Genomic DNA, 71,278 nt, shown 5'->3' with positions numbered 1-71,278 from the left:
CCTGTAGTCAGCCGCTGGTCAGTTTCAGCAGCGGCTGAATCTGGACGCCAGTTCCGACTTACATACAGATTCAACTTAAGAACAAACCTACAGTCCCTATCTTGTACGTAACCCGGGGACTGCCTGTACTGTGACCCCCTTCTGACAAAAAAAATCATTACATGACTCCAAGGAGGAGGATGGAAGCCTGAGCGAGCCCTGCCTCTTTGGCTAGGGGTCAAATCCTGAGCCTCATCATCCTAGGCAGGAGGATCAAATTCAAGGGCTTTATCCCTGGGAAGGGGGACTGAAACCTGAAATCGAAATCTGAGCTCCAGCTATGCCCACTGACAGCAGGGGTCAAAGTGGGCAGCTGTCCCAGGGCTCAGCAGCAGCCAGAGTCCGGGGTCCTTATATCGCCACCTAGTGCACCGTCCAGTATGCTCCAGGTGGCTGTGAGAGCAAGGCCTAGGGAGGGCCACTCCAGGCAGCACCGCCCCTTCTATCAAAGACCTTGCCCATCCTAGGTCACCCCACCTTGGCCAGGGACAGCAGAGGCTGTCAGTGCCGTTGGCTCCAGCTTGTGGGGCTCAGGCTTTGACTTCAACCCCAGGTCACAGCCTGTTGAATGCCAGCCCTTGCAACGAATGTTCCCTATAAGTGTGTGCTTGGGTGTCCATCCAGAAGAGATTCAAATGCTGTCCAGTTGATTAGCAGAGAGTCCACAGAGCCAACAGCCAGCAACATGTGTATCTACTGGTGGTGCACATCTGCACATGCCTTGAGGCACATAGAATTTATTCTGCACATCGATGGAAAAAATTAGAGGTAGCATTGTTTGCAACCCACTTTGGGGTTCCAATCTACACGTTGAGAACCATTGGTCTAGTCTGACTTCGTGTTTAATGCAGGCCTTCGATCTCCCCCAAAATAATGATCATACGGTATATGTCAGTTTGTTTTTTATTATTTTAAATTTTAATAGTTTTTAACCTTGTTTAAATGTCTGCCTGCGGATTTCTTGTGCTTGTGTGTTTCTCACTATTGAAAGAGATATAATTTAGGAAATGTACATTTCTTAACTGTCTGTAAAGTTGAGAGGGGTGTGGTTACTTCTAATAACATTATCTAAGTGTGATATTGAGTTTGTTTTCCTGGTCTCAATTTATTAGTATGCCTAATGTTCTATCTCTGAGTTCTGTTGCTTGAGAGTTGTCACTTGGTCTTATTATGTTTGATAAATATGCCTGCTTTCTTCCTTTAGCTGGCTTCAATTATAGAAATTGACTGACCCACTTTATTCACTGTATCTCTTCTGCAATGCAAGTTGCCTCCATACACAGCGTATCTACTTTTATTTTGTAATAATAATCCACCCTTCTGTTTGCTAAAAAATAATTTAGTCCTTTAAGCCATATTATTAATTTATAAGCAGAATGTGTACCATTCAATGACTTTTTTGATGCACATGCATAACTTCTATTATATAAATAATAATTACGCGTGCCCAGGTTGCCAAAACAAGGAGGAGTTCTGTGACACCGTAGAGACTAAGGGTATGTCTACACTTGCAGCCCAATTCGAAATAGGGCTGCAAATGTAGGCATTCGAAATTGAAAATCAAGCCCAGGATCTAAATATCCTGCGCTTGATTTGCATGTTCCCGGCAGGGCGTCATTTTTTTTTTGAAATTGACAAGCCCGGAATAACTGCCTGCGTCTACACGCGGCAGTGAAACAGGCATTCGAAATAAAGCCCTAGTTCTAAATACCTGTTATTCCTCCTGCAATGAGGTTTAACAGGTATTTCGAACTAGGGCTTTATTTCGAACACCCATTTCACTGCTGTGTGTAGTTATTCCGGGCTTGTCAATTTCAAAAAATGGCGCCCGGCCGGGAACATGCAAATCAAGCATGGGATATTTAGATCCCGGGCTTGATTTGCAATTTCGAATGCCTACATTTGCAGTCCTATTTCAAATTAGGCTGCAAGTGTAGACATACCCTAACATTTATTAGGGCATAAGTGTTCGTGGGTAAAACCCGCTTCATCAGATAAATTGGAGTGGAATTTACAAGAGGCAGGGGCATATATATAAGTACAACAAAAGAAGAAAGTTGCTTGTCAAGTGTGGGACCAGTGTTAATGAGGCTAATCAAGTCAGAGCAGATGTGTTTCATTCACAGCAGTTGATGAGGAGATGTGACTATCAGGAGAGGGGAAATTGCCTTTGTAGTGGGTTAACCAGTTTAAATCTTTATTCAGTCCTAATTTGATTGTGCTGAATTTGCAGATGAATTGCAGTTCGGCTGTTTCCCTTTGTAATTGGTTTTTGAAGGCTGTTTTTGTAGGATGGCTATTTTTAAATCCGTTACTGAGTGTCCAGGGAGGTTAAAGTGTTTTCCTACGGGTTTATGTGTGTTACCTTTTTTGATATCTGGTTTGTTTCCATTTATCCTTTGGCACCAAGACTGTCCGATTTGGCCGGATCCAGTTTGCCAGAGTTGGCTCCTGGCAGGCCCCCACTGCTATATTTACTTGTAGGTACAGGCGATTGCAGCTTCCATTGGTCCTAGATCGCTGTTCCCAGCCAATGGGAGCTGCAGGAAGTGGTGTCCTGGTCCACACCATTTCCTGCTGCTCCTATTGGTCAGGAAAGGTGATCCACAGCCAACGGGAACTGCAATCACAGGTAATTGTAGCCATGCAGGTAAATATAGTGGTGATGATCCATCAGAAGCTAACCCTAACAAACTTTTTTTATTGCCCACCTTTGTTACAGACTGTATTGAAGTCACCCCTTACTTTCTCTTTGTTAAGCTAAAAAAAATGTTCATCTTTTGAATTTGTCACTTAAAGGCATGAATTTGTCACTTAAAGATTTTCTAAGCCTTTAATCATTCTTGTGGCTCTTCTCTGAATCCTTTCCAATTTATCAACAATATTCTCAAATTGTTGGTACTAGAACCCAACATAGTATTCCGGCAGCAGGCACACCAGTGTCAAAGGCAAAGGTAAAATAACCTCTCTCTCCCTACTTAATATTCCCTGTTTGTGTATCTTAGGATCAATTAGCACTTTTGGCCACACCATCACATGGGGAGTTCATGTTCAGCTATTATCCACCATGATGGCCAAGTCTTTTTCAGAATCACTGCTTCCCAGAATAGAATCCCCCATCTTGTAAGCATGGTCATCATTCTTTGTTCCTGGATGTATACATTTACATTTAGTGGTACAGTCTGAACCTCTCTAGTCTGGCACTCTCTGGTGTAGCAACATCGGTGGTCCGGCATGATTTTAGTTAGCCGGATGACTACTTCTCATGGGGGTGGCTAAGTTTCCCATGGTCTTATAAAGTTTGTTTACAACCACAAGTCCTGACTCTCAGAATTCTGTACTGTGATTTAGCTCTAATTTACCCTAATGCCTTTTAGGAGCCTAGTAATCAATAGGAGTGCTGGTAATGCTGCTAGACAATACTGACTTCCCATGGTCCAGCAAATTCTCTGGTTCTGCACTAATCAGGTCCCCACAGTGCCAAACTAGAGGTTCAACCTTTATTAAAATGTATACTGTCTGTTTGCATCCAGATCTCTGAGAATCAACCATCTGTCCTTTTTGTTATTTTCACTTCCATTTTGTGGGTCATCTACAAACTTTATCAATGATGATTTTATGGTTTCTTCCAAGTCATTGATAAAAATCTTAACTAGCATAGGACCATGAACTCATCCAAGTGGGATCCCAATGGAAACACACTTGCTGTGCAAAAACTTCCTATATACAATTACTTTGATATCAAGTAGCTGTTTTTAAATCTATTTATTATGTCATAAGTTTATACTGTTCTGGTTTTGTAGTCAAAATGTGCAGTACCAAGTCAAATGCACTGAGGGAGTGTAAATATATTAAGTCAACACTGTTAGCTTTATCACCAAACTTGTAATCTCATCCAAAAATATATTAAGTTAAGTCTGAGAAGATCTATCTTCCATTCCATTACCCTGATATAATTCCCTGATTTAATTCTTTATTAATTGAGCCCCATATCACCTTCTCCGTTATCTTGCCCAGGATCAATGTCAGCCTGAAAGAACAGTAATTACCCAGGTCATTCTGATTACCTGGTTTAAATTGGCACAACACCAGTAGTGTGCTCTGTAAACTGAGCTCTTGGGCAGCCGCCCACTAGAGATTCAAATGCTGTCCAGCTGATTAGCAGAGTTCCCACAGCTGGCAGCATATGTTTCTACTGTTGATGCACATCTGCACATGCCTTGTTGCATACAGCAAAATTTATTCCAAACATATATGGGAAAAGTTAGAGGGCCCATTCAAAATTAGCATTCTTCTAGTCTTCTGGAACTTCCCCAGTGCTCCAAGACTTACTGAAAATCAACATCAATAGACTATTAATATAATAGAAGTTATAGGAGTCACGCTAGGTACTTAGGCATAAGCCCATAGTATAGACGCAGCCTACTTAGACAGAAGCTTGGCTACGTCTACACTGGCAGCTTCTTGTGCAAGAACTGTTTTGAGGAAGAGTTCTTGCGCAAAAAGTCTTCCACAAGAGCACATCTACACTGGCATGTGCTTTTGCACAAGAGATTTGCTTTTGCACAAGAGCATCCATGGCAGTGTGGACACTATCTTGTACAAGAAAGCTCTGATGGCCATTTTAACCATAAGGGCTTCTTGCGCAAGAAATTCATGTTGCCTGCCTACACTGCCCTCTTGTGGAAGAGCTTATTCCTTGTGGGGAGAGGAATAACTCTTCCAGAAGAAGCCCCGTTTTACAACGTTATACTGTAAATTTACTTGCATAAGAATGTGCGTGCATTGTAGACAGCAGGCAAGTTTTTGTGCAAGAATGACTGTTCTTGCGCAAGAAGCTGCCAGCATAGACATAGCCAAGGAGTTTTTCCACTGGTACAGGAACACTACCTTGCCAGAGTAGTGTTAACAGAGTCATTCTGCAGAGATATAGCTGTGTCTACATTGAGAGTGAGGTTGGCAGAGCTTTCTCAGCTGGGTATATTTTTTCATACTAAAGTCAGTTGTTCTGCCATCACTTTGAGAAGAGTACTACTGATCAGATGTTTGATTGTGGAGTAAAGACCCATTTTCAGAAAGATCCTCATGTGTGTTTATGATATGCAAAAGGACAGAGTTTGATAACTTATATAGTCCTTAGTATTTTAAATGTGTCTCTATATATGTATGTATAGTAAATAAACAAAAACAAAGGACAGTCGTCTTATAAATATTTTGTAAACAAATTTCCTTCCCCCCCCCATGCCTTGGGATTGTTAAAACTTAATTTTTAAATAATACAAGGAACATGTCCCATCTTATGCCTTTATTTACTCTTCTCTTGTTTCAATTTGGCCTTTGAAAAATCAGTGAAGAAACTGATCGGCCTAACAGTGAGGACAATGAAAATGGCATATAAGGAAACCAGATCATAGCCTCCTGTTTATAGTGTACTCTGAGTGCAAACAAGACCTTGATTGTTACCATATCCCTCCTTGTTCTCCTTGGAACAAATGCACAGGGAGAGTCTGTGGAGGAATTATAGGGGCATGAGTTCATGCTGATGTACTTTGTTGTTCCCCTGGCCTAACTAAGCTTAGATCACTAAAGGTGTCACTTCTGGCTAACGTTGAACTATTGAAGTTCATTCCTTACCTGCTTGAATATTGGACAGTCTGGTAGAACTGTTAGGCTCAAGTTTCATTTTCTACCTCAGCTGGTGTAGGTGGGAAAAGAAAAATCACTTTTGGCAATAGGGAAGAAGGTATAATCATTGTGAACAACTGAATTAATGTTCTACCACTTAGTCATCAAACCAGAAAAGAACAGAAAACTTGCTTGAGTTTATCATGCCACTGAACTCAAAATGACCATTTCTGGAAAACTAATTCCACACATTATATTGATATAACATATTATGTCAATATGATTTTAGTTACCACTTTATGCACCTGTGTCTATGAATAGTTATTTTAGGGTTGTTTTTATGAAATAAAGATTTAGTTCAAAGCTAGGCATGAGTCTCATGATAAGAGCAGCAAGGTAAGAGTCAGGACTGTTAGTGGCTTTTCCTAGCTCTGACACTGATGAGTTTTGTGACCTTATCCGAGTCACTTAACCTTTCCTCCTCATTTTCTCCCATCTGTAAAATAGCTTTCAGATCTTCCTCACAGAGAGGAAGGGGAGACTTCTATAACTCCCCTCATCCTGGAAGTGTGCTGTAATTAGATTACATATCCTCATCCCTGGAGTACTTTCGGTCAAAGGGGAAAATACTTTTAAGGCATTTGGGGATTCTTTGGTGAAAGGTGCTCTGCCCCATGCAGCACACTCTCAGCAGCTCTGAGGGCTGGGGACCATGAGGTTTGGTCTGGATGGCACTGAGGGCTAGCTGTCCCAATCCCGCCCATTCTGACTGAGGGCCCCGCCCTTCCACCTGAGGCCCTGCCCCTTTCACAAGCATGGAGCCATCCTGACCCCCACCTTTCCCAGGGTCCTGGCAAAGCTGTCGACCTCCCTGGGTCTATGTTGCTTCATCTTCATAGCTATTGTTATCCCATGGAAGATACATTAAAGCGAGGTGTGCCTGCCATGCCACGATTATACCTTAATGTGCAGAACAGATATATACCCACAGACACTCGTCCACTAGCAGTTCTCCTGAGACTGCCAACACACTTCACATAGATCTCGCACCAATCAGAGGGTAAACAACCTTTGGCCACTCTCAACCTGGCTGGGTGTAACATTTGCACGTCACGTTGTCAAAGCACCAATTGCTAATTAGCTCCCTTGAACACCAGTTTGCCAGAGGTAAAAGGCCCCATCTCCCATTGCAAAACCCCTTGGGCATCCAGTCCCTCATTATCATTAAATCAGTCACAGCACACACTCAAAATGTTTATCTCTCTTTCGCTCACTACAGAGGTAATAATTCGAATCAGAGTTGAATCCACTTAACATATATAATGTGAAGGACTGGGAAAATATTTTAACCAAAGAAAAGAATTTATTTACCAAGGCCAATTACTCACAAGTCTGGAACATTAAAAGGGGCAGTAAATTACACGTTCCCGAATCCCCTTTTTCTGTGAGTTTCCTCTCTGGTCCATCCGAGCTGGGCTGGGACTAGAAGGCTACGTCTACACTGCACCTCTCTTGTGCAAAAGCCTATGCAAATGAAGCGTGGATTAGCATATTACCGTGCCTCATTTGCATAATTAATTAGGGGCCGTTTTTGTGCGAGGCTTTTGCACAAAAAGGAGCTGTGTAGACGGCTCCTTTTTGCGCAAAAAACCCCCCATTTTTCGCAGTGTAGATGTAGCCAAAGAGTGCCTGTCTCTCTCTTGGCTCTGCATCTTCCATGTTCCCTCTTCATTCCCGTGCCGTGCTGGAGCCATCATCCAGACATCATGAGAAGGGCCCATTCTACTCAGATGTGAGTGATAGGGTTCCAGCTCCACATGCCATTTAGTTCTGGGTAGGAGTGATAGCTTTGGGGAGCAGCACAAGACTTTTTGGTTGCTCTACTACTGGTAGGACTTCACCCAGCACTGGAACTCATCCCTGTTCTACCCCTACTCCATGGCACTGTTCAGATAAATATATGACTTGTGGGAATTCTGCAGCTGTGCTTGTACAGCTTCTTTCCCCCATACGTGGAGAAAATCCTGGATTTCTTTCCTGGAACAGGCAGACGCATAAGGTTGAGCTGTGAGGTTAGCTTAAGCTTTACATGGAGTAACACCTGTGGGCTTGCAAAGACGGGCTAGCAGGAACAGAGGCATTTCCAAAACATGCCAGGGATTTACAAGCACATCCCAGTCATCTGTGGGCAGAATCGAACCTGGCATCCCTGGATCTTTGCTTAGGAGGCACTACTTAGTGAAGGCTGTAGAGCAGACTCGTTGTTCTCTTTGTTAGTGGTTTCAGTGCTATTAGATGGGACAGTCCACCACACCCAGCAGGCATGTGGGTTACATACTGAGGAAGCACATATCAAACTTCAGAGACTTCCAGGTTGAAATCCCAGATGAACCCCTGCTTGTACCCCGGCTTGTACCGCCGGCAGAGCCCAGTCATCTGTGGGAGAATCAAACCTAGGAGCACATGAGCTAAAATCCAGCTGGCTGTTAGCTAAGGCTGTAGAACAGACTTAATAGTCTCTCTGTAAGTGGTCTCAGTGCCATTAGATGGGACACTGCACAACATCCAGAAGGTACATGGGTTACATGTGTATATAGCTTCTGGTTGCTGTGACCCCCTAGGTAGAGGAACTGAAAAATTAGATGGAGGTGGTTACTGTGATGGGGACAGTAACATTGTGGGATTGCTTCGGGAGAACTGTTTGTTTCAGTACAGCTCATATGGTATGTCTAGATTACATGCCTCTGCGACAGAGGCATGTAAATTAGACTACCCAACATAATCAATGAAGCGGGGATTTAAATATCCCCCGCTTCATTAAAATAAAAATGGCCACCACTGCTTGCCGCGACTGCAGCGGCCATTTTTATTTTAATGAAGCAGGGGATATTTATGTAACCATTCTGCCAGGCCGAGTAAATAGCAGCAAGGGCCAGGTTCAAGGGCCGGGTTCAGTATCTAGGGGTCTCCTCCCAACAAGGTAATACAACACCGGCTCGAGCTGCCGCTTTTTTTCCAGCTCGGCTCCTTTCAAGTAGGAATAAGGGATCTTCCGGAAAAGGGCTTATTTTCCGCAAGATCCTGTCTAGACTGGCGCTTTTCTCCAGCAAAACCCCGAGCCGGAAAAAAGCGGCAGCCATGTTCATGCAAATGCTGTGGGGGATATTTAAATCCCCCGCGGAATTTGCAATTCCGAAGTGTCTCATTAGCATCCCTTTTACAGAAAAGGGTGCCAGTGTAGACACAGCCTTAGAGCAGTGGTCTCCAACCTTTTTAAGCACAAGATCACTTTTTGAATTTAAGTGCAATCCAAGATCTACCTCAACCTAATTACCCTTGCCCCTGCCTCCTTCATGCCCCTTCTCCAAGGCCCCACATCTGCTCACTCCATCCTCCCTCCCTCCCCATCCTCCCTCACTTTCACCAGGCAGGGGAAAAAGTTGGGGTGCAGGCTCTAGTCTTGGATTAAGGGATTTAGAGTGTGAGAGGGGCTCTGAGCTGAGCTTGGGGCAGGCAGTTGGAGAGCTGGAGGGGGTTCTAGGTGCAGGCTCTGGGAGTGTTTTTGGATGCAGGGGGACTGGGGCAGGGACTTAGGGTGCAAGAGGGGGTTCATGAATGGGGTAGGGTTTCAGGATGTGGGCTCCAACTGGGCACTGCTTAGCACAGGTGGCTCCTGGGTGGTGGTGCAGTGGGGCTAAGACTCACCTTTGCCCTGGCCCTGCACCACTCCCAAAAGCAGCTATAAAGTCCATCCCAAGTCCTGTTGTGCCCCCTCTGGGCCTTGGAGCTTCCTCCCCCACCTCCGGGAACAGAGAGGAGGGTGCTGATGTCAAGGTGCCCTTTCTCCCACCCTGTATCCTATCTCCACAGAGCATTGGCCTTAGATGGGCCAATTGTTGGAAAAGCCTCTTTCAGAAGAAAAGCAGGAAAAGATACGCAAAAAGTTCTTTTTCCGATAGAACTTTGTAATCTAGACATAGCCACAGCTAAAGTAATGTTGAGCATGGGGCTTATTTTTTTTGGTTTGTGGGGTAGTTAAACTGACAATCACCTGTGTAGACACTTATTTTGGTTTAAGGGCTTATTGCAGTTTAAACAAATTCCTTACAGATTTAAGCAAAATCAAAAAAAGCCTGGTTCAAACTGAAGTAAGAGCATCAGTAATATTGCCTTTTATTCTGATTTAAGTCAGTTTATTAAAAAAACGTATCTTAATTTAAACTGGCACAACTTTCTCACATAGAAAAGCATTTGGTTTTATTCCAGTTTAAACATCTTTTATTTTGGGTTTAAGTCACCAAATTAAATTAATAGCAAGCAAGTTTAAAACAAACAAAAGGAAGCATTTCTTCATACAACTTACAGTCAACCTGGGGAACTCCTTGCCAGAGGATGTCATAAAGACCATGACTTTAACAGAATTTAACAAAAAGCTAGATAAATTCATGGAGGTTAAATCCATTAAAAGCTATTAACACAGTGGGCAGCAATGGTGTCCCTAGCCTCTGTTTGTCAGAAGCTCAGAATGGGCCCAAGGGGATGGAGCACTTGATGGTTACCTGTTCTGTTCATTCCCTCTTGGGCACCTGTATTGTCCGCTGTTGGAAGACAGACTACTGGACTAGATGGACCTTCGATCTAGATCAGGCATGTCCAAAGTCCGGCCCGCGGGCCAATTGCGGCCCGTGTTCCGGTTTAATATGGCCCCACAGGTAATTTGGCAATATCTATCTTTTATGGCCCCCAACGAATCCATATGTATTGAGATGAATACATTGTAAAATCTCAGTTAATGTCAGTTGGTCTAAATCAGTTATAAATATATTTGGACACAACATGTATACTTGGTGTTATGTTCCTGTTCATATTTTTTGAACTTAAAAGTTGACAGACAACCTTTATTACCAATAATATGTAATGTACTTTACAATGTTCCTGACATATATTTCAGCTTCTTGTATTTTTTTTTCATCTGGCCTTCAGATATGAAAGGCAGAGTGATTTAACACCTGTTTAGACTTGTCATCCATGTGATGAAATGAAAAGTATGCCGTTTGCAATAAACTTTGCATAAAATAGTTAATTTGCATTTAATTTTAATGGTTCAAAGAATGTCAGGCAAAATGGTCGGCCCTCACGCATGTTCACTTCATCAAATCTGGCCCTCTTTGAAAAAAGTTTGGATACCCCTGATCTAGATGGACCCAGATCCAGTATGGCCATTTTTATGTTCTTATGTTCCCAGGAACTGTGAGAAATCCCCACTCCAGACGCCCATAGCTATGCTGACTTAACCTCTGGTATTAGCACAATTAGACCGAAGGATAAATGTTTCCATCAACCTAGCGTTGATGCTAAAAGAGGGGGTGTTCCTACAACAATGAGGAATCTCCTTTCATCCTTGTAGGTTGCTTCTACACTTTGGGGCTATGCTGGACTAGCTGTGGTGCCATAGCTATGCCACTACATTGCCACGGTGTACAAAGTCATAACATAAGCCTGGCTAGTTTCTATAAAAGGGACTGTTAAAAGAACGCTGCTTTGAAGAATAGATTTAAATTAAACCAGTGCAACATCCGCATTTAAACAAGGCCTAAGGTGTGCTTTGACATTTTTGTGGTTAGGTAACCTGTAACCCTGTTGTTATAGAAGCTCAAGCCTGGATTACACTATAAGGCTGTGTCTAGACTGGCAAGTTTTTCCGCAAAATCATCTGCTTTTGCGGAAAAACTTACCAGCTGTCTATACTGGCCGCTTGAATTTCCGGAAAAGCAGTGACGAGCTCATGTAAAATCATCAGTGCTTTTCCGGAAATAATATGCTACTCCCGTTCGGGCAAAAGTCATTTTTCGAAAGATTTTTGCGCAAAAGGGCCAGTGTAGACAGCATAGTACTGTTTTCCGCAAAAAAGCCCCAATCGCGAAAATGGCGATCAGGGCTTTTTTGCGGAAAACCGCGTCTAGATTGGCCACGGACGCTTTTCCGCAAACAGTGCTTTTGCGGAAAAGCATCCTGCCAATCTAGATGTGCTTTTCCGAAAATGCTTTTAACAGAAAAGTTTTCTGCTAAAAGCATTTTCGGAAAATCATGCCAGTGTAGACGTAGCCTAAAGGTTTCTGGTTTAACTGTCCTTTGGTCAACATGCATCCACCTTCAGTTTTGATAAAACCCTCTACTTCGGCCCGTAAATGTACACTCCAACCAGCATAAGTTCTCTACCAGTTCTCTTTCAATGCCTGTGTGGTCACTCTATGGCAGTGGTCACCAACCAGTTGATCGGGATCTACTGGTAGATCTTGGAGCCTCTAACAGTTGATCTGACTGGATTGGCCAAGAGGCTATTGAGTGCTGATACCTCAGCTGCCCCTCCCCCCGCTGCGGCACACCTCCTGCCCTCTGCCTTGGAGCTGCCTTTGACAATGGGCCAAATGTCGGAAAAAAAGCCTCTTTTGGAACATTCCTTCTTCCTTGTAGAATGAGGTTTATAGGGATGCCGAAAAAACGCATCTGCTTTTCCAAATATTTTTTTTGGAAAAGCAGACACGTTCCTTGGATATGGCAGAGCTTTTCCGGGATACCTCTGGTATCCCAGAAAAACTCTGCAGTCTAGATGTACCCTGTAAGTGATTAGACATATGAAATCTCTGCTTTTTTCCTTTTGATTTTAACTAAGTACAGTGGGTATTAGAGAAAGGAAACATATGCATAGGCATAATGGTTAATTACTTTTGAGATATGCAAACTATTTGGGTCTTGATGTGGGGGGCGTGGGTAATGAGACTTCATGAAACCCGCACACCTCGGTGTATAAGTTTACGGCATTGCAAGATTGCTGTATCTGGTTGGATTGAACTGAGCTTTTTTGAAGTCTATAAGACTACAAGAGCAAGTTACCGGACAGGAATGTATGTTATCATGCTGCATAATCAACGGCAGCTCCACACCCAAGATATTTTAAATAATTTGTTTTTGGAGGGTTTTTTTTAGTTCTGGTTTCAAATGTAGGGTGTGGCTGGTATACAGAAAAACCACACCCACTTTGCCCTAATTTGGTTGAATGATCTGTGTGAGATCAAATCTTTTGATGATGAACTATTTAATGAAGAATTCCAGTCACCAGACACATATCAATTTGGCCTGGATGCAACATCACCAATGAATTACAAAGTGTTGGATTCCATTTGGAAGCATGGCATGATAGATATTTCATCAGAATGAAAAGGGGGGGAGGAGAAATATCTTGGAATTCGTAAACCACTGGTTCTTTTAATCATCCAAATGAACGAGCCATTTCCCTTGACTTTGCTGTGTTTTGGTTATTTTCACAAGTATCAGAATAACTTGCATGCAGATAGAGAGAGAGCAGAAGTGGGACTTAGTCTGGTTGGTCCCAATTTATCTTATAAACCTAGCAATATGAATGAAGATTTGCCACGGTCTACAACCTGTGCAATTCATCCATTTGGCTTCAGAGAGGATTATACTGTGCAGAATCAGAGCCAAGATTTGTCCCAATAAATATTGGAATAACCTTTCAATAGTAATTGGGTAAAACAACCTAACTAGTTTGAAGAAGGAGCCTGATACATTTATGAATAGGATTGTCTGATACAGAGGGCAAGAGTCTCAGGGTATGTCTACACACCAGGGTTAAAATGGAATTAAACTATGCAACTTCAGCTATATCAATTGCATATCTTAAGTTGAAATAGCTTAATTCGGTTTTTGGTGCTGTCTACACAGCAGGAAGTTGAAGAAGAACACTCTTCCTTCGACTTACTCCTTGTGAAATGAGGGTTACCATGAGTTGGAGAAAGAAATCCTGTAGCTCGACATTCTTTTGAAATAAAGACTTGTAGTGTAAATGCGCACGGTTATTTTGGAATAACATCAGTTATTCTAAAATAACGCTGCTGTGTAGACATACCTCAGTGACCTGGGAGGTCCTTTCCTGCCCCGTGTTCTTATTCCTGGCTCTGCCAATGATGTGCTCCATCAGGACAAGGGACCTGGTCTGTTAAGAGTTTTAGAAAGTATCATGTAGATGTAATGAAAATCTATATTTAATAACAACCTCTGTGCCTACACACCTGAAAAATGGGGAAACCTATTGTTTTTCTCAGCAGTACTGTGAGACTTTAATAGTTCCTTGGGTGAAATAAACACCAAGGATTATTATTCTGTATTTTTCTTGTCACTCACTTCAGGTGGGGAAACTTAAAATCAACCAATAGTCTTGCAGCACCTTAAACACTAACAAAACATATAGAAAAGGACCTGGGGATTACAGTGGATGAAAAGCTGGATATGAGTCAACAGTGCGCCCTTGTAGCCAAGAAGGCTAATGACATATTAGGATGCATTAGGAGGAGCATTGCCAGCAGATCTAGAGAAGTGATTATTCCCCTTTATTCGGCTCTGGTGAGGCCATATCTGGAGTGTTGTGTCCAGTTCTGGGCCCCACACTATAGAGAAGATGTGGATGCATTGGAGAGGGTCCAGCGGAGGGAGACCAAAATGATTGGGGGGCTGGAGCTCATGATCTATGAGGAGGGATTGAGGGATCTGGGCTTCTTTAGTCTGCAGAAGAGAGGAGTGAGAGGAGATTTGATAGCAGCCTTCAACTGCCTGAACGGAGGCTCCAAAGAGGATGGAGAGAGGCTGTTCTCAGTAGTGATGGATGGCAGAACAAGGAGAAATGGTCTGGAGTGGGGGATGTTTAGGTTGGATATTAAGAAAAACTATTTCCCTAGAAGGGTGGTGTAGCACTGGAATGGGTTCCTGGGGAGGTGGTAGAATTTCCATCTCTGGAGGTTTTTAAGTCTCGGCTTGACAAAGCCCTGGCAGGGTTGATTTAGCTAGGATTGGTCCTGCCTTGGGCAGGGGGCTGGACCTGATGGCCTCTTGAAGTCTCTTCCATCTCTATGATTCTATGGTATCATGAGCGTTCTATGTGTTTTGTTAGTCTTTAAGGTGCTGCAAGACTATTGGTTGTTTTTTAAGTTTTCCCAGTTACAGACTAACTCAGCTATCCCTTTGAAGCTTTTCAGGTGGGGAGTTCTGTCTTCTGGCTACACCCTGGCTGTGTCCAGACTCAGGGTTTTTTTTCGGGAAAAGTAGCCTTTTTCCGAAAAAACTTCACCTGCGTCTAGACTGCAGCCGCGTTCTTTCGAAATTAAATCGAAAGAACGCGGCTTTTCTTTCGACGGCGGTAAACCTCATTTCACGAGGAAGAACGCCTTCTTTCAAAAGTGCTTCTTTCAAAAGAAGGGGTTCTTGAATGTAAATAGGGCTTCTTCGAAAGAGAGCATCCAGACTCACTGGGTGCTTTCTTTCGAAAAAGCGGCTTGCTCTTTCGAAAGTTCCGCGTGCAGTCTAGACGCTCTCTTTCGAAAGAGGCTCTTTCGAAAGTATCTTTCGAAAGAGCCTCTTTCGAAAGAGGCTTGCAGTCTAGACATAGCCCCTGATAATAATTAGATCTGTTTCCCTATTGCTGGACACTGACACATAATAATTGGTGTATGGATGTTTACAATACCAGGTATCTTGTTTGCACCTGTTTGTTTTGCTTTTGTCTATAAGCCAAAAAGGAAATAGTTATCCTGTTTTTCTGAATTGTAGAAAGCTGCTCTCTGTATGCTGTACCTATCCTCTTTAATTTCCCAAATATTTTAATTACTGTGGTAAAAGTGGTGTTTTAATGTGGCTGATTTACCTATGGAGGAATCTTCTGTGCTGGTTCAAGTAGAGAAGTGAGAGAGGCAGGACTTCTGGGGTCTGTACCTGGTCCTTGTAGCAACTTGTTGCACAATTTTCTGCAAGAAATGTAGTGTGTCTCTGCGTAGGTACCCAACTGAAAAACAGGGATGTTTATCTCTCAAGATCATTCCCCATTTATTGATACCTGTAACATGCTTAACTATAGAAGTTAAGTGTCATTGATTTATTGTGGGTATCATTGGTATTCCGGGTGTATCAAATGGGCATGAATCTGTATTTCCCACTCTGAGATGCCATCAGCTTTCCTCATTTGAATGAAAAGGCCGATCGGTTTAAACTCCTTCTGCCTAATAATTAGACACCTCTATTTTAGTGATGGCTAAATGGTTATTTCCACAATGTTTTTTTAACACTCTTGGAGCTTCTAGGTGGAAGATGTCATACCAGTACAAAGCAGAAATATAAAGTACCTGGCACAATTTTGTTTTAAATAAAGCGCTTCCTCCCAAACAGCAAATGTTGTTCTATTGTACACCCAAGGAGTAAATCCAACTGTAGCAGTTTGGTCACTGAGGCCCCTATTCTATGGGATCCTGTAAGAGCCACTGCTATGATAGGGAAGGGAGTCTGTCTTCAAGGGCAGGTGAGGTAAAGCCATTGGGACTAGGGTGAGAGGTTTTTAAGATGCCTATGGAAAGGACTATCCCTATGGTTTCAGGACTTTGTCGGTTTAGCTGGCATTGTATTGAATAAAGCTGCCCCCACCGCACTGTAAAGTGTCTGAACATTCATGGGCTGCGTCTAGACTGGCAAGTTTTTCCACAAAAGCAGCTGCTTTTGCGGAAAAACTTGCCAGCTGTCTACACTGGGCGCTTGAATTTCCTCAAGAACACTGACGATCTCATGTAAGATTGTCAGTGTTCTTGCGGAAATACTATGCTGCTCCCGTTCGGGCAAAAGCCCTCTTGTGCAAATGCTTTTGCGCAAGAGGGCCAGTGTAGACAACGCAGTATTGTTTTGCGCAAAAAAGTCCCGACCGCGAAAATGGCGATCTGGGCTTTCTTGAGCAAAACCACGTCTAGATTGGCACGGACGCTTTTTGCGGAAAAGCATCCGTGCCAATCTAGATGCTCTTTTCCGCAAATGCTTTTAACGGAAAAACTTTTCAGTTAAAAGCATTGGCGGAAAAACATGCCAGTCTAGACGTAGCCATGGTGTTTAGCAGGGGCCAGTAAATACAGGCCCACAGGCTGGATCTGGTGTGCTAGAGTTAGCCCCCGGTGGGCCCCCACACTGCAATATTTACCTGTTCCTCCGCAGGTACGGAAGACCACCGCTCCTATTGGCTGTGAATTGCTGTTCCCATCCAATGCGAGTTGTGATCGCCTGTACCCGTGGAGGTGCAGGTAAATATGGTGTCGGCAGCCCAGCGGGGGCTAATTCTGAGGAACCGCTGTCATTTGATTGCCCACCCCTGTGCTATGGCAATCTTCAGTGACATTCAAATTTAAGTCTTAATAGAGAACTGGCATGACCAGATGTTCCAATTGTCTAGGCACTGCCCCAATATTCAGGGCTTTGTCGTAGGTGCCTATAACCCCCACACTTGCTAGAGAGAAGCCTCTGCATGTGGGCCTAAGACCGGCAGTTTTTAAGCTTTGAACCCAAGTCCCTCGCCACCCGCGGCCGCAGGGGGCACCACTCGTCACACGGCTGAGCTCCGCAGAGGCTTGTGACGACGGGGCCCGGCGCAGGGGGCGCTGCTCCGCGCAAGTGGCGCGGGAGGGGCAGTGAGCGCTGGGGGGCGGCAGGGGGCGCTCCGCCTCGGAACGCTCAGGTTCTGAGGATTCCATCGGGGATTGTTACATGAGCGCCGCGTTCGCTGTCCCGGACATGCCCAAACAGCGCCTCGAACATAAACAATAGTCACCGGCCGCGGCTGGCGGGGGAGCGCGCCAGCGCCGCTCGGGCGGAGATTCCGCGCCGGTTCCTTGGGGGGGCCTGCTACCGTCGGGAGAAGCGGCTCCAGCCCCCACTCCGGTCCCCCCCATGGAGGGTCTGTACTCGCTGGGGGTGAGCGTGTTCTCCGACCAGGGAGGAAGGAAATACATGGAGGATGTGACCCAGATCGTGGTGGAGCCGGAGCTGCCGGGCGAAGGGGAAGAGGCCCCCCCTTCCAAGGGCGGATCGGTGCCTGGGAGCCAGCGGGCGGCCGACTCCAGGCCCCGGCAGGACCCCTTGCCCGCAAGCTGTCGGAGGAGAGGCGCTAGCGCGAAGGCGGCGGAAGAGGAAGAGCAGTGCCCGGGCTCCAGCTGGTGCCCCGGCGGATCCGTGGCCTTCTTCGCTGTGTGCGACGGGCACGGGGGGCGGGAAGCGGCCCAGTTCGCTCGGGAGAACCTCTGGGGCTTCATCAAAAAGCAGAAGGGATTCTGCTCCGCCCAGCCCGCCGAGGTGTGCGCGGCCCTGCGCAAGGGCTTCATCGCCTGCCACCGGGCCATGTGGAAAAAGCTGCGTAAGTTACAGGCGTTGCCGGATGGGGTCAACTTCCCCCGAATCCTCCTCCCCTGCGAGCTGCTAACGGGGCCGCAGCCTCCCCCTTTCCTGCTTCTCCCCTCGCCCTCCCGTTGGGGAATGGGCGGGGCAGGGATCGCCTGCTTTCCCCTGCCCCCCGCCAGCCGGACAGCCGGCTTCTCACTTCGATACCCGCTACTTTGACCCTGGTCTACAATTTGCACCTCTTCCCCCCCCCCCCCCCACACACACACTCCATAGTAAGAAGACAGCGCCTCTCCCTCCCCCTCTTCCTACTTTCACCCCGTTCGGAACCGGGTCGGTATCCTCCTCCCCTGAAAGCCAGACCCAATTTCTCCCTGTGCTGTCACTGAGAAGGGGAAGCCCTCCCCGGTTTCAGCCATCTCTTTCTTCACTAGGTTCCCCTCTCCCTCCCTTTTAACTCTCTGGTGAGTTACATGTTTGCAAAGCTTCCCTCCTTCGCCCCAGGAAACAGGACAGCTACTCTAGCCTTATAAGCCTTTCAGTCTACACATGCAGAGTCTGCATGTGGGTCTGTGGTGGTGGTAGGGGTGTTTCTGGTTGGATCAAGACATTTGGTAAGGATTTGGGGGGAAGGAGGAGACCCCCATATTGTGAGAGATGAAATGCTCTGGATAGGTCAAGACTTTGGATAAGAGGAGGAGGATTGTGAAGCTGTGTGTTGCCTTGTGAACAGGGCAAGCTGGAGCCCCTGGTCAATCTGATCTCTAGGGGTTGTTGTCTTAGGGAGTTCGGGGAGGGGGCACTTTTGGCTCCATAAGGTTTCCCTTGGAAAGAACCTGGCTGACATCTTTCCTCAATTGCCCCATCTCCCATTCTGCCCATGGACTGCTGAGAGAAGGAGTCAAAGCATGCCGGCTGCAAACAGGGTTATTCTGTACCATTGTCGGCGTTACTATTTGAGCAGCCAGGAGTATGCGCGGTTGGTTCCAAAACAAAGAGCCAGGGAGACTGCCCAGGCGAACAATACAGCATGACACCCGCAAAGTGTCCGAAGCAGGCAAAAGGAAGAGGGCAAGATGTAGGTGACGGCCCCTCATGCACCTAGTCGGTGAAAGTAAATTTTGGGAGGCGAGGGCTGGGGCTTGTGGATTAGTTTGGGGAGGCCTTGCTGCATCTGGGACAGCATGGAAGAAAAGCGCGGAGACAAAGGGGGAGAGCTGGCAGGGAGAGCCGAACACACAATGCGACTCGGTCAAAGCTAGAGGCAGGAACACTGTGGCGACTGGGCCATGAAGCAGGGGATAAATTAGAATTCCATGCACAGCCCGGGGGCAGAGGGGAGGGGAGGGCGGGAGGGAATGAAGTGATTCAAAGGGAGCAACATGGCTGAAGTAACAGTGGAGGCTTCTTACAGAAACATTTTGGACAGAGCCAGGTTGTCAGGGGCAAGGTAAATCCTGCAAAGGCCCTCGGATAACAAGCTGCCTGAGGTGGAGCGGGAGCACGGTTAGGCTGTTCGGGACAGAAAGGAAGGAGTAGATTTTAGAGCTGTCGTGGAGGAAGACACTGTACATTTGGTCCTAGCCTGGATGTTTGGGATAAGAGAGACATGGGAGCTAACCCCCAGATTATGGGCTCGCACGACAGGGGGCATGGTGGTGATATGGGCCCAAAGAGCAAGGGGGTGAGCATGGAAGGGAAAGATCATGAGCTTGGTTTTCTAGTTGGCTCCCTGCTGACTGAGGTAACCAGGGGTGGTTTTCATAGCATGTGCTCCCCTTCCCCCGCCCTCAAAACTGCGGATGTGATGTAGGAAGCGAGTGACAACAGGTGAGCGGCAAGCACCGCATCTGGGGTATGACGGTTCTAGACTGGCTTTCAAAGACAGTGAAAGCCAGGGTACTGTTTATTGGTGATCGTTCTGGAGCTTCTGGGTAAATTCTGCCGGAAACGTCCCCCTCATCTTCCCCCGGCCCAGTGTCTGGGGCAGCTGCAAGAAAAATCGAAAGGAATCCTTTTTGCGAGAGACAGGTTTTACTCTGCTCGTGTTCAGAATGTCTCTGTTCCTCACTATTGTGCACATTGGCCTAGCTGCGTGCACTCCTTTGTAACAGAAACTTCAGGGTGGTGTCAGTTGGGGTGGAGTGTTTATATCTGAGACACCTGTTTAATACTGACTAGTAATATTGCGTCAATTTCTGGCTCATCAACCTCTGAAGGTATTTCACAGGTGGAAAGAGTAGGACTTGTCTTAACATGTCTCCCAACACTTTTTCAACTTGCCCATGTAAAAATCGTTGCTGTCATGGTTCCAAGTAGTGTTTCCAAAGTGCTCTGTCAAGTACTTCATGTAGTCTTGTGTACAAAAAGACTAGTGAAGATTTGTTAATCAGTTTGCACACTTGTAATTTGGGGCCCGTCTGTGCGAAAAGCATTAGTGCGTGTTTGCACATTTGTCGTCTGTTAAGGGCATCCCAGAATTTCACTCCTTTTTAAAAACATTGATACTCAGTGGGAAAGGGCTGTATGAGTCTGTCACTATTAGGCAGGTCATGGTATTAGGCACAGACACAGCTGTGGCGTACATGGACAGTAACACTGAGAATATAGTTACAGGACAGTCAATTTAATATATATCCACAGAAGTGAGAAGGCTGTTTGAGTTAGATTACTTGGACGTAACGGCAGCGCCTCATTATTCCTCCATTGCCAAATGGAGCAGAGGTTATGTTGTTTACAGGCTGTATGAGGGGTGTTAAAATGCGTTTATTTAGGTCAGCGGTTCTCCACCTTTTCCAGATGGAGAGGGACCCATTTTGACAATTCAGGGAGACATGGTGACCCAAGGCAATTCAAAAACAGGGGGAGGAGGGAGGGCAGAGCCACCTGGGGAGACATTTGGTGACCCTTTTGAAATGTAATGGCGACCCATATTTGGGTCCCGACCCATAGGTTGGGAAACACTGATTTAGGTAAATGTGTAATCGCTGAAATCTTCACATGCGGGGGTTAAGGGGCTCCCCTGGGAGTCTATGCATGCGGGGAGCCGGCCACATATACCGGCTCCCACAGAGTCGCCTGGTCCATGGAGGTAGCCGCATGGGAAGGAGGAGGAGGTTGCAAGTAACCGTAAAGGTTAACTGGAGCCCAGGCCCACGTTTACTTTTTCACATCCCTAGGCTGTATAGATATAATTCTGAGTGGTGAAAATAGCTGTCTGCTGTCTTGACTAGGGATGTTAAATGGCATTTCATCAGCTGATCGACTAGTCGATGGGATTTCTATCAACTAGTCAATAAGCGGGGGAAACTGCAGAGCCACCGCTGTGGCTCTGTCTTTTAAATGTATTGACGGCTCTTAATACATTTCAAAGGCTGAAGTGCAGTGGGGGGACAGGACGTGAGACGGGACAGCTGATTCCTGGCTCGTGGCCGGTCCCCCTCTACACCTCTGTCTCCTCTGCTCCCCGTGGAGATGGTGCTGGAGGGGAACCAGCTTTAAAGCCAGCTAGCTCTTTGCAGCACCGGCTCCTGCTCCGTCCCCTTGCTGCCGCTCTCTGATAGAGGCAGCAAGCAGGGGAAAGCTTACAGCCCTAGTCTTGACCACTGTCAACTAAGCGCACAGTGTTAAATGGACAAGACTTTATTGTGAACTCAGTGATGTACAACTTTGCCTTTAAAGTTGAGTCATTTTGATCTTGCCTTGCAGTTGTCTTCCAGCTGTCAGAAATATCCTTATAGATAAAGAATCGTCCTGATAGTCCCTCAGTCTTAAAGGAACATTACTAACAGCCCTGGTATGCACTGTAAGGATGTTAAAATGTACTTCATTCTGTAATTGTGTAACTGCTGAAAAATGTGGGGGGAGTGGACAAGCGGGAGCTGACTTAAAGCCGGTTCCCCGTGTGCATCAGCTCCCATTTCCCACTACGGTGCTGCCTCTGATACAGAGGCAGCAACGGGGGAGGTAGGGCTGGCTCCGCAGGATGCAGAGGCAGCAGTGGGGCGCGGGTGGTGGTGGTGCTGTGTGTAACCGAGCAGGTTAACAGATGAGCCCCGGCTCATCTGTTGACTGTGTAAATGGTTACACTTTCAGATCCCTAATGCATTTGTGTGTGTGTGGGGGGGGGGGGGGGGGAGGGGCGGAGAGTTATGTAAACTTGTTAGGATGGAATAGAATAACTGATTGAAAGCTCCGTCTTTGTGACCAGGTAGGGTAAAGGAGGGAAGTTGCAAGGAACATTTGGGAGCCATGGCAGTATTCTGAAGGAGGAGGGACAGCAGCAGCTGGAACCAGGGGCTTGGGAAGCTGTTGCAGCATTTTGGAAAGGGAGAAAACTTAATACTGTCCAGAACAAATTGGTCTTAGATTTCACATGTAAAGTTGGTGCCAAAAAAAAAAAAAAAAAAACTTGAAAGATGCATGTTGTGGGGTTGAGATAATACTCAGAGGCAGGCTACTGAAGTCCTGTTGAGACCTGTCATGCCACTGAAACAAATACTAAACTTACATCTCAGTGCTGGGTCACCAGATCAGGTGTGATTAAGTTTGTGTGTCAGCACCTGGCTTGTCTACACTGTCAAAAATGTGAAACGCCTGGGAGAATCACCACTTAGCTAACACAGCTGTTTCATGGCAGTCTGTCCTTTAAGACAACTAGCTGCAGCTCAAGAATTAGCTGGGGAATGCGCCACAGGAGAATAGTTGTGTAGCCAGCAGTGGAGATGGCCTCACACTTAAAAAACAAAACCATAAAACAAACCACAAACGACCAGAAAAAGTTGGGCTCATGTGTCTGACCAGCTGGTGGTGTGGTTGTAGATGCACCTGTAACAAGGGCTTATGTTTTGAGTTTGAATTTGGCAGGATGAAAAATAAATTTACACCTTTGTAATGGGGTCTGTCTGATCTTAGCTTGAGCCTCCTTTTGGAATTAACAGTGAAACAATTTGTATCAAGAGTCTTTATTTTGGCAGTAAAAGTGCATACCTGCCTATTCCTGAACAAGGTTCCCTCTAATCTTTTCCACCCCGTGCAAATTTTTTCCACCCCATGTGCAGAATGAATTTTTATGTGCAGTAAGGCATGTGTGAATGTGTGTACCATCAACAGAAACACAAAACCTTGCTGTAGGCACTTTGCTAATCAGCTGGGCAGCATTTCAATCTCTCCTGTGTGGCCGCACAAATGCCCACCTTTGTTTAGTCTCAGAGGGGTGGCCGTGTTAGTCTGTTACTTTAAAAACAACGTGTAGTCCTGTGACATCTTAGAGACTAACAAAAATATATAGGATCGTGAGCTTTTGTGGGTAAGACCCATCTCATCTGATGAAGTGGGTCTTACCCATGAAAACTCATGATCCTATATACTTATATCTTGTGTAAGAAAACCAGAATAACTTCATTGGTGTTTAAAAACAACCATGCTGCATTAAGGTTATGAAAAGCCTGATTTTTTTTTTACATAGTTAAAACAAGGACCATTAAGTTAAAACTGCTACTCTTAGCATTACGGGGTCTTAAAATAGGGGCTCTTTTAAGCTCAGTGTGAAATGGCAGGGAAAATCCACCTTGCGTTAGCTAACTTGAGTTAACACACCTTTGCCCCTTGCTGCCAGTGGCGACAAAGCCAAAGTCTTTTACAAGTGTTCAGCACGATAGCACTTTTCTAAAAGAGCCGATAGCCTCCTTTTATGAAGTGGAAAAGTTGAAGCATGTAAGTGCCTTCCCTAGAGTCGTATCGTTTTTAGTAATTGATCTGGAGCTTTGACTCAGCCACTTATTACTGATCAAATCTGTGTTCTTTGAAACAAGTATTATGTTAACAGACTCCTTGGTTCTTTTTTTCCACCTCTACCCAAGTCACTGAATGCTGCATGTCAGATCCATTTTGAGCTCGTGCACATGGATCTCTATCACCACATTTGTTTTAGCTTAATTCTTTTTTGTTTTATTTTTGGCCAGTGATAATGAATGCATTGCTTGCCCACGGAACAGAGAGGATTTTAATTGTTTTTGTTTACGAGTTAAAACACCTCTCTCATAGTATGATGTAGCACAGGGGTGTCCAAACTTTTTTCAAAGAGGGCCAGATTTGATGAAGTGAACATGCGTGAGGGCCGACCATTTTGCCTGACATTCTTTGAACCATTAAAACTAAATGCAAATTAACTATTTTATGCAAAGTTTATTGCAAACGGCATACTTTTCATTTCGTGACATGGATGACAAATCTAAATAGGTGTTAAATCACTCTGCCTTTCATATCTGAAGGCCAGATGAAAAAAAAATCCAGGAAGCTGAATTATATGTCAGGAACATTGTAAAGTACATTACATATTATTGGTAATAAAGGTTGTCTGTCAACTTTTAAGTTCAAAAAATATGAACAGGAACATAACACCAAGTATACATGTTGTGTCCAAATATATTTATAACTGATTTAGACCAACTGACATTAACTGAGATTTTACAATGTATTCATCTCAATACATATGGATTCGTTGGGGGCCATAAAAGATAGATATTGCCAAATTACCTGGGGGGCCGTATTAAACCGGAACACGGACCGCAATTGGCCCGCGGGCCGGACTTTGGACATGCCTGATGTAGCATGATCTGAATCTCTGAAGTAAGTCCCACTCTAGATTACATGTAGCATTCACCACTAAAATAAATCAAGACTGAAGTTGCTTATGCCCCTTAATGTAGCTGGACATAGGTTTGGCTTAGGGAGAGCCTAAACTCATGTGCTCTTGCAGTGTCTGTTTTGTTTACACATGTGGGATTTTGATTACAATGCTTTTCATTTTTACATAAGCACTAATTTGATTGTCTGATACATTTTTTTTATTGTTGTAGTGAATGAGTTCCTCCCAGTGTATGTGGCTGTTTAATAAATGTACAGGTGAAATGGAAATGAGGGTTTCAGGGTTCTGCCTCCAATCACTCCATTTTATGCACGTAATAATATAATCGCTACAGTGGTCACGCTCATTAGACAAAGCCCTTTTTGGTACATCTGTCAGGTCGAATGCAGTTTATGTTCAAGAGGTAATTGGGGATGACAGTGATAGCTGGTGAAATATTTAAATGAGGAGGAAGTGATGTCTATTGGCTAAACAGACAACTGGTCGGTAGACTCTCCGGTTCTGGAACTAATTTTGTCATTGACTTGCTCCATGCTCTTTGGCAAACATTTCACGTAACCTCCCTTGGCCTCATTTGCAAAGTGGCTGGGTTAGTAGTCATCCGTCTCCCAAAGATCTGGGGACATAACGTTTGTAAAGTGATGTTTGATCCATTGCTAAATAGTGCCAGAGAAGTATAACATAGTTAGGCCAGGACTGCACCTAGAAATTAGATTGACTTGTTACATCCATCAGGCTGTGAAAAATATTGTGCTCTGGGCACTATAGTTTGGTCCACCTATTCCAGTGATGGGCAGCCTAAGCTAGTGAGTGGGCCACCAGAGTGACCCTCCTTCATCTCAGTGGGCCACAAGATTGTAACCAAGTCAGGCTCCCAGGCTTGGGTAGTTTTGCTAAATGCACTTAAGTACCTAGAACATGTGCTGATTGAAATGTAGCAGCATTTGGATTGGATGCAGAGGAAGCACACGGCTCTCTCTCACAGTCAGTGTTTGCAGTCAGCGGGCGCGCCTCATATCCTGTGCCCTTGCTTTACCTGTGACTGTCACTGTAGTAATATTGGTAGGGAAAAAAACCCGTGTAGAGTAGGGATGTTAGCATGTACTTGGTTATATGATGGACTGATAAGCCTGGGCTTATTGGTTAATCCTACTGATTACAAGCAACGCCACCCCTCCCCCAGCCCCTGCTGCCTTTGTATGAGATGCAGCAAGGGGGATGGGGGAGGTGGGAGCCGGTGCCCAGGGGGAGCTGGCTTTTAAGACAGCTCCCAGCATGTATTGGCTTCTGGAGAGCCCCCCCCCCCCCCCACTGCCTCCCACAGACTCGGTTCCCCATGAACACTGGCTCCCAGGGAGCCGCCTACCCTCCCACCCTGCGCTGCTGCCTCTCATACAGAGGCAGTAGTGCATGAGGAGGGGCAGGCGGGAACTGATACGCGCAGGGAGTTGGCTTTTAAGCTGGCTCTCTGCATGTGCGGGCTCCATGGAGCCACCTGCCCTCTCCCCTTGCTGCCTTCCACAGAGGTTTATATTTGTGTTGAGTGGTTTGGGAAGTTGTGGGAAGCTGCTTCTGAGGATCACGCCTCTTCGCTTGACTGATGCTTGTCCGAATAAATACGTTCATAAGGTTCTTCATGTTTGATTTGTACTAGGGAGGTTGCGGAATCTCCATCATTGGAGGTTGTTAAGAGCAGGTTAGACAGGCACCTGTTGGGGTGATCTAGATGGTGCCTGGTCTTGCCATGAGGGCAGGGGACTGGACTTGATGACTATAACACGATGCCATAGGAAATACATATTGTAGTAGGGTATTTACTGTACTATCATATTCCTGGTATGTAGAATATATACTGCATGGAGCACATTTATTGTGGTAAATGCAACCTCTTTAATGGTTACCGTAGTAAGTGTCAATTGTGAAGTAGAAGAGAGAAAACATGCCGGCGAAATTAATATCTGTAGCGTTTGCGGTCGAAACCTTTTCTGAAGCGTTTGTGGTCGAAAGACATGAGTAGGTGCAGTGCGGAAGGAGCATAAAATGAAGAGTCTTCATGGAATGGTGACGTATCTGATGTTGTGGGAGGGAGTTTGTGGGGCTAGGTGTATCTTAACTGAGGGCTGCCTCAAACATGGGGCTTTTTTTTTGGGGGGGGGAAACCCAGTCAGGAATGTAGGTGAATTAGACCAAGGGAACAGTTGAGAGAGAAATTTGGGCACAGTGTTTGGAACAGGAGCAGAGCACAGGAGGAGGAGAAGATAAATGTTGGCAGGAGCAGAGAGGTGACAGTGAGGAAAACCATGAATTTAATGTGGAAGGGGAGGAGGAAAAACGGGTGTAGATATTTAATGTGTGAGAGAATTCTGGATTGGAGGAGTACCACTTCGGGTCTGGGGGCGTGCGGTGGTGAGGTAGCAAGCATAAGAACCCTGTGCAGTTTTGTCCTCAGTGTGGACCGGTGAATAATTTCCCCCTGATAATGCAAATAGACTATTTGTTTTGAAACCCCATTCAGAGTAGACTTTAAACCAAAACAGGCAGAGATATAAAGACAGTCGTTCTGGGCCCTGTGTGTGTAATAGCCAGACAACTAAGGGACCTGATGTAGCTGGCACTGCTACAGCTTCCAATCAGGAAGTGAACGTTTGGCTTCTGTGGCTCTTGGGTGTCATTTTCAACTAACAGCACATCTCTTATTTCCCATGTTAGGGATGTGAATGGTTAACCGGGAAGCCTCACCCGTAATGGTTCCGGTTAACTGGTAGAGACTGGAGCAGCTACCTGCCTGTCACTCTGGCCACCAACCAGAGCAACCCCTGTGGCTGGTACGCCTGGCCTAGCCCTCCTGCCACAGGCAAGGGCTGCTCGGATTGGCTGGCCAGAGCAGCCCTTGTCTGTGGTGGGGGGCTGTGTCAACCCCTCTTTAATCGATTAAACATTTAAGTGGTTAACCAATTAAACAGGATTTTACATCCCTGTTCCTCACTTATTTCCTTCAGCAGAAGTCAGAGAACTAAACCTTGGGAGATACTGTTCAGAATCCCGACTCAGTATTCTGACCTCTGTTTGGATTACTGTTTGGCTACGTCTACACAGGCATGATTTTCCGGAAATGCTTTTACCGGAAAAGTTTTCCGTTAAAAGCATTTTTGGAAAAGTGCGTCTAGATTGGCAGGACGCTTTTCTGCAAAAGCACTTTTTGCGGAAAAGTGTCCGTAGCCAATCTAGACGCACTTTTCCGCAAAAAAGCCCCGATCGCCATTTTCGCCATCGGGGCTTTTTTGCGGAAAAGAAATCTCTGCTGTCTACACTGGCCCTTTTGTGCAAAAGTCTTTCGGAAAAAGACATTTGCCCGAACGGGAGCAACATAGTATTTCCGCAAAAAGCACTGATTTCTTAAAGTAGGAAGTCGGTGTTTTTGCGGAAATTCGGCCAGTGTAGACAGCTGGCAAGTTTTTCCGGAAAGCTGCTGATTTTTCCGGAAAAACTGTCCAGTCTAGACACAGCCTTTATGTTTTAATCTGAAGTTAAATTCATTTTATGCTCATTGGAGGGAAGGACTTGAAGGTCCTGGTTGGAACCAGCCATCATGTGGTCACGTGCATGCTTCATTGTAATTATTCAGCCCCGTTGATCTGCTGTGCTCCTCTTTTCTTGGGTTTTGTTTCTTTATGAATAGAAATGAACAACACTGCCAAATGGTGTGGGTTTTATTTAATATGGACAGCCAGCCAGCCTACGAAGGCTGTTTTCACTGGGACTTGAGATAAGTCTTGAAGGAGATGAAGAAGAAACACATAGTCAACCCCTTAGTTTCTAGTTTGCTAAGTTAGCATGGGTTAGCTTGAATATTACATATTAATCCACTCTTGACACCATGACACTATTTTTCTTCAGGTAGTTGTAACAACTTGGGGCTTTTCGGACCATCTCCTGAAGGGGAAACTCGTGGCAAGTTTCAGAGAGTTAAAATTTGGCTTTTCTTTCTCATTGCAGCAGAGTGGCCGAAGACCATGACTGGCCTTCCAAGCACGTCGGGGACTACCGCCAGTGTGGTAATTATCCGGGGTTCACAGATGTATGTGGCGCATGTTGGAGACTCAGGAGTGGTGCTGGGCGTCCAGGATGACCCCAAAGATGACTTTGTTCGGGCGGTGGAGGTGACGCAGGACCACAAGCCTGAACTTCCGAAAGAAAAGGAGAGAATCGAAGGGCTTGGTGGCAGGTAATTGTGTTTTGTTCCTTGTTTCAATTTCTTGTCTCACTGTCCTGCTCCTGCTGACGGAAGGGTTCAAGCTTCCTTGGGAAGCCAGTAAGAACCTTTTTTTGTGTTTCTGCCCTTTGGTCTGTAACTATTCAGCTGGTTGGAAGTGGGGAAGTAGTTGTATTATTTTAGTGTTTGCTACTACAGGTTGAACCTCTCTAGACCGACAAGGAGTACTGTAGCACCATATAGACTAACAGATGTAGTGGAGCATAAGCTTTTGTGGGCAAAGACCCATTTCGTCAGATGCATGTAGTGGAAATTTCCAGAGGCAGGTATAAATATGCAGGCAAGAATCAGGCTAGAGATAATGAGGTAAATTCAGTCAGGGAGGATGAGGCCTACTTTTAGCAGCTGATCTGGAGGTGTGAACACCAAGAGAAGAGAAACTGCTTTTGTAATTGGCTAGCCATTCACAGTCTTTGTTTAATCCTGAGCTGATGGTGTCAAATTTGCAGATGAACTGCAGCTCAGCAGTTTGTCTCTGAAGTCTAGTCCTGAAGTTTTTTTGCTGCAGGATGGCTACCTTTAAATCTGCTATTGTGTGTCCAGGGAGATTGAAGTGTTCCCCTACAGGTTTTTGCATATTGCCATTCCTAATACCTGATTTGTGTCCATTTATTCTTTTGCATAGAGACTGTCCAGTTTTGGCACTCTCTGGTCTGGAAACATCCATCGTCCAGCATGATTTTAGTTAGCCGGGTGCCCACTTTTCATGGGTGTGACCAAGTTTCCTATGATCCCATAAAGTTTGTCTATAGCCATCAGTCTTGGGTTCTCAGTGTTCTGTGCTGTTATTTAGCTCTAATTCACCCCTAAATGTCTTCTAAGAGCCCAGTAAGCCATGGAAGTGCTGGTAATGCTGCTAGACAATATTGACCTCTTGTGGTCCGGCAAATTCTCTGGTTCATAGACTCATAGACTCATAGACTTTAAGGTCAGAAGGGACCATTATGATCATCTAGTCTGACCCCCTGCACAGTGCAGGCCACAGAATCTCGCCCACCCCTCTTAGAATAATCCTCTCACCTATGTCTCAGATATTGAAGCCTTCCAATACTTTGAAGGCCCCAACATGCAGAGAGTCCTTCAGCTGTGATCTGTGCCCAATGCTACAGAGGAAGGCGAAAAACCTCCAGGGCCTCTGCCAATCTACCCTGGAGGAAAATTCCTTCCTGACCCCAAATATGGCGATCAACTAAACCCTGAGCATGTGGGCAAGACTCACCAGCCAGACACCCAGAAAGTTCCCTATAGCAACTCCTATCATCCCTCCATTGACCTATTTCCAACTGGAAATGAATGGTCAATTAGTTACCAAGATCATGTTATTTCATCCAACCATCCCCTTATCATAGAATCAGAACTGGAAGAGACCTCAGAAGGTCGTCAAGTCCAGCCCTCCGCTCTAGGCAGGACCAATCCCATCTAAATCAACCCGGCCAGGGCTTTGTCAAGCCGAGACTTAAACACCTCTAGGGATGGAGACTCCACTACTTCCCTAGGTAACCCATTCCAATGCTTCACTACCCTCCTAGTAAAATAGTTTTTCCTAATATCCAATCTGGACCTCTCCCACCACAACTTGAGACCATTGCTCCTTGTTCTGCCATCTGTCACTACTGAGAACAGCCTCTCTCCATCCTCTTTGGAACCTCCCTTCAGGAAGTTGAAGGCTGCTATCAAGTCCCCCCTCACTCTTCGCTTCTGCAGACTAAACAGACCCAAGTCCCTCAGCCTCTCCTCGTAGGTCATATGCTCCAGACCCCTAATCATTTTGGTTGCCCTCCGCTGGACCCTCTCCAATGCGTCCGCATCCTTTTTGTAGTGGGGGGCCCAGAACTGGACACAGTACTCCAGATGTGGCCTCACCAAAGCCGAATAAAGGGGGATAATGACATCTCTGGATCTGCTGGCAATGCTCCTCTTAATGCATCCTAATATGCCATTAGCCTTCTTGGCTACAAGGGCACACTGTTGACTCATATCTAGCTTCTCATCCACTGTAACCCCCAGGTCCTTTTCTGCAGAACTACTACTTAGTTCAGCACAGGTCATGTCCCCAGGATGGTGGACTAGAGAGGTTCAACCTGTGTCATAGAATCGTAGAGCTGGAAGGGACCACAAGAGGTCATTGAGTTCAGTTCCCTGCACTCATGGCAGGACCAAGTAAGGATGTTAAATATTGATTAATTGATTAATCGAATAGTTGATGCATTTTGTAATGACTATTCGATTAGTCGATAGGGCACCTCTGCCTTTGAAGGGGCTACCCTTCAAAGGCGAAAGGGCCACATGGAGCCCAGGGTCAGCTGGGGACTACCCTGCTGACCCAGGGCTCCGTGTGGTGCTGCCGCTTTGCAGTTCCCCCCTCCCCTTCCCCATTCCCTTGCTGCCTATTTCTGATAGTGGGGGGAGAGAAGCGACTAGTCGACTGTTTTGTTGACTATCCAATAAGCATTTGACCTTCATATCCCCTAGGACCAAACACTGTCTAGATTATCCCTGACAGGTGTCTGTCTAAGCTGCTCTTAACTATCTCTAGTGACGGAGTTTCTACAACGCACTGGGCAATTTATTCCAGTGTTTAACCACTCTGACAGTTAGGAAGTTTTTCCTAATGTCCAACCTACACCTCCCTTGCTGCAGTTTAAGCCCATTGCTTCTTGTCCTATCATCAGAGGTCAAGGAAAACAATTTTTCTCCCTTCTCCTTGTAACATCCTTTTAGATAATTGAAAACTGCTAACATCTCTCTTCTCTGTCTTTTCTTTTCTAAATGAAACAAGCCCAGTTCTTTCAGTCTTCCCTCCTAGATCATGTTTTGTAGGCCTTTAATCATTTTTGTTGCTCTTCTCTGGACCTTCTCCAATTTTTCCACAATTTTCTTGGAATGTGGTGCCCAGAACTGGACACAATACTCTAATTGAGGCCTACTAATCAGCACAGAGTAGAGCGGAAGAATGACTTCTTGTGTCTTGCTTACAATACTCCTGTTAATGCAGCCCAGAATCATGTTTGCTTTTTTTGCAACAGTGTCACACTGTTGACTAATGTGTAACTTGTCATCCACTGTAGTGACATTCTACTGGAGGTTTATTCGATGGGGTAATTTCTGATTTCCGAATGACAGCCCAGTGAAATCTCCAAAATGAGAAGTATATTTGGGGTCCTGAAAAAAGTGGGAGGGGAAGGGAAGGGGGTTGCTGGCTGACCTTGTCCTTGCCTAAAGATAATTTGTCTTCCCATGTAAGCAATATTAACTCTGAGCTGTAGAGGGCTTCTTCTCTCAAATGAAGAAAATATTAAGATTTTGGCATCAATGTAGTATCAGTTTTGCAGTTGATTGGGCCTCTGGTGGAAGATAGAACCCTGGCTGAAGAGGGTGTCTTCCCTATCTAATGAGGATCTATCTGCTCCATAGAAGTAACATTTCTAATGCATGTTACGTTGCCTGTGTGGTAACAATGCCAGATGTAGAACAGGCTCGGAAAACTTCTTTAAAGAAAATGAAGATCACAAATTATTAACAGGGCTGAGATGTATATTGAAACACCATAAATCCAAACATACGTCCTCCTCTTCTTGCCAGAGCTGAGTTGAGGTTTCTTTTCCATGACCTGGCAGATGTTAAAACATCCCAGAAGGTATTTAATTGTGAAGGCCAATTCATGCATGCTCCCTGTAGCTAGGGTTGCCAGGTGTCCGGTATTGAACCGGACAGTTGGGTATTTTTGCCTCCCGTCCGGTAAAAAAATTCAGAAAATACTGGACACCTAAAATGTCTGGTACTTTCTGACTTTTTTTTCCAGCCAGGAGGCAAAAATCCTGGATGCTTACTGGGTTCAACAGGAGAGCTGTCCAGCTTAGCGCAGGGAGGCAATTCAGCGGGTGGCTGCTGGCAGCCTGTTAGGGCCAAAAAGCCTCACCACACGTTTCTTAAAGGGTCACGCTGTTTTTTTCTGAACAACTCTTGGGGTCCCATTTATTTTTTTTTGGTTCGGTATTTTTTCTGAAACCATTTGGCAACCCTGCCTATAGCTATGGGGCAGGGGAGCAAGCTCTCTTGTCCGAGAGCATTATTGCTGTGAAACAAACCTCAGGGCTCGAATCTGGCATAGCATCACGGGAGCCCAATACTCCTTCATTCTGCAGTCCTGCCCCAGAGGGATGGGCACCGTTGCCTTCTTTCAGCAGCTCGGGCGCAGAGATCACGGGTTTTCCTGGTGACCGCGTTTGCCCGAGAACCCTGCTAGCCCACTAACTTTGTGAGTTGTGTGTCTTTAGCAGGTGGGAGCAGATGAGCTAGCTGCATTTGGGATAAGAGGTTTCTGAAATGAGACCTTGCTGTATTAGTAGGGTAGGGCCTGCAGAGGTCTGGGTTCTAAATGAGCTGCTCTCTCCCTGGTTGAAAGACCTGGAATGTAAGGATGTTAAATTGAGGTTAATCAACAAATTGAATAGTCAATGTAATTTCCATCGACTATTCGATTAGTCGATAAGGGCGCCTGCACCTTTGACGTGTAGAAAGAGCCCTGCTGGCTCTTGCTACATTTCAAAGGCGGAAGCACCACGGGGAGCACGGCCAGCTGGTCCAGCACTCCTGGTCCAGCACTCCTGGTGCTTTGCTTTCGAAATGTACAAGAGCCCTCCCGGGGTTCCTGTACATTTCGAAAGCAGGGAGTGCGGGGCCTGTACATTTTGAAAGCAGGGAGTGTGGGGCCTGTGGGGTTTGAGTCCCCAGCTCGCCCCAGGCTCCCCGCAGCAATTCTGCTTTTGAAATGTCTGCTCTTCCTGCATTTCAAAGGCAGAAGTGCCGCCAGTCCCTGCTGCACCCCTGCCCCTTCTTCCCACAGAGACGGTGCTGGGGGGAACTGGCTTTTAAGCCGGCTCCCCCCAGCACCAGATCCTGCTCCCCCTGCTTTGCTGCCTCTCTGATAGAGGCAGCAAGGGGTGGAGAAGCAACTAGTCAAATGACTAGTCAACTAGCTGCCTACATCCCTACTGGAATGTATTTGGATGTTTCTAATTGCGAGTGGGCAGCTCCCAGAATTTCCTGTTTTACAGGAGCCGGGGCAGGGAGGGAATGTGATCATCTTGTTGGTGGTCTTCAGCTTACCCCAGAGTTGCTGACAAAACTGGCAGAGACGATCCGGCTCCTCCCAGAAGCATGGGGCACGTGCCACCAGGCAGGCGTGTAGGTGTAATGGTGCTTGCAGAACACCGTCGCTCCCTGTGGAGTGGGAGGGGAGATGATGGGAGAAGAGGAGAACTGGGTCTGTGAATCCCATTGAGAGAGCTTCCTTGCTAAAAAATCTCTCTTAAATATTCATGGGGTTACCCCCCAGCACTGTCTCTGCGGTGCCGTACCGTCCCGCCCCTGCTGCCTCTATCAGAGGCAGCATTGGGAGGGCAGTGGGGGGGGGGGGTGGAGGTGGCTGCCACGAAGCCGCCTCTGCCCGCGGCGAGCTACAGACGGGGCTACTGCCACGAAGCAGCCCCTGTTCATGGCAGCCAGCGGTCCTGGCTCTGTCCCAGCTCACACCAGTCCAGGACTTACCCCCGCTTCAGTTCTTACCCCCGCTTCAGTAGTTTAAATGTAATAGGAGCCAGGCTGCTTGTGCACCCAGCTCCTACTACATTTAAATTGCAGAGCCGCAGCAGGGGTAGCTCCTGGACTGGCGAGAGCCAGGGCAGAGCACCTTCACTTTTCGACTGATCGTGTAGTCGATACAAATTGTGTCGACTACATGATTAATCAGGTACCCACTTCTTCACATCCATAGCTGGGGACGGGAGCCCTGCAGGCTGGAAGCTGCTCCAGCTGGGCGTTGTCGGTTAGCTAGTTAAACGTTAGGCCGACCTAACGTTTAACCAGGATTTTACGTCCTTAGTTCTGCTGTGCTCAACCTCTGAGAGCAGATGTTTTGTGGTTTCTGCCTCCTGCAGCTCCCCTAGCAAGAAAACCTCTGTGTTGAGACTGTTGAGGGTGGCTCGTTTCAGTTTTGTTTTTTAACCCACTCACGGCTGCTGCCGACTGTCAGAGCTGTGGCAGGTAGTGAGAACCGAAGAGAGAGCCCTAAATAACACAGCTTCTTTGGGATTTGATAGTGATGGTTCTGCAACTCAGCATATCAGGGGAACCAGCTGTCTCTGAAGGGGAGGAGGGGGACGTTGACTGGTGTTCAGGTGATTCGCAGGAAGCCCCAAATCCCCCCCCAGATTTTCATCTCTTTTTCTGTCCCTTATGCCCCCTCTGCCAAAGCTGGGCTAATCCCCGCCAGTTATCGCAATCTCATTCTGCTCTGAGGGAGGCGTCCACACTGCAGGCTTTACCCGAGGTCATCGCATCGATCCCATAGGCAATAGGGTCGTAAATGTTTCTGTAATTTAAACCGTATAAAATCAGATGTCGTGTGACTAACTTTTTTTTTTTAAATCCCCACCTCTTTGTTTCCCATACTTCCAGTGTGATCAATAAGTCGGGCGTCAATCGGGTTGTCTGGAAGAGGCCGCGGCTGTCTCACAACGGCCCTGTGCGCAGGAGCACAGTCATTGACCAGATCCCATTCCTGGCCGTGGCGCGAGCGCTCGGTAAGTGGTGTCCAGGCATGGCCTAGATGGAGCAGCGAAACAATCAGGGCATCTCTGTTAGAAAGGGAGATGTGAGTGGATACAGAGCATCCCAGGGAATTTCCCAAATGGAGCTAGAGGGGGGTTGGCTGAATGGACAAGGGGACGCTCTCCCCTGTGATATACAGGACTTGTGTCCTAGTTAGTCTTGTGGTGCTACTGTCTTGCAATGCTACTCTTGTGATGCCGACTGTTTTCCAGCTAGCGTTCCTGGGAAATTGCAGTAGGATTGCAGCCCAAGTAGAAGACTTAGCTGTATAGTTGGACATACATATTTTGCCTTTGGTGGCCCCATAAAGGGGTTAGTAGGGAAGTATATGGGGCAGAACCATGTCCCGAAGGCAGGTTGATCATGTGTATTGGGTTTGCCATGTATAAGAGCTCTTGGAGGAAATGCTTCGTAATTTGGTAGCCGTTGGCAAAAACTGCTTCATGCCCCTGTGTGCGGCAGAGTCTGTTTTTCGTGTCATTTCCCATTCCTGGATTTAAATGCTGATTCTAACTTTGTACAACTCGCTCTCTTCTGGGCCCTGAGTCGGGAATACTCTGTCCACATCCGAAGAGTGTTGGTGGGTACTGCTTTTAGGAAAGGTGGTTTCTAATTCTTGTTCCAGAAGACCCTCACAATTCACGGAATCGCAGTTCGTGGAATTTCTGTGGCCTAAGGAGGAGGAGGGGGCCGGGAGCCGTGGGGAAGTCAGCAGCTCCCAGCCCCTGTGGTGGGATCCCCGTGGCTCCCGGCCCCCCACGGTGAGTTGGGAGCTGCAGGAAGCTTACCACAGGGACCGGTTGCTGCGGCTCCCGGTATTTGTAAATTTCACCATTTGCGGTAGATGCAGGAACGCATCCACCACAAACGTCAGGGGGTTCCTGTATTTTCCTTCTGAATACAATACCGTGTGTGAAAGTTGGACAGCACTTTCCAGGAGGCAGTCGGGCTCCAGAACTGCAGTGTCCCGCTTATCAGTTACATAGTAATATTGCCCCGGCTTACAAGCCAGTGCTGTTTGTGCTTCACGTGACACTGTCCAGTGCCAAGAGCAAGCAATGTTTCTCTTGTGTGTGAAAATAACAGATACATTAACTTGACTTACCAAGCAAGTGCAGCTATATGGGGGCGAACTCAGGGGGTGGAGAAAGTGAGGAGGAGGATCAGATAAAGGGCATGGCTGGACATATGGCTAAAAAATAACACGCCTCTTCTTTAAATGGATAATAGCACTCTTTATGCCAGGGCTACTCAACACGTGGCCCATGGGCCGCATGTGGCCCACAGCCCATTAGTTTGTGGCCCGTGGTGCAGTTTGGGTTTACGTTGTGGCTTGGGTTGATATGTGTTTTAGTAGTTAAATTCCTGGACTGTTGTGAAGCCAAAACAAAAAAGTAGTCAATATAATGGTCTTCTGTTGATATGCGTTTTAGTAGTTTAATTCCTGGAGTGTTATTGCTCATTAAAAGTGCTGTCATGGGGGTGGAAATTGGGTAAATATTTCATTTTATTAATATCAGCAGAACTGACTTAAATGGGGCCTGTGTGTTGTATAGTTTTGCCTTAATCTTTGTATTCATGCCTGTCAGTGTAAAAAGCTATTTGCATATATTTGCATATATATTCACATGTATATGCAACCACACTTAAGTTGCGGCCCTCGGCATGTGCTGTGAGTATCATTGTGGCCCTCGGGGCTTCCAAAGTTGAGAAACCCTGTGTTACGCGATGCCTTGCAAGTTCATTGGGCCTCAAAACCGCTGGGTGAGATGTTAACATTGTTTCATAGCTGGTGAAAAAGAACCGGAGAGGTTATGTGACTGGCTCAAGGTTATGAGACACAGCAGAGTGGTGAAACAAAGCTGGTCGTGACTTTCCATTTTGCACAAGAGCTACAAGGCGAAACGTGTTGGTTCCCCTTTCCTACAAGGGAGCATGCATTGCTCTGAGACTGTTAACCACATTAAAAACTCTTCTACCTTTAAAGGTGCATTCTCTCCCCGCTCCCTTTTTGTGGGTGGTTTTGAACCTGTCACATGAATATTTCCAGAAGGCCCAATGGTGTTTGAGTCTGATTGCTCTCCGTACGTCAGACAAAAGGGCTTTGGCTAGCTTCCGTGTGCAGGTGAGGATGGAGGGAATAATCCATCTGTTACACACGAATTGTGGCCTTGACAGTTCTCATGTGGATGAAAAAAGGTTGCTGGAGGGGGGGAGGGGTGAGAGAGGAGCAAATGAGAACGTTTGTCCTGTCCCAGTAGTTCTTGAGTTCAAAGTCCAGCATGCTTGGCTCTTTCAAAAGACGTTCCCAGGTGACTTGAAGATGCCAAGTCAATATTGCCGGGGATGACTACATTTTGGTGCTTGGTGTCTGGTGCTACGAACTCTTCACGTCCCCGTCTTGCATGAGATCTGGCCAGCCTCTTGGGAAAAGGAAGGCAGCTGTGTGGCTTTGCCTGGGACTCAGATGGTGCACAGATGCTCAGTTTGGACCCAGGATTTCATTCCAGGAGGGGTGCGCTAGTCTCAAAAGCTGCTCACACAAGGCCAACCAGAATTAAACCCATTGGTATTCATGCGACGAAGCCCCATTTGACCACTTGGCTGCCTCCCAGCATTGCTGCTCTGATTGGCACCAGCCCTTCATACACTGGAGCATCTCCAAGCTGTTCAGTTTGCTCTGACACTAATAACCAGGTTAACGCTCATGTTCTTTGCTGTTACCAGCACTGAGTCAATTTCACTGGTAACTAGTACTACGGATGGCTCCACGCACGGTGCCCAGATTGGGGCATTACATTAATGCTTTGCAGGATGTCTGTAGCATAAAATTATAAATACCAGCTGTGCAGATAGCAGAATGATCGGCTAGGCCAAATTTTTTTTTACCAGGGGAACATCAGTCTGCTAAACAGGCATTCCCATCTGCCTCCAGCCAGCAGTGGCACAGAAGTGAATCTGCTCACAGCCTGAGATTGAGCAGATGATCTGGTAACAGACAGCAAATTTCGGAACGCAGACAAGGTAATTATTATCTTGTGTGTGTTCCCAGCTTTTGCTTTTCTGGCACTTTCCAGCGTGTTAATGAGATTTCCCCTTTCTGCAGCTCGTGTCTGTTCCTTAATCTATTTTTATTATGATATGGAAATGGGGACATTTTTAATTTGGATTCATGGATGCTGATCTATTGATTTTTTTTTCCCCCCTCCCCTCTCTAAATCTGGGGATCCTGTGTAAGGAATGCAGTGAATGTTTTAAGTATAGCCAGTGACACAGATGCCATAGAAAAGCAAATATTTGGACAGCACAGATGAGATTGGCACAGTAAATGAGTCATCCTGGTGAAATTAATTCTCTCCAAATTCCCCTTGGTCGTCTTAGACAGTGTTGTTCTGCCATGAACTACACAGTGCTGCTATATATTCTTGTATTCTTTTGCCCTGAACTACACAGCGGTGGTGTATATTCTTATACAGCATTTGCTTTCCACTTTGCGGTGACTGTAGCTAAGTAATGTCTGACGTAATCTATTTATATTTTAATCACATAGAGGGGTTTAAGTTTTTAATTAGTTCTCTGCAAGGGGCCTAGTGTGCTCTTGTTGCTATATAAATGTATGTGAGGTGCCCTTAGATCTTCTAATGATGATATAGTGGTGGACACTGTTGTATTGTAATTTAAATATCAATATTTGTACTTCTCTCTTCTGAAGAAATCCACTTCACTGTAGGTTAGTGAGGGGCAGCCTAGGCTAGGGAGTGGGCCGCACGGGTGTCCCTTCTTATCTCAGCGGGGGCAAGATTGTTGTAACCAAGAGAGTCTCCCGGGACAAGGTGGTTTTGCTGACTGGGCTTGCGTCCCTAGGATGTGCAGGGGGTTCTGATGGAACCATAGCAGCGCTCTGATTGGATGCAGAGGGAACGCATGGCTCTCACCGACAATGTTGTGTACAATCAGCACACACCTCACTTCACGTGCCCTGGTTTTTACATGCCTGTCACGTTAGCAATACTGTTAGGGGGAAAAAAACCTACAAGGGCAAAAAGCAGCAGAATCTGGCAATCCGGCAATCCTGCGCATGAGCAATGGTAAACCAAATGTTTCGTGGGCATACAACCACGGTGGGCCACAGGTTGCCCACCGCTGGGGTAGCTTGTGCCCCGTTTGGTTTGTAATGGCTATTGATGGACACAAGACAGCCCTAGGAACCTGTCAACACCTCAACGCCTCAAGACCTGGCATCACCCACACGGCTCAGATAAGGGTTAGGTCTTCTAAGCACTTGCTCGGCGGAAGAAAATGTCTGTGTCCGAGGACCCCCACCCATCCTCGTCGTGGATTTACAAACCTTTTCCATTTCAAGAATAGGGTTGGAAAGATTCCACGGAACATGGCTGGCCTGAGCCCCTCCTACCGTGCAGTCTGATGCCCCCTATCCTCCTTGCACATGAGACAGCCCAAATCCCCTGGCTGCTTGCCTAGGTGGGTTAGCCTCACCTGGGCTGCTCTCTTGAGCACTCCCTCCTGTGCAGAGGTGACGTTGCTGGCTGCTCTTCCTCCCCACACATTCCTGCAGGGGGTACACCTCACTTTTTTGGCAAAATGGGGCATTTGTCCCATTTGCTCCTGCCAGCCATGTTCTGTGGAATCTTTCCCTGGCGACGTACGGTCACCCTGTGTATCTAGTTACATTAACCTGTTAGCTTTTGGCTTCTGCAGCAACTGCTGTGCCTGAACATGGCTGCCTCTCAGTGCTCCTTGTAGGCAGGAGAGGGGTGCATCCTTTGCTCCCATGTCCTCCGTTCAGTCGGAGGAACTTGAAACGGCTTTGATGTTGAAGAAATAATTGTGAAGTAAATTTCTGGTCTGTTTTTATACAGATTAAACCTCTCTAGTCCAGCACCCTCTGGATCTGACGGTGCTGGACCATAGGAGGTCAGTATTGTCTAGCAGCATTACCAACACTTCCACTGCTAACTGGACTCTTGCAAGACATTTAGGGGTACACTAGAGCTAAGTAACAGCACAGAACACTGCGAGCCAGGACTGGCAGCTGAAAAAAAAATTATGGGACCGCGGAAAACTTGGCCACACCCACGATAAGTGGACATCCAGCTCACTAAAATCATGCAGATCACAGAGGTTGCTAGACTAGAAAGTTTCAGCCTGTATTTGTTTTTTCGATAGCATTCAGTCTCAATACTGTGTAACTTCAAACCTGGAAAGGACGTGGTTTCTGTGCTGAACAGCTTACGTTGTTGTTGCCTCTGGTTTCATACTCCAGTGTGAAAAGAGTAGAAGAGATTAAAGCCGTGATAGAAGAATGCAGTTATGTCGGCTGGCTATGCACAGAAGTTGATGTTTTACGAATAGTTCTTGAGCTGGTATTTTTAAGTTTTCTCCTCCTGTTCCACACCCTACCCGAGTTGGCTAATACCTTGCGGGCATCGTGGCAGCAATGGGTCTTGCGAAAGCCTTGCAAATCAAGCGGGCAGTCTTTGGATGGGGGAAGTGGCTTAGGTCTCAATTCTGCTCTTACCTCCTGTAGGACTTTCATTTTTCTCCCCTCTGAGGGCTGGTCCATAGCCACGATCTGCAACTGTCAGCGAGATGACTTAGTGTGGGAGGCCTTCATAGTTGACTAGTTATCTTAATTCTTCATGAACAGTGAAACTAAGGACCCAGTGATTAAATTCTTTACTTGATGTGGCCACTTTAAGTATCCCTTTGTGATTTCTTGTGTGTGTGTGTTTCTAATTTTTGTATCAGCCCTATTTTTTCAGGTGACTGCATCAGAGGCTTGACTCTCTAATTTGAATAAGTACAGTAGGATTCCTGCTGATACCTGAAATAGATGCACCGTGTACAAGGGCACTAAACACGAAATGCATCGTATCGAGAAGTATGCTGGCTCTTACGGTGTGATGTCAGAGCAGCCAGTCTGAATGCCAGAATTGTCTTCTGATTTCTTTTTTCATGTGTATGGCATGAACTGCTGAAGTGGAAGATCTAGTTGACCTCAGATGAACTCATTAGGTACTTGTATAAAAGTTTAGTTTTCATGGGCACTGAACTGTTTAAAAAAAAAAATCAAAGTTCATAATGGACATACTATACATTGTCTGCTTTTCAGGTCCTTCATTTTTGATCATATATGGGATTATTCTTTATTTATACTATATCCTATTAAATTGCAGTTTAAGATAGATACATATTAGTATTAGCAATATAGTAGTATAACCATTTAAGTAATTCTCCTGGGCTTATCGGTTAACTATTACACTTAGGCTCCCGTCCCACTCCTGAGAAGCTGGCTGCCACCCTGAGCTGCTCTCTCTGTATCCTGGGAGCAGGGCCACAAGCAAGCTTAAAAGCTGGCTCCCGGCGTGTGCTGGCTCCCTGGGAGTGGAGGATAAAGCTTATACTACGGTGCCCACAGTATGGCTGGCTCCCTGGGAGTGGAGTCAGCTGACTCAGCACAGGCTCCCTGGGAGAGGAGTCAGCTGACTCTACACCCAGGGAGTTGGCCATGCTGCAGGTGCTGTAGTATAAACTTTATACTGCAGAACCCGCAGCATGTAACCACTGACATTTTTAGCAGTTACAAAGCTACCTAAATACTTGAACATCCCTAATCATTATTAGAGATTGTAAAGCACTGTCCAGGTTCTATTGATGGGAAACTGAGTGGTGAAAACTATTATTCAATAATAACCATAAGTGCTGCCTACTGTCCCTTTGTAAGACAGCCTGGGTACGTTTAGACTAAAGCCTCTTTCGAAAGAGGCTTTTTTTGAAAGTATCTTTTGAAAAAGCCTCTTTCGAAAAAGAGCATCTAGACAACAAGAAGATTTTTCGAAAAAGCAGCTTGCTTTTCCGAAAGAGTCTAAATGCTCTTTTTCGAAAAAGCCCTGTTTTCATGCAATAGCACCTTTTTTTTGAAAGATGACTTTTGAAAAAAGGCGTTATTCCTCGTAGAATGAGGTTTACTGCCGTCAACAAAATGCAGTGGTAGTCTAGATGCAGGTAAAGTTTTTTTCAAAAAAAACCTGTAGTCTAGACACACCCCCTGAGACTCTTATTACCTAATTAATAGTGTGAGGATTGTGTACCTAATTAATAGTGAAACCTGAGTACATTACCCCTTGGCTTGTATTCACATGTATACACATGTGCATTGGGAGACTAAAAGATTCCTGCTGCATCTCTGTTGAATGTTACGTAATCATCCTGAACTTTGAATTCAGAGGAAAGCTATCCACGTTATTTGAAGATGTATTGTTAATATATTGTTAGCGGAAATTAGCACTTCCTTGTCTCTCAAGAACTGTGCTCTTTCAAGTTTACACATCTTTAAGTTGAAGGGGGAAAAAATCAAGAAAAAAGAAAACCTTATTGCTTGAAGGTAACAATATAACAGCTGTTTTAACTTTGTGGGCTACTTCCACTATTGACCTGGGATTTTCATTTAGCTCAGGACATTTTGAAATAACAAGGTAACATAGTTGTGCATCTCAAAGAAATCTGAAATATTTTTCTTTTCAGCAAAAATGTTGTCAAAAAGAATTGTGTTGGCTTTCAGTCAGTCCTAAAGATGTCCTGAGGAATTCCCCCCCAAAAGTTTTCTATTGAAGAAAATGGGGCAGAGATCTGTATAAAGTACATAATATGCATTTCAGTTCCTGTGCAGTGACAAGTCGGTGCTGTCTTGTTTGAGTTATATGATTCATCTTGGAGCACATGTGGATCCATTTACCTTGAAAGAGAATTGTTTTCCTCCGCGCTCTCGCTGGAGTTCCCTGTGCGTGATTCTTTCTCTTCCTTGAAGTTGTACTAGAAACAATAATTATTCTGAAAGACAGAATCATCTCCTTTTTTGGCCATTGCATTTCCCCCTTATGTTCATATTTTCTATATTCATGCAGCCGGCCAAAATACTGCAGAGAAGTGACCGTCCCTTTGGGGTGTGAAATGCCTTCTTGGTACTCAACTCAGGGATCCAATTCCTAGCCAAAAGACTCAAAGTAGCTTTCCAGATACACTTCTTTCTGTTCTTTCTCCTATTTCCACATCATAGTTTGTAACTTCTTTTTCATTCTTTTTTTGTGTTGACTCAATGGATCTTGGGTTCTTTTACTCCTCCCTCCCCCCCAATTTCAGATCCCTTTCAGTTTTAGATGCTTCCTGCATCTGGCCAGGTATACCTTTATGTCTTGTTTGTTCTGCAAGTGTAATAAAATGGTTTATACCTTACTGGTTTCTATGTAACTTATTTCTTGGCAGTAGCTTTCTGGTAGCTTTCCCTTTCCTTTCCCCTGGTTTAATAGGTTAGGCCAGCGTTTCCCAAAGTATGGTCCAGTACTGGTCCTTAGAAAAAAAAAATAGCAGTCCTTAGAAAAATTATTGTGAACGATCCTATTAATTTGTGTGACTGGGTAGCAGCACCCTACACTGCTGAGTGCGGTGGCGTGGCCCTCTTCGGAGAGACCCCACCGTGGTGGCATCTCTGCTGGGTATGCTTCTGGGCAGCGGGGCTAGATCTGGCCAGCACTAGGACCCAGGGAGAAGGCTGGGCGTCGTTCGTACCGATGCAGAACGCCCAGCGCTGGACACAGCTGGGGGAACCAGTGCTGGCCAATAAAGCATCCGGGATTGGGGCCAGGAGGGGGGCCAAGTAGGGCCAGTGACACAATGTATTTGCATATTCATCATTTGCTTAATGAATATACAAATATGCAAATAAATGTTACTGGTCCTCCTAAAGCTTGTGAATGGGTTTACTGGTCCCCAGTATCAAAAAGATTGGGAACCACCGAGTTAAGATATTTCCATATATTATGCCACAGTTTTATGATTTCCCCCCTCCCTAGACTACAGTACAGATGCCCCCTTGTGGCTCTAGGAGAAATAGCTAAGAAATATTAATCCAGTTGTTTTTGTGCCAAATCCTTTCTCCATTTGCAAATGAGCCTGAATGAGCTATATGGTTACTGTACAAATCCTTGTAGAGATTTAATTCCTAGCAATGTTGCCTCATTGACTGCGGGAAGAAGAAATTCTGTAGCTCCTTTGCTTGCTCTGGTAGCCCAAACATCTATTCGTTATGAACGCTTAATTAAAAAAGTTATTGAGGGATAAATGAAGTTGGGGTTGTCTTTTTCTTTTTATTGTGGCTTGTTCAAGGAGACTCCCCCTCCTCAAAGTTTAAAAAAAAAAAAGATTATTTTCAATAGAAAAACATGTCACAGTAATGTAAGGGAAAGGTTTGATTTGAGCAATTCTTTTGTGACACATTTTTGCTTTGAGAGAGATGAGGGACCAGAGTTAACTGAAGTCTGAGCACAATATAAACTGGGTTTTTTGTTTTTGTTTTAACATACAATTGGGATGTAAGCAGACTCTAAAATGTGATCCAAAAATAGGGAGGGAAGGGGGAATACACTGCTTCATACTTTTATAAATGAGCTAGATTAGCCCCATGCACCACACAGGGCAAAGAAGAGTGGGTATTTTAGGGTTTACTCCATAGAGATGGAGTGTCTTGTGTAAGTATGCTGAAATCTTTTTGTGATTGTGTAACCTAAGCATTAGCACTGTGCCTGTTGGATAGACAGACATACCAGCTCAACCTCTGCCCTGGAAACTTAATCTAGAAAGTCGATTCCAGTCTCAGATCATTAGCTCAGCTGGATGCAGAAGGAGTGTCCCCAGAGTACAAAAAAATTCCTGGTCATAAGACTCTAAGACGGACAGGATTTTTAAGACATTGAGCAATATGTAGCATCACATTTTTAATTAGGAACAAAAGTAGAGTGTGGTCTTGGGAATGGAGCCTGCAACTCGTGATTTCTAATATTGGTTATACCATTAGCATGGCTGTAGACAAGTCACATGACCTTATGAGTGGTCCTGTGGCACCTTAGAGACTAACAAATATATAAGACCATGAGCTTTTGTGGGTAAACCCCACTTCATCAGATGAGTTGGAGTGGAAATAACAAAATGCAAGATGTATATAACCACAAAAGCAGTTTACCTGCCAATTGTAGGGCCCATGTTAATGAAGCTAATGAAGTAGACTGGATGTGAAAATGTGACTGTCAAAGGTAGAGATGTTAGCGTATAGCTGATTAACTGATCAGACTAGGTTTATCAGTTAATCCAAATGACTACACACAACCCCCCCCTTTGCTCCCTCTCTACCTATATCAGAGGCAGCAAGGGGGGGAGGGCGGGAACTAGGGCTTGTGGGCTGCAGAGCTCCCCCTCTGCCACCGCCCTATAGAGAGGCAGCACCACAGGAGGGTGGGGGCAGAGGGGAGCCAATATCTGCGGGTAACTGGCTTTTAATCTGGCTTTCCCTGCATGCCGGCCCAACAGAGCCGCCTGCCCTCTCTTGTTGCCTCCCAGAGAGGCAGTGTGAAGTGGGAGGGGGAACAGGCGGGTTTTGGTCTGCTCAGGGAGCTGATTTTTAAATGGGCTCCCCCTGGTGGACCGGCTCTGCCTGCTACTCTGCACTGCTGCCTTTGCTACAGATGCAGCAGTTCAGGGTTGGCAGGGAGTTCCCCAGGAGTGATGTTGGAAGCGCACTGTCTTCCAGCCCCACCCCTGGGGAGTATTTTAGTAATCGTGTAACTGCTAAAAATTGTTGGGGCTACATGATAACAAAAATACACGACATCTGACATGCCTAGTTGAAGGCAGGGGAAACTGGCTTTGTAGTAGGTTAGCTAGCTAATATCTTTATTCAAGCCCAGGTGGACCGTGTCAAATTTGTAATTGTAATTTCCCAATCTGTAAAAGGAGATACCTGCCTACTTTACTGTGCTGCTGAATTAATGTTTGTAAAGCACTCACCACTTAGGGAAAACTATGGGTTTTATCTCTTGGCCGTGGGTACGCACTGATGGTTTTTCTGACGCCGATATGTTTCTTTTCACAGTCTGTCTTTTACAGTTTGTCCCTTTTCTCTTGACCATCTGGCTCTAACAATGATCTTCACACCGTATCTCATTCATACAAACAGTCTTTCTCACAGAATCCTTTAAAAGTAAACAGCAGTGTTTTATTTTAAGCAAAATCAAAACAATTCACATCGAAGGCCCGGGCTTTCAATATTTCTAATCTCATTGACATAGACACAGTATGAGATCCTGTCTCTTTTACTCACTACACTTTAGAACAAGGAAATATAGGAGATACATACAAACTTCAATATTAAATATGATTATATTACCTTACATTACTAAACCTAAAATACAAATATAAAAAAGAATAAAACTTTCAGTCCTAACAGAGGGAATGAACAGAACAGAGAATCATCAAGTGATCTAGCCTCCATGAATGTATTTAGCTCTTTTTTGAACCGTTAAACCTCTGGCAAGGCGTTCCACAGGTTGACTGTGTGACATAGTACTTCCTTTTGTTTGTTTTAAATCTGCTAGCTATTAATTTCATTTGGTGACCCCTAGGTGCCTCATAAATGTGTGACCATTTTAAAATTTCTATGTGGGGTCCAAATTATATTAATGGGGCAACCAATCCATTCGAAGGAAGCCAAAATATCCATCCCCTTCCCCCACGTGTAAACGTGTAATTGCTGAAAAATTACATGCCCCAGGTCAGCTTGTCACCTGAGCTAGGTGGAGGATTCAGTCAGGTGACACTTTGCCTGGGAACATGAACAAAGGAGGAGGCGTGGCAGTCGGGAGGGTTGTGAGCAGTGGCTGTGAGTGAGTTTGTTTTCTGCTGGCTGAGGAAGAAGGGGAGCCAACCAGCCTGGGGGGCTGGGACAGGGGCCTGGGCTGGGGCTTTGGGGTCCTCTTTCCCCAAGATGGATTGTAAGAACAAATCTGGGCTATGCTGTGTCTCTGTTGTAGCTGCTGGCTGAGAGTCACATGTGACTGTGGATGGGGGCGCAGGGCCCGGAGACTCCCTCCCATTCTGTGACAGTGACCATGCCAGAATAAATCAGAGAGAGAGTGGAAAATAAAATCCACAAGTCTTGAAACCCAGGGCACGAGTCTAGTTTTTAGACCACGCTGCTTTCGTTGTCTCGTCCCTGCATCTCATACTGTCCAGAAACTCGCTTGTGACTGGAGAAAGGGAGACTCGTGCTTGTTAAAAAGCAAAGCTCCAGCCTGCTGCTGTGTTACATGCCACACACATCACAAAGAGCTTCAGGACAATGGGCTAAGCTACTGTACCCTGGGAGGACCATGTGCTTTTTGATTGACAGTGAGAATTCAGTGGTTAGCATCTCTCAAGTCTTCAGATGCCTTACCAGTGGCAGGAGAGGTTGCTTCTAGCACCTATAGCAGTGAAAGGCAACCAGAACTAGTGAGTGAGCCACATGAGCGGCCCTCTTTTATCCCAGCGGGCTGCAAGAGTGTTGCAACCAAGAGATCTGCCGGGATAGGGTAGTTTTGCTGATGACGCGTTCGTACCTGGAATTTGTGGGGTGTGGCGACTGAACCGTAACAGTGCTGTGATTGGCTGCAGAGTGCTCGCACCTCCCTTCACATGCCCTTGTTTAAGTGCTTACCACTATTGGAATATTGGCTCGGGAATAAACCTACACAGGCAAAAACCAGCAGACCCTGGCAACCTTGTGCATGGGCAGTGGTGGACAGTGTCTTGTGGGCCACCCATGCTCCTAATGGGCTGCATGTGGCCCTGGGGCTGACTGATAAGGTACAAGGTCTGAAAGGAATACATCTTCAAAACCACTCCGAAATCTTTGGCTTTCTGCACTTCTTGCAAGCTTCCTGTGCGTGCTGCTGTACTTCTCATTCTTTGGCTCTGGTCTGGGTTGTTAATGTGTTTTTAAAAAGGAGAATAATGTAGCTCTGTAACACGTCAGCTGTTTGAATCCCTCCCTGTAAGTGTTATGTACCTTGTTTATAGAGAGTTAAAACAGCTTTGCACTTTGTGTCTCCTATTTTGAAAACAAATTTACTGCCAATTAATTCCCAGGTGCAGCTAGTCAAAACTAGAACAGGAATAACTCGAAATGTGATTGTAAGAGTCTGATGGGCATTCTTCGTTTGGCCACACCTGAACACACCCTGATTGGATTGCATTATTAGGGCCCTGTGTGTGTCCAAGGTCGTGGAAGTTCTGGATTGTGTGACTTGCCACAACCTCTGTGACTTCTGCAGGAACCAGTATGTCTGTCCCAGGGCTTCCCAAGCAACTGGTTCAGGGACCAGTCACACCAGCCGTGGCTCTAGCAGACCTTGGGCAGCTGGCCAGAGCAGCAGTCATCCCCAGACTGGTGCTGCTGACTCTGCGTGTCCCCCCTTCCACCCTCCAAGATTTAATCACAGGTATTTTTAATGTAAGTCATAGACAAGTCAAGGCCCAGGCAGTGAATTTTTGTGTATTGTCTGACCTGTCCACGATTTTGATTAAAAATACCTGTGACTCAATAAAGGGTGGGGAACCCTTTTTTGGTCAGGAGCCACTCACTTACAGAAAAATCATTGAGAGGGGCCCATACAAGTAAAGAGTACAAAACAATAACTTGCTCCCAGTTGAGAATTACAACCCCGCACCAATCCCTCCTTGACTCACTCTCACTCAAGTCAGAGCTCTGGGCTACCTCCCACAGCGGGGTGAGCCAGCTTCTTAGACAGAGTATTAGATAGCTGTTGTTTAAATCTATGCAATAATATGCCCAACGTTGATTTATGTAATCTTAAATACATGGATATAAGGCCACCGTAGGGGCTAATCACCTTTCAAAATTGTTTTAACTTAACCTTTACAGATCACAAATGATTTTGTCAGTATTGCTTCTTTACCTCTTCTAAGGTACATCTCCACATCTCCACTTGCTGCGCTGGAAATCAATCTTCTGGTGTTTGATTTATTAGGTCTAGTTAAGACCCACTAATTCGAATGCCCCCATTGGTGCTGGTACTCCTGGAAGTTGCAAGGAGTAAGGGAAGCCAACACTCTCCTGTCCGCGTTCCTCTGTGAAAAGTGTCAGGCTCTACATTAAGGATGTTAAGGACTAGTCGACTATCTAATAAGCAAAAGCTTATCGGATAGTCTAGTCAACTGGTTGATCCCCTCTCCCTCCCTTGCTGCATCTATCAAATAGAAGTAGCAAAAGGGGGGAAAAGGAGTACTTCAAAGGGGCAGTGCTTCACAACTGAGCCCGGGGTCAGCTGTGCAGTGCTTCCCCTTTGAAACATGGAGGCGGTGTTCAAAGGGCAGTGTTGCATAGCTGATCCCCAGCTTAGCTGTGAGGCGCTGCCCCTTTGAACGCCACCTCCGTGTTTCAAAGGTGCAGACCCGCACAGTTGATCTCCGGCTCAGCTGTATGGCACTGCCCCTTTGAAACACCAAGGCAGCATTTCAAAGTGGCGCTGTGGAGCCCAGGCTCAGCTGGGGACTCCCCAGTTGACCCCAGCTCCGTGCGGCATTTCAAATCCGCAGCGCAGCATGGAGCCCGGGATCAGCAGGGGACTCCGCTGCACACGCAGTTCTGCATTCCTCCTTTGAAATGTACAAGAGCCCCAGAGCCCCACTGGGGGCTCTTGTTCATTTCAAAGGAGGAATGAGGAAGTGCCTATTGACTAGTCGAGTAATTAACGGATCAATTAACTGATATTTAACATCTTTACTCTACATAAGGTAAGCCGACACCAGCTACACTAGACCTGGAAGGTTGGGTTAAGGTACACAACTCCAGCTACATAAAATATGCAGCTGGCGTCAGCTTACCTTATGTCAAACTTGGCAACATCTTCACAGAGGGACACTGATGAGAGAATGTTGGCTTCCATTATTCCTCCCGACTGCCAGGAGCACTGGCATCAACTGGGGCTGCCTTCAGTGTTTGATTTAGCAGGTCTTAACTAGACCTAATAAATTGAACTCCAGAAGATTGATCTTAGGGGCAGCAAGTGGCGATGTGGCCTTAGAAGAGGTAAAGAAACAATACTGATGAAAGCATTTGTGATCTGACAAGGGTAAGTTAAACCAATTTTGCAAGGTGATTAGCCCCTACAGTGGCCTTGCATCATGTATTTAAGTTTACATAAACTTCGGGCATATTATTTCGTAAATGTAAACAACTGCTAGACCTAGCTTAACTACACAAGCATAGTTAAAACAATCAAGCAAAACAACTAGTTCCATATTTGAGTCTCATGCCGCCATTGATTACCATGGCAAGACTTCAGTTGGATGCAGGAGGGTTCTTGATGTACCTATAGAAAGATTATAAACTGAATGAGGAGTTAAGCTCTTATCTGTGGTGGCTATGGCAGGCAAGATTTGAACAAAACCTTTTTCTCTATGGCAATTACATGCACAATAATTGCTTCACTGGAGCTCAGTTTGACTGCTACAGTGTTTATTTTGATCTTGTTGCCAGCCAGTGAGCTTTGTTGTACTAGTCCGCTGATGGAGAGAGCGCCTCTGCTCAAGTAGGCCAGGCTTTTAATTAGCATTTACTAGAAGCGTTCCTGTTATCATCTGCTGCTATGAAAGTGAATTGGCTCTTTGAGGATGGCCCATTGCTGTTTGCTGTAGTGAAGTGGATTAATTGATTTGAAGTATTCCTTATTCTGGTTCTGAAAAACCTTTTGTACCGCTTGATAGTATTAAGCGGAGCTAAAGGAGAATGTCCTACTCCAGGAAGCAGGGAGACAAAGAGCTTTATTTTTATTATTTTAAATGGTGGGGCGGGCAAAGAAGATGTCAGAAAGCACCGTTAAAAGGTCACAAACCGTTACGTTTCTTGAAGTCTCGAGCTGAAAAACTGTTGCTTTTAAAAAGGAGCTTTTTAGATTCTAAATGCTTTTCCACTTTGAGGTTGAATGAATTTCTACTTTAAAGCTGTATGTTGCGTACAAGAAGAGAACCGCCAGTGTGTGGAAAATGGTAGGAAAGATTATATTGGATTCTCTGTTAATTTCAAACCTTCAGTGACCTTTCTAAGGAGTTGTTTGCTAGAATCAAGTGGAGGATATTTTCTATGAGAATTATTTTTCATTCTGTTCCTACAATTGTAGGATGCTGCAGAGAGGGCGGGTAATGTCCAAAAGTTGGACTTGTAGAGGTTACCCTTGTAGAAACCATGCTGTCAAGTTTGGAAGGAGCTCTCAAGAAAATATTGGAATAACAGCATAACGGTGCTCCTTGATTTAAAGGGACCAATTTGGAAAACCACATTTTTGTCTGAAAATTTTACTGGTTTTACAAGTAACATATACAGTCTTTATAACTGGGAGAAATGAATGAGAAAAAGGCACTTTTCTCTCTTGTAACAATTTTACTCACTGTATTTGCCACCTAAATATAGTCAATTTCATTGTTTCCTGTGTATTGAGTCAACTTTTCCCTTCCTGAAAAGACCCTAACAAACATCAACAGGGAAGAGAGAATCTCTTATAAACATGGTTTAAAACATGGGTTCCCAAACTGGGGGGATTATGAAGAAATTCCAGGAGGGGGCGTGAGGTGATCCAGGCCCTCCCCCCATTGTCAATCACCCCTCAAGAAAGAGCCAGGTCCGTCTGGAGCAGACTTCAAAAAGGCCACCTTAAAAAGGCAATACCTGCTCTGCTTTTAGTTTTGCTGCTAATTTTGTTTTTCGGCCCCGGTCAGTTCCTTTCCCCCCCCCTCAAATTTGCTGCTGTATTTTGGGGGAGGAGGGCGGGGTAAGGATTTCTCAAAAATCAAAAAGGAGGTGTGATGCCAAAAAGTTTGGGAACCACTGGTTTAAAATGAAGTTTAAAAAAAACCCTGAGTGACCTATCAGAAAATAGCAATTTAAAATCCAACAACAAAAACTCCTGATTGTCTTAAGAGAGTTGCATGGCTAGACTTCCCAGGAATGGACTTCACTGCAGGTTGGTGTTCAAGACTGCTGGTAATAAGGGGACACTGATGACCCTGGACTGACTTGTATTAAACATTTTCCTTGTTTTCTTCCTCCCCAGGTGATCTGTGGAGTTACGATTTCTACAGTGGTGAATTTGTTGTATCTCCTGAACCAGACACTAGTGTATATACGCTTGATCCCCAGAAGCACAAATACATTATTCTAGGCAGTGATGGGCTGTGGAACATGATCCCACCTCAAGATGCCATTTCTATGTGCCAGGATCATGAGGAGAAACAGTATTTTATGGTGAGGGCCTGATTATGCTGTCAGCTACTTAAAGGTAACATGGTAGCTCTGAACAGGGGCAACTGGGTGAAGGGGGCAGAAGGGGCTACTGGCCATGTGCCTCTCTCCAGTTCAGGGAAGGGCTGGGACAGCCCCCTTCCGCTCCAAGCCCCTCCTCTGTTCCGATCTCTCCCCGCCCTTGCTCCGTCCACGCCCTGCCTCTTCTCCCCTGAGCGATGTGGCACACGGTGGGGACTAGCAATGCCTGCAGCAGAAGTTCCTCCACTCCCTCCCCTTCCCCAGCGCCCGTGTTTACCGGTAGCGGCAGGTCAAGCAGAGTAACATGGCCCTGTTTTCCCAGCCGCATTGCTCCGCTTCCCACTGGGGAGTGTGGGGTGGTCCCGCCCCTCCCCCGAGTGACACAGTCAGAGAAGTGCAATGACATGGGGCTATTAGTTCACTTGCCCCACTAATGCTGGTAAGTGTGGGGCAGGAAATCCCTCCCCCACTGTTAATCCTCTCACTGGCTGCTGGCCAGCCCCCTGCTCTTCCTACCCATAGTGTTTGGGGGGCACGTGGCCCTTCGGGCCCCCATGCAGCGCCTGTGGCTATTAAGTCACTTTGTTGCTGTTACTCTATTGCAGTACATGTCGAAACAGGGTTGGGCAATTATTTTTGATGCAGGACCACTCCAAGGTTTTGCTAAATGATCAAGGGCTGCCCTTGTCTGTGCAAGGGGTGCCGGGTCTGGAACATAGGTTGGGTGCTCAGGGTAGGAGATTGGGGTGCAGGAGAGGGTGTGGTGTCTGAGAGGGAGTTTGGGTGAAGGAAGTGGTTGTGATCTGGGGCACGGGACTGAGGTGCAGGGTAGAGTGTAGGAAAGGTTCCCAGCCTGGGGGAGGGATGAAGGGTCGGGAACCTCTCCTGCACCCTACCCTGCACCTCAGTCCTCCCTACCTTGAGCGCCTGTTGTGACCTGGGGGAGGGAGTGGTCGATCAATTTTCAGATATCTCTGTTTCACTTGGAGAGTTTAAAGCATTTTTATGTTTGAAATAACAGTTCTGCACTAATCCACACCACTGTTGTAGGTGCAAGTGTGTAATCTTTTAAAAAAATTAGTAACATGAGTTTCTTCTGTGTGATGTCTTACGAATGAAGTACCAGTGTAACTGCTGTTTGCACTAGGGATGTACGGGAGTAGCGGAGTTGACTACTCACTTCCCCCAGAGGCAGCCAGGTGTGGGGAAGCAGGAGCTGGTGCTGGGTGGGGAGAGAGAAGGGAAGCCGGTTTAAAAGCTGGTTCTCTCCAGCACTGTCTTTTTGGTGCAGTAAGCAGAAGAGGGGCACAACCGCAGCATCCTGGAGCCTGTGTGAGCCGGGACAGTTCAATCCCAGCTCGAGCCAGCTCCGGGAGCTGACTCTGTATTTTAAACCTAGTAGGAGCTGGCTGCTGCTGCTAAGATTCATGTTTGAGTGAATTCTGGGGTGTTAGCACCATCATGTAGAGGTAAAGAATTGGAAGCTCTGTTACCTGACTCCGTCATGTTATGGCCACAGTAAAATGGGGGTGATGGTTTTTCTCTGTTTTATTCCTTAAACAACGAAGGGAGAACACAGACAGTCTTGTGCCAAGATGCTGGTGAACAGAGCACTCGGTCGGTGGAGGCAGCGCATGCTTCGTGCAGATAATACTAGTGCCATCGTAATCTGCATCTCACCAGTGCAGAACGGTCGGAGCAGCTGGGAAAATGAAGAGGAACTGTATCTCAACTTGGCAGAGGGCCCCTGGTACAGCAGCCCCGATATGGGCGCGATGACACCGTCCCGTTGCTGTACCCCTCCTATCAAGGTAAAATTATTTAGAACACCAATGTTAAGAATGAAACCCACAAATGTACAGCTAATTCTTCCGTCTGCCTCCTGCTTCTTGCTGGAGAGAAGCAGCCTTCTTATGTGACTTAAAATCTGATAGAGGGAGCTGAATTTGTGGCTGCTTGGTGTGATTGTGCCCAACTATTAGATGATACACCTCTTCTTTTCTTACCCATGTGTTCTTCAGTTTAGTCCTGGGAACATGAGGCAAGAGTGTAAAATAAGTGTTCTGGATTACTGGATTCGGAGACATTTAAAGTCTCTGCGTCATCTTAAGATCTTGACACTTTTTGAATTGAGTCGAGTGCTGACAACTGCAATCTATAATGATACAACGCTGACTGGTATATTTGTAGTTGATCTACAAATGGTCAGTATATAAATGTTGTGTACAGTGTCCTTCCTGATTAGAAGCACTTCTCCGTGCTACATAAACAGAGAGCGATTGGTTATTTTTAAGAGCACTTTTATTTTCAGGTTGGGAGAGCTTATCTGCATTTATCTGTCCATTTAAATTTTCATCTTTTTTTTTTTTTTTTTTTTTTTTTTTAAAAAGGCCTTATTTTACAGGATCATCCTTTGAATGAGAAGCTTTTGTCCATTAACATAGAAGGGAGGTTTTTGGAAGGTCTTTGCCATTTTGTTGTTAAAGACTAGGGTGTAATTGTGAGTGGATGTTTGTTTCGATAATTGCCAGTTTCTGCAAACTGGAATAGCTCTAGTGCTTTGATGTTCTCTAATGTCTTTGAATAGCCATCCTTTAGGCAAAGTAAAATGGAAAAACAAAGATTAGGACGAGAGTACTTAACATATGGTTGATATAGAGACCGCTAATAAAACAGCAAGTGGGCTTTTTCATTGAGTAGCAGCAGGAGAATGCATGGGAGGAACCAAAATCCGCTGAAAAGAAGTAGTAATCCCGAAGTCTTCTTTGGCAAGAGATTATCTGAACTGTAATTATTCGTGTGTTGTCAGTGGGGTGGGGTTTTTTTGTACAGCTTTTGAATTGTTTCCAACCTTCTGTCAAGTAAGCTTTGGGACATGTTGATGATTGAAAATGTCCCAGAGCTAGCATTTAAAATACATACTGTAAACACCCCCTCCTCATTTCACTCATGGAAAAAAATTCAATACATTCTTTGTGGTGTAGAAATCTGTGCTCCAGTAGTGAGGGAGACCAATACTGAAAGCAATGGAAGCTCTAGATCAACACTTAAGAGGAGCATCATTCCTTTCATGGCAAATTTCAAACTGCTCTTCAGTTCTCTGCCAGAGCTGCTCGGCTGTTTTTAAAGGACTGCACATACCCTCCTTGAAGTCCTCTTGCTGTTTTACTGCTACACACCTTGCATTTGCCTTGATGATGAGTCTTTCATCTGGTAGATAAGCACAAACTGTTACTTTTACCAGTTCAAAGCAGTGTTTAGCACTGAGATGAAGCTAACTTTTAATTTTGTTTGCCTACGATTGTCTCGATAGAGAAAATGACTTGAAGAGCTACAGCAGTATAAACTATATTGCTATCGCTATTCTAAAATAGCTCTCCATGGGTATGTCTACACTACAGAACAAGGTTGAATTAAGATGCACGACATCAGCTACATGAATTGCGTAGCGGAAGTCGAAGTACCTTAACTTGGCTTTTGGCGCTGTCCACACTGCAGGAAGTTGAAGGGAGAACACACTTCCTTCAACTTACTCCATGTGGAAGCAGCACTACCGGCATCACCCGGAGTGTCCATCTCCTTTCGAATTAGCATGTCTTCACTAGGCCCGCTAATTAAAACCCTGGATGTGGCAGCTTCGATCTCCTTGGAAGTGTAGACATACCCCATGTGACCAGAACATTCTGTTCTGGAATAAAAGTGACTTTGTTCCAGAATAATTACTCCATTTTGTGTGTGAAGTAATTATTCTAGAATAAATTTACATTTATTCCAGAACAGTGTATCCACACAGGGAGCTAGAGCACAATAACTTATTCTTCTGTAGCCATCCCAGTCAGTTCCCCACATAGACAAGGCCTTTGTCTTCTTTTTCTTAGCAGGGCCCTGATGGTAAAATTGAGTTGGCCACAAGCACATACGATGCTTACCATTTAATCTGCTGCCTCCATTTTAGTGCCCTTTTTTCTTCTTGCCCTGCTTTACAATTTTAATTTCTAATTTTAAAAATATTGATTTTATTTAGAAGAATTCATTTCTGCCCCCACTTGATTTTTTTAAACAGAAATGAAAGCATATATACCACAAATAGCACTTTTTAGCATTAGTAGAGGTTGCTGTTTTAGTAACAAAAATACCATCTATTCTCACAGACTCCGTATAGAAGTGGAAGGAAAGGAAAAAGTCGAAGCAGAAAGTGGAAAAAGAGAGAGAGAAAACAGGGCAACTGTGCTATCAGAATAATCTTGAAACATTTAAGGAAAAATAAACATCTCTAGGCAGTTTAGAATAAATGGAATGATTCTGCGTCTGTGTCCCCTTGTGTATTTTTGAGAGAGCTCAAAAAGGAGCTTCCCTGTATTTTCAGGTCATTATTCTGGCTTGACTAATAAGTAACCTTTTTGCAATGGGCAGGGAAGTAGCTTCTCATTACAGAGAGACACATTAATGATGAAAAGAGCAGATTGCCACACTGGGATTAACGTAGTGGTTGGCCAACAGGGTTTGCCGTTGAAATAGTAAATGCTTCTAAATAAATCTTCTGGGTAAAATTCAAACTCAAGAGGCAGCTTTGACTCATTTTCTTTCTATGAAATTCAAATTACATGAAATTTATAATTAATTAGCATGGGGCCCACATAGTGGGTAAATGAGGGCTGCATTGTGCTTTATTTCAGTGATAAACAGAAGCCTTTTAAAAAAGACACAAATTCAGTTTTTGGAGGGAGGATTAAAATAGCCCATGAGGGACAGAATATTCCCTACTGGTTTAAACTGTCAGAGTTGGACTTGTGCCTTAAGCAATGACTTCTGGAAGAAGGAAACCACCCCATGCTGCCCAGACCATACATAAATACTCCGTTGTATAATACTGTATATAAGGAGCAGAGAAGAGAATTGCTTCCTGATCCCTGTGCTGATCATACACCGGCCTTTTAAAAAATCCAGTATTTGCTCTGACAGTGAATTCTGCTGGTATATAGACTTTTTTTGGGGGGGGGGAGGCAATTTATTTGCTCTTCACTTAAGTCACCGATTTTGTTCTTATGCAACAGTAAGAAATGGATTGGTTTTTACCATGTCCTTCAAAATTTAAAATCTCAAATAGTCAGCCTTAAATGGAAGACGTCATTTGTAAAGATTCACAACCAGTATTTTTGGCATGTCAGGAAGCAGACGAAACCTCTCTTTTCTAAGGTGTGGTTTTTTTCAGATCTGCTGCCCGGTCACTTTTAACCAATGTGTTGGTGACCTAACCTTTGCAGAATGTATACAGAACTCCAGTAATGTTTGGCTTTTGGCTATGTTTACTAATTCCTCTCAAATAGCCACAGAATTGCTTCTAAATACTTTTTCTTCTGAGAACTGTATGTGGGGATAACATTAAGGAGACAGCCACAGATAATCTGATTTAAGGAGCTGAAAAATTGGGGCCTTTCTCCTACATGGTAATATGAAAGTCCAGGAGGCTTTTTCCTGGGTTACAGCTTTTTTGAAAGAAATCCTGGTACAAAAAGTGAACAGAGGTAGAGGGAATCCCTACATATTCCCTGCATCTGTGTAAATGAAACTAGTGGTGATGATACTGTCTTGAAATTCACACTTCCTCATGTGGGTAAGTGAGACATCACACTAGGAATTCAGATCTGCTTTATTCTTGTAGAGCTTATTTCTGTCTCTTCTAAGTAAGAGAGATTGTTCATGTAAAGAATATGGTGTTTTCATGTACGGAGAGAGACTACAAGAATTTATTTTCCAAGTGAAAAACTTCTGCCTACTCTTGTTTTAATAACCATGCCAGAAGGAGGATCAGTATCACAAAAACAGAGGAAGGTACCTGATCCCAGTTTGAGATCAGTCATCTAAACTGTGTATTTGGGCAGGTGTTAGATGTCAGCCAATGGCAAGATGTTACTGATGATGGTTCTTTATCCTCTTTTTATTCCTTGGAACTAAGTCTTGGGTGAACGTCTCAGCCTTTAAAAGTGGAAAGTACTGCTGATAAGAAAAACACTGTTGTCATCTTCAGAGAACAAAAGAAGCATTTGTAATCTTGAGTTTTAACAATCTCAGGTTTCCTATGTATCGATGATAAGGGGAGGCTCCCTCTGGGACCACAGTGCCTCTGCATTTTAAATGCAGTAAGAACCTGGCGGCTTTTACTATATTTAAAATGCAGAGATGCAGTGGTCCTGGACCGGCACGAGCTGGGACTAGCAGCCCTGGTTTGCAGTGGCCTGGACTGGCTGTGGGCAGGGGCTGCTCCAGCAGCAGCCCCTGTCCGCAGCCAACCCCAGTCACCGCGAACAGCAGAAGCCCAATCCACTTCCCCTCCCCCAACGCCCTGTCCCCATGCGGACAGAAGCTGCCTGCGGTGAGCCTTAGCCCATCGTGGGCAGAGACTGCTTTGCAGCAGCCTCCCTTATCCCTCTCCACTCGCTGCCTCTGATAGAGACAGCAGTTGGGGATGGGTGGGCAGGCAGCACTGTGGAGATGGTGCTGGGGGGAAACGACTTTTAAGCTGGCTCCCCCAGCACCAGCTCTTGTTCCCTCCTTCCCCTTCCCGATTGCTGCCTCTCATACAGGTGCAGCAAGGGCTGGGGGAAGTGAATAGCTGAGCTTAGACTTATTGGGTACTTGCTTATATCCCTACTATGGGCAGGTCTACAACACAGGACGATGTCGACCTACGGTACACAACTCCAGCTACGTGAATACTGTAGCTGGTGTCAACGTACATTAGGTCAGCTTGCCAAGAGGTCGCCACTGAGGGAAGTCAGTGGGAGAAACTCTCTCTTGTCAACTTCCCTTATGCTTCTCATTCCTGTGGAGTATCTGAGTCGAGGAGAGAGTGATGAGTGTCAAGTTAGCGGGTCTTTACTAGACCCACTAAATCGATCCCGGGGGACTGATCATCACAGTGACAACCTTTGGGTAAGTGTAGGCCTGAAGTAAGTGCAGTTACCTCTGAAATAAAATGTAGTCTAAAGCCCAGCGTATCCACTTATTTCTGAGTCAGATCATTTTGGTGCCAGTTATTGTGGCTGTTACTATTCATCCTTGAGATATTTCTATCAATTTTTTTTTTAAAAGGACAGACTTCCAACTGTTTCCTAGTGCTGTCAGCTGATTGCCCAGGAATGAATTTTGACTGGTCCATACGCTGTGTTCCTTTATTCTTCTCATTACCCAATTCCCATACCAAATTCTCCTGTACTCTGTGTCCTAATTTTCTGATTTAAGTTCCCCAAATCAGTTACTTAGCTATCTATATTGAGCATGGGGCTCAAGAGTATAATTGAGGAAACAGTTCACAAAGCACCTCCGAATGTGTAACCTATATGGGTTTGTTGGGTTGTCGCTAGAACTAAGAGAAAGAATAACTTCTAAAATACTGCCCATAAATGACTGTCATCAGATTTATGGACTAGCTTTGAGGATTCATGAATCTCAAACAGTTGAACTCACATCTATTAAAAGTCTGAATTTATCTTGGTTTTTGTGCAATAACTATCTACATTCAATTTACTTTGGGTCATCAAAGATTAAAATAATCTTTTGGTAATGTCCAGGTTTTTCACTGGAAAAAAAAATCCCTTTGATAGCCCAGCCTGTCTTCTGAAGTGCTGAGCAACTATACAGGCAGTCCCCGACTTACGCGGATCCGACTTATGTCGGATCCGCACTTACGAACGGGGCGAGAAAAGCTTCTCCTGGTCTCCCTGGTCTGCTGGGGGGGTCCAGCAAAGCCGCTGGACCCCCCCCAGCAGACCAGGGACACCCGAGCAAAGCTGCCCAGGCGGTGGGAGTCCCGCTGCCTGGGCAGCTTTGCTCGTTTGCCCTGGAGCAAAGCCGCCCAGGCAGCGGGACTCTCTCCACCTGGGCGGCTTTGCTCCTGTTGCCCTGGTCTGCTGGGGGGGTCCAGCAAAGCCACTGGACCCCCCCCAGCAGACCAGGGACACCCGAGCAAAGCTGCCGCCTGGGTGGCTTTGCTCCTGGGCAAACGAGCAAAGCCACCCAGGCGGCGGCTTTGCTCTGGTGTCCCTGGGCTGCTGGGGGGGTCCAGCGGCTTTGCTGGACCCCCCCAGCAGACCAGGGGGGCAGGAGCAAAGCCTTGGAGCACGCCCGCAGCGGGACAGCCCAGATTGATCTCCTGCGCGTTAAGTATAGATGTGGCTATAGTCTTCCCCCAGTTGTAAGGAATTAAGAGCGTTTCTTAGGTAAAAGGATGGAAGTAATAAAAATAATTCAGAAGTTAGTTAGTATTGTCCTGGGGACGTCTTTATTTCATCTCCTTTTACACCACTAGATCTCCTGCAGTGACAAGAGGATTGCTTCAGGCACCTGATAGCTTATGTAGCAGTAACTTACAAGTCTAAATGTAATCAGGATCGGGAGGAAGTGCCGCCTCCTCTTCTGCTGTCTGTCCTAATAATACTTAGCCATTCTATGATCTTTTTAATCTTTAAAGCACTTTGCAAACTTTCTCACAAAAATATCTGAGAGCAGCAGCATCTTTAGTTTGCAGATGATACTGATGAAGACTGGAAGTGCATGGCATTCTCTGCAGATATAATTTTCATTGTTGGCATTCAAAAGTAATGAAAAATGCAAATAGGTCCCATAGTTTGGTGACATACTAAGTTTGCACCAGTGAGAATAAGAATAGATGCTAAAAAAAGGCCAGACAGGTCTTATGGCAGACTGTCATAGACTTCTTGATGGAAATTGCATAAGAGTGGAGGGCTGAAGCTGCCAAGCATACATCCAGAGCCTGAACTCCACTGTGATAATATTCAGGTGTGTTTTGCATTTGGATCTGGAGTTAGATCTGTCTCGTAAAGAAGCTGTCATATCTATTGTTCAATATAGAGCCTTTCACCCAAATAGTGTAGCCATTGTCTGGGGTAACACAAGTGGAATAACGATATTGATGGATAAATAATTCCTTCTTTTTTAATCCCAGCTGCTAGAAGAGGATCTATGGCCCCGACTGAATTCCCTTGAGCCTGTTCCTTCTCTAATGCATAGCAGTGTGATCTTGGATAAATATTCTGAGCTGTCTGGGGAGATTGCTAAAAGCAGTACACCATTGGTGGTAGCATCCTCTAGGGATCCAGGCCTTCAGGAGGAAAACTGCAGCAAAACACTAGCTTTGAGGATTCATGAATCTTACAGCAATGGCTTGTCAGGTACCCTCTCCCCTGCCAATTCAGCAAATTCAAGCATAGACCAAAAAAGCTTAAAGATGTCCCCTAGTGGTCAAACAAAATCCCAAGAAGCAGAGAGGACACCTACAGGAAACTTTAAACGGACATTAGAAGAGTCTAACTCTGGCCCAGCTTTGAAGAAGCCAAGACGCAGCCTGGCTCGAAACATTGGTGTCCAGCCAGAAAGCCTGTCCACATCTCCACAGCGCAAAAACTCAAACAGGCTCACCATGCGGCGAAGCTTAAGGGGGCAGAAGAAGCTTGGCAATTCACTCTTCCACCAGACCAGAAAAGCCGTATGCGTTTGCTGAAGGGTGCCTGTGAGAGGGAGCACACTTTGGTCTGTTTTCAAATTTTGAAGTTGGTGCAGAAATTTGAAACTCTTCCTGTTGATCTTTTTTTAAAGTAGAAAACTTTTTGGTATTGAACAGTTTTATTCTCAGCCTTGTACTGCTTGTATTATAACTGTGAATTTTGTAGATGTGTAGGGTATGAGTCTCTGTAAAATGTGTGTAAATTTGTATTCCTTCATACAAAATGTAGTCTCTTCACCCTTCCCCCCCCTTGTATAATTGTTATAACAGGGCTAAACCTTGTTTTAAAAGAAAATGTTTAATCTTTTTTGTTAATTTACTAAAGTAATGAATTTGTATAAGCTTCTTGTGATAATTTCACAACTTTTTACATGAAGTAAATTATTAAATACAATGGAAGATATGTATTTTCGTAGTACTATACATCCCACCCACAGTGTGTCTTTTAGAGAATACTTTAGGCCTATTTTTTGTTTTTAAATTTTAGAGTTCTCTATTTAGAAATGAAATGGAGGCAGAGATGTTGTGTTACTTTCTGCAGCTCAGTATCAGTTATCTTAATTAAAATACTATGCAGTATCTTATTCAGTTGTATTTTTGTAACCTTAATTGTCAAAGTATTTAGCAAAAAAAAGTGTGTATTTTTTTTTCTGAAAATCCCAATCCCTCCTAAGAAGCCCGTTTTCATCTCCTGGAGTAATTTATGGCTTTTTTATTCATGCATTTGGTAGTGGTATTCCTTTTAATAAATGTGCTCCATAAAGGCACTTTTTGTTATTCCACTAACTGATGGTACTGCTAATTCCTTTCCAGCGTAAGTCATTAAATTATTTTATGATTTACAGTTTTCCTTGAGTATGTGGACCACATGTATGTTCACCTAAATAAAACAAGTGAAAACTTGCTGGGGGTGTCTTATGTTCAACTTCTTTAAACACTGTGATTTTTGTGTAGTTGTGCAGCTATGATACGGCTCCTTCCCTGTCCTTGAAATAGTCTTTTAATCACACTGTGTTCAGTCCTACGCTTTATCCACAAAAAAAAGGGGGGGGGGGAGGAGAGATAATGTGATGTACCATGGAGAGGACTTGTGGAATGAGAAATAGACTTGGATTAGACAAGTTTACTACTTCTCTTTGCCTCCACCCTGCCTGTGCCTGCAGGAAATTGATCTGCAAAGATACGCTCACCTGATTTTTGTAGTCTCTACTCAGTGCTTCAAAGGGAAATAGAGAAACTTCAAAGGTTTATGCCAGCATGGTGCTGAGGAAAATTTTCTTGACTGCAAACCTGTTTATCCTGGTTATGGTGAGTTTAAAAAATCAGCTGATTGAATGCCATTGATTAGTTACCTACCTTAGTTACAAAGAGGTATCAGAGGGATAGCTGTGTTAATCTGTATCTGCAAAAACAAGGAGCCCTGTGGCACCTTAAAGACTAACACATTTATTTGGGCATCAGCTTTTGTGAGCAAAAACCCACTTTGTCAGATGTATGGAGTAGAAAAATTTCCATTTCAAGCATTGGATGAAGTGGGGTTTTGCCAAGGAAGCTAATGCCCAAATAAAGGTTAGTCTTTAAGGTGCCATAGGATTCCTTGTTGTTTTTTAGTTGCATATAATTACATAAAGTGTCCATAACAGTTCTTATGAACTTTACTCTCACTACTATATTTCTCTATTCTTAAATTCTAGAGGAATGTCCATTCTCAGCAGGTGGGTTTTCCTCTATCTTCCAGCATCTCCCCTTCACTAACCAGTCTGTTTTTATAAGAAAATGAGTGGCATTCTGTAGGGTTTTGATTTTTAGAACTGCTGTTTCGGCAAATAAGTTTTTGATGTGCTTCAACCGAACACTACAGAAACTGAATAGAGCCAGGCAAAACAGAGTGGAGGAAGAGAGTATGGGTCGTCTTTGTGTACACCAGTCGAATGGCCTGGAATCATCAACCTGCGACTCTTATCTTCCATCAGAGCCACTATCAATTTATTCCATGGAGAAGGAAGGTATCCTGCTTTTTTCGGTAAGCGAAAACTCATCAAAATAATGTTGGTCCATGACTGAAACATACCTAAGTGACTCTGAAATGAGGTGGTCTGTGTTTTAAGTACACTGCTATGGCCCATAAAAATGATGTAAGCGTCAATTGCTTTAGCTTAATCTCTAAAGATCTTAGTCACTCTTATAGGCTGCAGTTCTACATGAAGATGTATGGTTTATGCACTCTTGCATTTTATTCAAAATATGTGCAGTTTTTCAGAAACTAAGAGGCCTCAAAAGCAAATTGAACAAGTTAAAAACCACTGAATCGGGTTCTTTTTGTGTCTTGTGGAAAGTGACAGAACAGTTCCTCTAGAGTTGAATTATTCAAATTCATTTAAATGTAACTGGTCAATGCTTAATCTTTAATATATACACAGTGTAAAACTGTTGACATTCTGCAGTCTTTTGACAAAGCAACTCAAAGTGCTTTACAAATTCACAATACTGAATGAGGTAATCATTACAGCTATTTTTCATAACATTGCTAGTAAACATTTTACTATCTCCATGCTTCCAATGTTAGTATTAATGTGGTACGTTGAGCTGAACTTAATGAGTCATTAAAAGTACTGGTAGTGCATAGATACACTGGATTTTTGGTAATGTATAACTTTTCAGTTGACAGAATTTGACTATATTTGCATGTTCAGTTGGAAGTTAAGATCTGTATTGTTCTTATAATTCCAGCTAGAATTTTTAAAGGCACATACAGTGTCAATCAACCTGCTCTCTACTCAAATAGCTCTCTACTCAAACAGCATATTTTTGTGGTGGGCATTTGACTGCATGATTTATGTTTCTTCCATCTTTAATTACTATGAAAAAATAATGTTATGGTAGCATGTTAAAATTTCACCTCTCTTATGTCTTTCTAAGGCATGTGGAGTTAATTGGGTTGGCCTTTATTTCTGCCTAAGCATGGGGTGTGAGCAAGATCTTAGTTTAGAAACCAAATAATTATAGAGTGCTTTCCCTGACAGTGTCCACCAAAGGCTAGGTGTCCATCTAGGAGGAGTCCGGTTTGGTAAGTATTTTTATGACCCTGCGACAGTCCTTTTTCTTAGGTAGGTATTTTATGGGCAGACGGCTCCCACATGACTTGCTTTTAAATGTGCAAGGAAAAGGCCAATTTTTAGAACTACATCAAGGACCAGGATGATATTTTTGGAACCTAATTCTTTAATACTGGAACGATAAAACCAAAGGCTAAAATTATCTCTGCTATCTACATGTTACTATGGCTACCAAAACCCCAAATGGAATCACAGGCATTCTGAAAAATGTATAATTCTCTTTCATCCAATGAATATAGTAACATCTCTTTTAGATAGAAATAATGTATGGTCCAGGTTTGTTCTGAAAAGCAATTATTTCTTATGCTATAGAATTATGTTAATTTTTACCAGGGATCATACTTTTATTATTGTTGCATAGAAATTCAGACATGAAAGAGCAGTTTTTAAAAGTAGCAACTGAGTAGTTATAGTTGACTTACTGATCTATAATATTAATAAAAAAAGAGGGGGGGATAGCTCAGTGGTTTCAGCATTGGCCTCCTAAACACAAGGTTGTGAGTTCAATCCTTGTAGAGGCCATTTAGGAATTGGGGGCAAAAATTTGAAAGGGATGGTACTTGGTCCTGCTATGAAGACAGGGGACAGGACTTGATGATGTTTCAAGGTCCCTTCCAGTTCTAGGAGATAGGCAATCTCCATTAATTTAATTTTTAATAGTCTAAGTTACTGACTGCTTTTAATCTAGATTCTTGCTTAGGAAACCATTTTTAGTTGAATGAATAACTGCATTTTTCATTTTAAAATTTCAAAGTACTTCATAGTTTCTATTTAGCTGCTTAACTGCCATGGAACTCAAACAACTCTTCAGTCTACAAGCTCTTACAGATTTATAGTGAAAGACAGGTGAGACGTTAAGAGTTTTTTTTTTTATTATTAAGGATAACTTTTTCCCCACAAGGAAAACTCTGCTGTAGAGCACTAAGAATTATATCAATTTCAATCACAAATTACATGCAACTACACTGAAGAAAAGACCTTGCATATACTGGTACATGTTCACTTTTCTCTGACTATATTCTGAGGCAAAAATTGAGTATAATATCAAGCACATGCATTCAAAAAATACAACTTCTCTTCTCTATCCCCCTCATCCCTTTCATTTTCCATATTTATTTGAGGTGCCAGGGTTTTTTCTCCATTTGCAGGAGCAGATGTCATCACTGTAATGTCTGTTTTCTTAATTATGAATAAAATGAGCAGAGAATTATTTGAAAGGAAGAAGTATAGTACAAATAGTCATTTGTGTCCACATAAGTTAGTCAATCAGGCTAAGGAGGGGAAAAAAAATGAAAGACAGCTATCCGCCCTCCTTAACTGGCAGCATTAAATCAACGTTGGTCTGTTGAGTCATAGCTTTCACACATTTCTCATTGTGAAACAAAATTATAGTATGTGCAAGAGGGAAGTTGTGTGTCAACTAGTGGCTTTAGGGAGTGGGTGCAGTTCAGTTCACAATTGTGCAGCCTTGTTGTATTCCAATTCCAAATGTACTTAATATTGCTCTACATGGGGCTCAACACGCAGCCCACTGGAGGGATCCTTTGAACATGGCTTCCACTGGGAATATACTCCACAACGGTGAGGCATCTCCCAGGTGGGGTGAGCATTGGAAGACACAAGCTGACAGGCTGGCTGGAACAGACAGGTAGAGGGTGTCAGTGTTTCTAGCCCCCAGGGAGGAGATGCCGGGAGCACTGGGGCATTGTGGGAAGTGCTGGCTGCTTAGCTTTGTGGGCAGAGCCTGAGAGATGCCAACTGGCTCTCACTGGCCACATTTGAGTCCAGCCCTGTGGCTGGGCAGCCCTACCTCTGTCCTGCATGGAGCGACAGACTCCCACGGAGGCACGTCAGCCCTGCATGGAATCCAGGACGGGGCTCCTGGGTACCTGTCCTTTCTGCCTCTCGGGTCTAGCCTGACTCGGCCACCTCCTCCGCCGCAGCTTGGAGGGCTCTGGTTTGGAAACTTTGAGTAAAAGCACTCCAAGAAATGCACAACCTGAAGCTTCAAGCTAAACACCCAGAACATGGGTATACAATTTCCTTTTTAAAAGTGCTCATTAAACGTGCTGTCATATGGGTAGAAATCAGGCAAAAATATTGCATTTTATTAATATCAGCAGAACTGACTTAAATGGGACCTGTGTGTTAGGTAGTCTTGACTTAATCTTGGTACTGTATTTATGCCTGTCAGTGTGAAAGAAGCTATTTGCATATATTTATATATATAAGCAACCACACTTCAGTTGCAGCCCTAGGCATGAGCTGAGAGTATCATTGTGGCCTCTGGGGCTTCCAAAGCTGAGTAGCCCTGCTCTACATGATAGGCTTCTTAGAAGCACTGTCCCTCTTTGACCTGCGTGTCTAGTCAAAGTTTGGGGTCTGGGAAATCTTGGTTTATTTAGAAGGAAGCTACACCACTGTGTTTCTCTGAATGCAGGAAGAACCAAGAACAGTTCACTAGCTTACAGCCTTCAGATCTCTTTAACAAATGAACACACCCAAAAGTTCTCTACCTAGCTTTTTTGACAATAACCCGTGCTGCTCACCAGCTTATACCTGGCTGGCTTGCTTTGCCTGTCGTGCCTTCCTGCCTATACCCACACAAACACCATTCAACAAAAGATCGCTGTCACCTAAGCCCAAGCTGTTAGACAAGTTCACAATAGGGATGTGAAATCCTCTTTAATGGTTTAAACAGTTCAACATAATACTGACTCTTTGATTAACTGACTAAAGGGGGGTAGGCTAGAGCAGCCCCCATCAATGGTAGGGGCTACTCCAGCTTGGCTGTTTACTGGTGCAATGTGTTTTGGTGGTGGTGGGGGGGGGGGGGGAAAGGGGGAGATGTGGCTCCCTCCCTATTAAGGGTGATGCTTACCAAATAACTTTTTAACCAGCTACCCATTAACATTTTTAGTTAACAATCCCTTTTTATCTTAGAGAGCTTCTGATTAAATTTTCCTGACAATTGTCAATTGCAGGGCATGCTTATACTCAATCTCAAAGAGCTTTGTACCTACAGGCCCAGTACCTCTTAGCATAGTAGGTAAGGCTGGTCAATGAATATACTTGTTCTTTCTTCTTTAGTATTTAACCTCTCTCCAGTTATGGTTCCTGTTTTCCTGGCAAGGGCCTAACATTCCCTCTTGTAACCACTGCTGTACATTAATAATAACATTGTTGAATCTTTCTAGATGATGGAAATTTGTGGTGGGGTCCTGGGTGATTACAGTATGAGTTTCCTTATTGGTGACAGGTGGCTCTACAAGAGCTGCAGTCATCTTGTAACTGTAAGGGAAGGAGATGCAAGGGCTTGTTCTGTGCATAACCTGTTTCTGTAAAAATGAGCAGTCCTATGGCACCTTAGAGACTAACAAAAATATATATAGTATGCGCTTTGGGCAAAACCCACACCGGTCTCATCTATCCTCGGACGCTAGTGCTTGTCTGTTTTTTTGTTTCTTTTTGCACACAGCACATTCCCAGAGATGGTGATTCCAGAATGTATTTATGGAAGGGGGAATGAACTCTCTCTTCTAATCCGATTCCCCCGAGCATGGCCAGCTGCAGCTCCGTGGCCATCTTCGCTCTGCTTTCACCCCAGCCTATCTTGCTAAGTGATGGGGGTTTTTTTTTTTTGGCCTCCCAGGGTCCAGTTCGTTGGGCTGCCTCCATTCAGCGGGGTGCGCCAGGGCTCCCTCCGTTGGGGGCCACGGGTTCAAGCCCGGCCTGGGGCGGCCCCATCCTCTAGTAGCCGGTGAGGCTGTTCCCAACTCTCCCCCAAACAAGCGTTCGATGCGGCTCTGTCAACGGGCAGCGCCCGGCCAGCCGGCTCCCTTTAGCACAGACCTGGTCGGTGTCCTGCAGCCAGGCCCCGCCCCCTCCCGCAGCCAGGCCTCCCCAGGCCCCGCCCCCTCCCGCAGCCAGGCCCCGCCCCTTCCCGCAGCCAGGCCCCGCCCCTTCCCGCAGCCAGGCCTCCCCAGGCCCCGCCCCTCCCGCAGCCAGGCCCCGCCCCTCCCGCAGCCAGGCCTCCCCAGGCCCCGCCCCCTCTCGCAGCCAGGCCCCGCCCCCCAGGCCTCGCTTGCCTTAGCCCCGATCGCGGGCCCTCTCCGCCTGGCCTCGCTGTCGACCCGCCCCCTTCTGAGAAGCCTCCGCCGTTTACCGCCCCCCCGGCCAGTTCCAGCCCGTTTCCACCGCCTCCCTGAGGTGCCTCCCCTCCCCCTCCCTCAAGGGGGCGGCGTCTACCCGCTGCGGGCTGGAGACAAACGGACCTTCCTGGGGAGTTGCCGGCCGCGGCCCTGTTTTCAATTCCGGCCCCTTCCGGTTGACTTCCGGGATTACATAAGGACGAAGCGGCCGGTAACCTAGGCTTCGAGCGCCTGGATGTGGGCGGGGGAGGGTTGAATGTCTTCGTTCTGATTGGCCGCGCGTCCGTGACTGGCGTGAGCTTGGGTTTTGACTCCGGGCACGTGCGAGGCGGAGGCGAGCTGTCTCGCGGCGGCTCTCGCGAGAGCTAGATGTAAACAAAGCTTAAACCGGGGCCCAGGCTGCGCTCTGTTGTCTCAACCTAGTCTGCCCAGTAAGCGGGTGCAAGCTACCATCGTGTCATCCGAGTCCCGCCCACGGCTCCATACGGGACACAGGGATTGGGTGAGTGGACAGCAGGCCCTGCCTCGCCCGCGTGCTGATTGGGTGTTGGCGTAAGCGTGTGCTGGGTGACGGTCCCCGAGAGGTTCCCAAACACTGTCAGTGAGGAGCCAGGGCGAAGGAGCAACGCAGCAGGTAAGAGGGGGAGGGGAGAGATGGGAAGGGAGGAGGAGGGAGGGGCATGGAGGGGAGAAGGGAGTGTGGGTAGGGGAGGAATGGGCAGGAGCTGGGAGGGGGGTGGGGCAGGTGAGGAAGGAGCAGGGCTGGGGAGGGGGTGGGGCAGGGTCTGGGGGAGGAAGGGGCAGAGGTGGGGGGAGGAGAGGCAGAAGAGGATGAGGAGGGGCTACGGGGATAGGAAGGAAGGGAAACAGCCAGGATGGAGACAGGAGAGGGAGGGGAAGGGTCTAGGAAAGGAGGAGGGAGGAATAAGAAGGGGGAGGGGTGTCAGGATAGGGGGGGGCTTAGGGGAACAAGGGGAAGGGTTTGGGAAGGGGATGAGGAGAGGGGGGGGGGATACGATAGAGGGGAGAGACAGGGAAAAATTAGGCACCTGAGTAAGGAGGAGGAAGACACATTGTACTGGTCTGGTGCGCCTTAGTCATTGGGTGGCGATTTGGGACTCACAAGTGGGTGAAATCATAAAATTCTTGGAGCATAGATGAAATCCTGACCCCACTGCAGTCAGTAGTATCAGGATCTCATCTCAAGTGTTTAGTTTCTGTGTAAAAGATTATACACATTTTTGCAACACTAAATAATGACTGCTACCTTGGGTAATGTGGTTGCAGTGACCTGGATCCTACTGTGTGGTTTTTTTTTTTAAACTTGATTGCAAATTGGATGGTAGAAGTTGTTGTGGGCCATGGTTAGGACCTGTCATAATTATTGGTTTCTGATCCATGCCTTTTGCCCTGTGGATTAATCTGTTGTGTATGTCTACCCAAGAGAACTGATCTGAATTGTCCATGACATCTTATGCATTTGTTTTAGCCCCCTCCACTGTGATTACTTACTGAATGTCTTGTTTCCCAAGAGCATATTTAATGGGATTAAAAGTTGTTTCTGTAATTTGTGTGTATTCTTCACAGTGAGTGTCTCAAGATAATGAAGTTAATATATATATATATATAGATATAGATAACATTTGTAGTTATGTATTTTCCTAAGATGTTGGTAATGTGTGCAGTTTACATAATACATAGTTTCTCGGAATAAAACTCAAGTTTATCATGCAAGATTTTTTCTCCTCACTCCCCCCCAACCCCCAAGTGTAGATTGACCAAGGCAGAGAGTTATTTAAAAAGTATCACAGGTAGGCATAGTGATTTAGATGTATCAGAGGGAATGCTTCCTTCTTCTGAAGAACTTAGTCATCCTAGAGAAATTTAGTGACATGCATAATCATTTA

At 45.3% G+C, this 71,278-nt stretch overlaps 2 protein-coding genes across 14 annotated transcripts in view; both read left to right on the top strand.

Annotated features, from left to right (window-relative positions):
- The first annotated feature begins 17,217 nt into the window (after positions 1-17,217).
- On the top strand, positions 17,218-63,007 carry PPM1D (protein phosphatase, Mg2+/Mn2+ dependent 1D). Its single transcript, XM_025179227.2, has 6 exons — positions 17,218-17,896; positions 28,526-28,754; positions 35,262-35,386; positions 52,373-52,563; positions 54,150-54,392; positions 61,547-63,007. The coding sequence occupies exons 1-6, from the start codon at positions 17,434-17,436 to the stop codon at positions 62,099-62,101; spliced, it is 1,806 nt and encodes a 601-aa protein (XP_025035012.2). The 5' UTR covers positions 17,218-17,433; the 3' UTR covers positions 62,102-63,007.
- Positions 63,008-69,339: 6,332 nt separating this feature from the next.
- Positions 69,340-71,278, top strand: part of BCAS3 (BCAS3 microtubule associated cell migration factor) — a 593,281-nt gene continuing 591,342 nt past the window's right edge. For 4 of the 13 annotated variants that reach the window (XM_075904719.1, XM_014581354.3, XM_014581355.3 and 1 more), the window contains exon 1: positions 69,344-70,005. The gene's annotated coding sequence lies outside the window, so the exon portion shown is untranslated. Of the gene's footprint in view, positions 70,006-70,389; positions 70,497-71,278 lie in introns of those variants that run through there. The other 9 variants (XM_025179224.2, XM_075904722.1, XM_075904723.1 and 6 more) reach the window with 7 other exon arrangements.

This window comes from Pelodiscus sinensis, chromosome 21 (genome assembly GCF_049634645.1).
Source record: "Pelodiscus sinensis isolate JC-2024 chromosome 21, ASM4963464v1, whole genome shotgun sequence".
In the NCBI taxonomy this organism is placed as follows: domain Eukaryota; kingdom Metazoa; phylum Chordata; order Testudines; family Trionychidae; genus Pelodiscus; species Pelodiscus sinensis.
The sequence above is the reverse complement of the archived record's forward strand: the minus strand, read 5'-3'. Positions and strand labels throughout refer to the sequence as shown.

Bases quoted from the DNA above. Each gene is read 5' to 3' on its own strand.
- PPM1D (XM_025179227.2), top strand. From the start codon at position 17,434: ATGGAGGGTCTGTACTCGCTGGGGGTGAGCGTGTTCTCCGACCAGGGA. The intron at 17,897-28,525 runs GTAAGTTACAGG...TTCTCATTGCAG, and splicing joins GGCCATGTGGAAAAAGCTGC to CAGAGTGGCCGAAGACCATG. The intron at 28,755-35,261 runs GTAATTGTGTTT...CCATACTTCCAG, and splicing joins ATCGAAGGGCTTGGTGGCAG to TGTGATCAATAAGTCGGGCG.